This window comes from Saccopteryx bilineata, chromosome 1 (assembly GCF_036850765.1).
Source record: "Saccopteryx bilineata isolate mSacBil1 chromosome 1, mSacBil1_pri_phased_curated, whole genome shotgun sequence".
NCBI classification, from domain to species: Eukaryota; Metazoa; Chordata; class Mammalia; order Chiroptera; family Emballonuridae; genus Saccopteryx; species Saccopteryx bilineata.
Window position 1 is genome coordinate 154,766,158 of NC_089490.1, and position 60,948 is coordinate 154,827,105.

General features: G+C 47.8%; 1 protein-coding gene and 1 pseudogene across 1 annotated transcript; both read left to right on the top strand.

Annotated features, from left to right (window-relative positions):
* Nucleotides 1-6,875: 6,875 nt before the first annotated feature.
* On the top strand, nucleotides 6,876-60,458 carry ZFR2 (zinc finger RNA binding protein 2). Its single transcript, XM_066252675.1, has 19 exons — nucleotides 6,876-6,928; nucleotides 23,016-23,089; nucleotides 28,731-28,861; nucleotides 29,557-29,671; nucleotides 30,309-30,524; nucleotides 30,778-30,920; nucleotides 33,542-33,751; nucleotides 34,668-34,853; nucleotides 39,932-40,051; nucleotides 42,027-42,166; nucleotides 43,015-43,147; nucleotides 43,744-43,923; nucleotides 50,807-50,956; nucleotides 53,325-53,505; nucleotides 57,393-57,518; nucleotides 57,883-58,061; nucleotides 58,736-58,903; nucleotides 59,617-59,731; nucleotides 60,400-60,458. The coding sequence occupies exons 1-19, from the start codon at nucleotides 6,876-6,878 to the stop codon at nucleotides 60,456-60,458; spliced, it is 2,679 nt and encodes an 892-aa protein (XP_066108772.1).
* LOC136321029 (myosin light polypeptide 6-like) lies at nucleotides 23,415-23,971 on the top strand (annotated as a pseudogene).
* Nucleotides 60,459-60,948: the final 490 nt, after the last annotated feature.

Below are 60,948 nucleotides of genomic sequence, written 5' to 3' on the forward strand. Positions count from 1 at the left end.
AGACCCCGAGGTCGCCAACTTGAGCGTGGGCTCATCTGGTTTGAGCAAAGCTCACTAGCTTGGACCCAAGGTCGCTGGCTTGAGCAAGGGGATACTCGGTCTGCTGAAGCCCCACAGTCAAGGCACAAATGAGAAAGCAATCAATGAACAATGAAGGTGTTGCAACAAAAAATTGATGATTGATGCTTCTCATCTCTCTCCGTTCCTATCTGTCTGTCCCTGTCTATCCCTCTCTCTGACTCACTCTCTGTCTCTGAAAAGACAACAACAATAACAACAACAAAACCACAAACATCAGGGTATGTATCCCTCCAAGTCAAAGGTATAAAGATAACTGCCCCACAGCAGAGGGAGAGTGGAGCACAAAGCCTCCATCACGATCTGGACTTTGCACTTCTTGGTTAGGGGAAATGGAGCTCTGGGAAGAGATCCTCGTGTTAACTGAGTGGGAAATCCAGACTAGTCTTGTGCTGGGCACTAGGGTCCGAAATGTGAAGAAGATTTTCATAAACTTCCATTATGAGAAACAGATAGGCAAAGGGGTCTGGGCTGGTTTAGAGACATCTTTGAAGCAGAAGTGCTTGTGGCAAGGAGCAGGTGCAGGGGGAAATTTCCAGGGGTGGCGATGATGTACTCTGATGTGATGAACCCTGAGGATTCAGTGGATGGACAAGGGAGAGAAAGGCACTCTAGACAGAGAAATATTTGAAAAGTCCAGCCACGCCATCATGAGGGCACTGGGAGCTGTCCATGGTACTGTAATCACAGCCAAAGATCCCAACGCGAGGCCCAAGCTTGGCGCTTTGTTGGTGTATTCTAAATTGCTGTTAAAATATGCATAACATAAAATTTACCATTCTGACCATTTTAAGTGTAAAATTAAGTGGCATTAATTACATTCACAATATACAACCATCACCACCATCCATTTCCCAAACTTTTTCATCTTCCCAAACTGAAACTCTGTCCCCATTAAACACTAACTCCCCATCCCATTTTCTAGTCTCCCATAATATAAACTTCTTGAGATTAGAAATGTTGCAGTTTTTTATTATTGAATTTTTAATTCCAAGACCAGTGTTTATTGCTGGGAAACAATTCTGCTCTCACTCCCCAGGACATTTGGTCACGTCTGGGACATTTTTGGTTATCATTATTTGGAGGATGTGAATGAAACTAACCAGAGATGCTGCTACAATGCACGGGACAGTCCTCCACAATAGAGAACTATCTGGCCCAAGTATCACTGGTGCCAGGGCTGAGAAAGCTGTCCTAGAAGAATGTTTGGAACATGGTCTGTTTTCAGTAAAGTTTGTTACAGCATTGAAATTGTTAAACCTCAAGTCTCATTTTCCTGTTTTGCAGAGGGAATTAATACATGTACATTTGATCCTCATTATTTTTTTTTCCATATTTGTGAATTTGCCTACTGGCTGAAATTTATTTGTAACCCCCAACTCAATATCCAGGGTCCTTTCAGGGTCATTTGCGGGCAACCAGAGTGGTAAAAATTCGAGTTAATGTTCCCACCTGCAGTGGAACAAGTTGATGGTCTGTCTTTCTGTTCCAATCAGGACTGTAAACACCTTTCCTTTTCGGGGTTTATTTAGTGCTATGTTTTTTATTTTTTGTGCTTGTTGGTGGTGATTTCGCTGTTTATAATGACCCCCATGCCTGGCACTAAAGTGCTGTTTATTGCTTTCAAGCTCAGGTAGGCTGGAATGTGCCTTACAGAAAAGATATGCGTATTAGATAAAGCTGTGTTCTGGTGTGAGTTATAGTGCTGTGGGCTATAAGTTCAATGTTAAGGAATCGCAATGTATATTAAATTCAGTCTCTTTAAACAAAACATATACAAAAAACAAGGTGAGGTATTGATCAGTTGATAAAAATGTGACCAGAGATGGTGCAGTGGATAGAGCATCAGACTGGGATGTGGAAGACCCAGGTTCGAGACCCTGAGGTCGCCAGCTTGAGCGCGGGCTCATCTGGTTTGAGCAAAAGCTCACCAGCTTGGGCCCAAGGTCGCTGGCTTGAGCAAGGGGTTACTCCATCTGCTGAAGGCCCGTGGTCAAGGTACATATGAGAAAGCAATCAATGAACAACTAAGGAGCTGCAGTGAAGAATTAATGCTTCTCATCTCTCTCTGTTCCTGTCTGTCCTTATCTATCCCTCTCTCTGACTCTCTGTCTCTGTATAAAGAAAAATAAATGTGCCTGACCAGGCGGTGGCGCAGTGGATAGAGCATCGGACTGGGATGCGGAAGGACCCAAGTTCGAGACCCCGAGGTGGCCAGCTTGAGCATGGGCTCATCTGGTTTGAGCAAAAGCTCACCAGCTTGGACCCAAGGTCACTGGCTCGAGCAAGGGGTTACTCGGTCTGCTGATAGGCCCATGGTCAAGGCACATATGAGAAAGCAATCAATGAATAACTAAGGTGCTGCAATGCGCAACGAAAAACTAATGATTGATGCTTCTCATCTCTTCATTCCTGTCTGTCTGTCCCTGTCTATCCCTCTCTCTGACTCTCTCTCTCTGTTTCTGTAAATAAATAAATAAATAAATAAATATAAATAAATAAACGTGACGAGAGGCTCACAGGAACCCAACCCTATATTTCCTCTAGGAGCAATGGTTCAGTGTTTGTACCTACTTTATAGAACAGAACTGCTGCCGATGATGAGAACAATTGTATCTATTTCTGAGGGCTATTGTGAGGACTAGGTAAGACTGTGCAGGTAAAGCAGGTTTAGCACGGTGCATGTAGTCAATAACAAGAAGAACGATATTATTTAATCCAGAAGAAACTATTAAGACAGCCCTGCTTTTGTATAAAGCATGCAGCCTTCATGATCTAGTCAGAGCTGCAAAGAATTAGAGGGAGGCCATGTGTAATTACCACACTGGACTTTAGCCAGCACAGGCAGAACTGTTTGGCAGACCCAGTAGATTGTTCTTCGAGGTCACACATGGTAATAAAGACACAAATGGAAGAATGTCATCCACTAAATCACCCATACAGCTTTCCTTGGTACCCTGAGCTTGCCATGGTTTCTGTCCAAGAATTAACTAGCCTCCTGCCTGCTTAAATTAAGGGGCAAAAGAGCACCACCCCACCACAGTCAGTAAAAGTCCTTTTTTGGTCATTTTAAAAATTAACTTTTAAAATTTTGAAATAATTTCAGAATCACATATAGTTTTAAGAAATATCAGAGGCCTGACCTGTGGTGGTGCAGTGGATAAAGCGTTGACCTGGAAATGCTGAGGTCACCGGTTCAAAACCCTGGGCTTGCCTGGTCAAGGCACATATGGGAGTTGATGCTTCCAGCTCCCCCCCTTCTCTCTCTCTGTCTCTCCCTCTCCTCTCTAAAATGAAAAAAAAAAAAAAAAAAAAAAAAGAAATATCAGAGAGATCCCTTTCCCCCGTTGTTACCCAATGGTAACACCTTACAAAATTATAGTACAATATCACTATTGCTTTTTTTTTTTTTTTTTTTTCTGAAGCTGGAAATGGGGAGAGACAGTCAGACAGACTCCTGCATGCGCCCGACCGGGATCCACCCGGCACGCCCACCAGGGGCGAAGCTCTGCCCACCAGGGGGCGATGCTCTGCCCCTCCGGGGTCTCGCTCTGCCGCGACCAGAGCCACTCTAGCGCCTGGGGCAGAGGCCAAGGAGCCATCCCCAGCGCCCGGGCCATCTTTGCTCCAATGGAGCCTTGGCTACGGGAGGGGAAAAGAGAGACAGAGAGAAAGGGGGGGGGGTGGAGAAGCAAATGGGCGCTTCTCCTATGTGCCCTGGCCGGGAATCGAACCCGGGTCCCCCGCACGCCAGGCCGACGCTCTACCGCTGAGCCAACCGGCCAGGGCCACTATTGCTTTTTTTAATTTTAATTTTAATTTTTTTATTTTTTACAGAGACAGAGAGTGAGTCAGAGAGAGGGATAGACAGGGACAGACAGACAGGAATGGAGAGAAATGAGAAGCATCAATCATTAGTTTTTCATTGTGCGTTGCAACACCTTAGTTGTTCATTGATTGCTTTCTCATATGTGCCTTGACCGCGGGCCTTCAGCAAACCAAGTAGCCCCTTGCTGGAGCCAGAGAACTTGGGTTCAAGCTGGTGGGCTTTTGCTCAAACCAGATGAGCCCGCGCTCAAGCTGGCGACCTTGGGGTCTCGAACCTGGGTCCTCTGCATCCCAGTCCGACACTCTATCCACTGTGCCACTGCCTGGTTAGGCTCACAATTGCTTTTGATAGTCAACATGCAAAACATTTCCATCACTCCATAATCCCTCATGTTGTCATGTTTATAGCCATTTCCACTCCCCATTCCCCTGTCCCATGTCTTTAACCCCTGGAAATCACAAATATGTTCTCCATTTTAAATAATTTTGCCCTTTCAAGATTTTTATGTAAATGGAACCATAGGATTATGTAGCCTTTTGGCATTGGCTTTTTCTACTCAGCATAATTTTCTAGAACTTCATCCAAGTGGTTGTAGGTATCAAGAGTTTGTTCCTTTTTATTGCCAAGTATTCTGTCGATATCAAATGTCTAGAATAGGCAAATCCATAGAGACAGAAAGCAAACTAGTGATTGTCAGGGGAACAGGTTTGGGAGTCTGCTAATGGGTATAGGGAAGGGGTTGGGAAACTTTTTGGCTGAGAGAGCCATGAACATCACATATTTTAAAATGTAATTCCGTGAGAGCCATACAACGACCCGTGTACGTTAGGCATTATCCAATAAAAATTTGGTGTTGTCCCAGAGGACAGCTGTGATTGGCTCCAGCCACCCGCAACCATGAACATGAGCGGTAGGAAATGAATGGATTGTAATACATGAGAATGTTTTATATTTTTAACATTATTTTTTTATTAAAGATTTGTCTGCGAGCCAGATACAGCCATCAAAAGAACCAGACCTGGCTAGCGAGCCATAGGTTCCCGACCTCTGGTATAGGGTTTCTTCTTGGGGTGATAAACACATTCTGTAGTTAGTGGTGATGGTTGCACAACTCTGTGAAGGTACTAAACCACACTGAATTGCACACCTGAAATGGGTGAATGGTAGGGTATATAAATTATACCCCAATAAAGCTATTTAGCAAAAATATACCATACTTATAATTAATAGTTTGGTTATGACCTGCTTCCCTGATTCTAAATTCCTGAGGACTGGTACCATGTCAGTTTTGCTCACTGCTGCATCATTGCTCAAAATTGCCTGGCCCCTGTCAACCAATGGTTGTAGTCAATTCTATAGCAACAGGACCCCTCAATTGGGGTGCAATTAAGAAGGAAACTCTATTCAGTGCAAAACAGCTCAACTGTGATACAGCATGGCTGTAAAAACACCACAGCTCTGAGACAACTCTAAGCCAGGACTCTCTCTGACTAAGAAGCTCTGCCTCATAAGACATCTTTAGTGTTTCAGCTCCTCCAAGAACACCACTGTTAGGAAGGAAAAGATGCGGTTTTTTAACCAATGGGAAACTGACTTATATGGACAGAAGTCCGTCTCCTGGTCCTTGATTGGTCTGCCTTCATGCAAATAAAGACTTCAAATCCTCACAGTTTGGTGGAAAGGCACTGTTCTGATTGGTCAGAACAGAGTCACTCTGGTTGGCCAGAGATGTGAAGCTCTGATTGGATAGGGAAAGCCTTGATCCTATTGGTTATAATAGGAATCCAGAAACTCCTTGATAAGGGCTGGTTCAGATGACAGAAAAACAGTGTAGGTAGGCAGCTAGTGCAATTGAAAGGCAGGTAGTTCAGTGCAGGCCTCTCCTTGAAGTAGTTTGCAGGAGAGGCCCCTGTGCAGAAATGACTGCTAGGTTCTGCTTGTTTGCTTTTTAAATTCGAGTCCAGTTAGCCACCAGGAGCCCTTCTTAGTAGGCATCTTCTTTCTCAGGGTCCACCCCTGTAATAGGTGGGTCAAGAAATATCAAAATTTATTACACTTAGAGTAGGTTTCTCCACAAGGGTACTAGTGACATTTGATGCTGGTTCATTTTCTGTAGTAGAGGAACACTGTAAACACTGGGGGATGTTAAACAGCACCTCCACCCCCTCCATGCCTTAGTCAGGACAACCACAAGTGTCCCCAGCTATCACCCAATATCCCCTGGGGACAGGTCACTCTGGTTGAAAACCACTAATTTAGAGCCATCGAAATGTAGGTTCTGAGTGGGCCCTTACAGAAAAAGGCTGGCACCCAGGGGGGTGCTGAAAGGACAAGCAGGAGTTGGCTGGATCAATATGGCCATATCCACCCAGCCAGAAGTGGTCAACAGGGCTCCTAAACCCAGTAAGACGAAAAGTAAAACCACTTACAGGCTCGCATCCAGGGCGAGGTTTGGGAAGCGAGGCCTAGAGTGGGGTGCGAGGCTGAGATACCCCAAAGCTGTGTGGTTAAAGGATACATGGGGCTCCGAGAAGGGGCAGGGCTTGGGTTCAAACTCTCCGCACTCCGGTGGTTAAACAGAAGGCGGTGCTTTGGCTAAGGGCTCAGGTCTGGGGCACAAAACTGGGCTCAAGCAAAGATTTCGAAGGTGGAGCAGGATGCGGGGGGTCTCTCCGTATGGGACGGGGCCTCGGCGCGGAGCGGAGTTCGAGTGTGAGTCCGAGCCCTAGGGTGCGGAGCATTCTAAGGGAAGGCAAGGCTCGGAATAAAGGGAGGGGCCCGAGGCAGAATCAACTCCCCAGACTCGGACTAGGAAGCGAGAAGGCTCGACCCTCGCGCGGGGGGCGGGGCCTGGGGGGGGGGCTAGGCCCGGCGCGAGACACACGCGGCCCAGGCGACGTCACGTGCCGGAGGCACCACCTCTTTCTGCGTACCTCTGGCTTGGCTAGCTGTCTATGGAGACGCTAAGATGGCGGCGGGGGGTTATTACGGCTTCTCACAGGGTGCCGGCCCGCAGTACAGGTAACGGTTTCCACGCTGCCGAGCCCCGGGGAAACCGCGCTGCGAGTACCCGTGGTTTGGCGTCTTGGTCGGAACCAAGAGGGACGCGGGCTAGGTGCCTTCTCCGGCTACAATGGCCGCGGAGCCAAGGAGGCCTTAGCCCCGAGCTTTGTCTGTGAAGGGGAGAGCTGAGGGGCTCCTGTGGTCGGGGAAGGGGCGTGGGCCTATCGTGGAGATAAACTCTTAGCTTTGCTGGGGCGGGGGGTCCCTCGCACTGCAGGGGTTGGGGCAGATACATTGGCGGGAGGAGAAGCGTGGAGTTGGTGTCCTGATCCCTGATTGGGAGGAAAGACCTACCTGGGAGGGTGCTTGGCCAAGTAGGGGTTTGTGGGGTCCTGACCCTTGAAGGTCGGGGTCGGGGGCATGAGAGAACACAGAGACCTGGGAGGCTATCAGAAGCAGAGGCAGAGACCGGGAGGGGATTTGAACCTGATTTGGGTGTTGGGTAGAGACTTGAGAACGGGAAGGTGGACTTGATAAGGGGGAAGTCCTGAGACCCAATAGGAGAGTGGTACCTGGGGCTTCTAGGGGAGGGAGAACAGTTAGGAGAGGTGCAGTTGGGACAGGAGGGGTAGCAGGACTTGGACTTGGAAATTCAATGGAGTAGGTGTTTGGATATTTAAGATCTAGTAAAGGACGAGGACCCAGGCGTTTGGGGGTAGGGGGCGGGACCTAGAGAGATGTGTGTGGGGGGGGTGGCAGGCAAGCATGGGAAACAGCCAAGGGAAGAAGGGTTCTGTGGGTGGAGACACATGGATATCTTACACTTCAAATAAATGTACAAACAACCCCCACCCACCCCCACACACCCAATTCTTGAAACATTTCTGCAGTCAATACCAAGGTCAGGCAGGGGTGTAGGGCTGGCATCTCTAGGAGAAAGTGCCCCCTCCTTATCATTTTTATTTATTACCGTTGTGTTAGTTTCCAACTGGTCAACTGTCAGAACCTCTTGGGCAAGTGGCTCATACACCCTGAGGAGCCAAACAAGTATTCCAGCTGCCCCTAAGGCAGCTGAGAGATAAGTGTCTGCAGCACTAGGGGCCTTTGCTGCATGTGTTCATACTCTTTCAGCATGTTGCAAATAGATGAGACTAGTGGAAAGTTAGTGCCAACCCCTCAACCCCATGGTGATACTGCCATGTTCTTTCCTGTGGTAACAGTCCAGGGCTTGAAAACAAGGATTTGGAGATTAGAAATGCTCTTGATGAAGAAAAAAGAAAAAAAGAAATGCTCCTAATGTTTTCTTTACAGAGTGTGGTCTCTAGGGTGTAGCATTTGTGTAGTAACGGATTTTCTAGGAGGGACAGAATGTATAGTCTTCTTTTTCGTGGACCAGAGTGTTAGGTTTTTATTTTATGCTGCCTTGTTTCCATCCTCCGTGGGATTCTGATTACCAATGCTCAAAGGAGTAGGACTCCACTAGTCTTCTGGGCCTTGAGACTGTGTATTTTTAGAAACACTTTATCCTTCTGCCTGCTTGCTCGCTTTTCTTTCTCTTTTTTTCTTCTAATTTGTATTTATTGATTTTAGCGAGGAGGAAGGTGGGAGAGAGAGAGAGACAGGAACATCAATGTATTTCTGTATGTGCCTTGACAGGATTGAACAGCAACCTCTGGGCTTTAGGATGATATTTTGACCAACCAAGCTATCCACCAGGGCTCCATTTTTTCTAATTGATTTTAGAGAGCGAGAAAGAGAAACACCTGTTTTTTGTTCCACTTGTTTATGCATTCATTGGTTGATTGTTGTATGTGCCCTGTTTGGGGATTGAACCTGCAACCTTGATGTATTGAAAGGACGCTCTGACCAACCTTGCTACCCAGCCAGGACAGCAATAAAGTATTTTTAATTAAGACATGTACATTGTTTTTAGACACAATGCTATTACACACTTAATTGATTACAGTATAGTATAAACATAACTTTTATATGCACTGGAAAACCAAAAAATTCATGTGACTCACTTTATTGCACTATTTGCTTTATTGTAGCAGTGTGGAATCAAATCCAGTCTCTCCAAGGTATGCCTGTACCTAATTTATGGTGAAAATGCTCAATTTCTCCTCTGAAAAGTGATCTTAATAGAAAAAACGTAGCATTAAAGTGATTTCCCAGTTCTGACTGAAGAATGCACTGGAGAAAGAAAAAGAGAAAGAGCCTTAGCTGGGTAGTTCAGTTGATTAGAGTGTTGTCCTAATACCCTAAGGTTGCATAAATAAGTGGAACAACAGATCTGTTTCTCTCTCTCTCTCTTTCTCCTTTCCTCTCCCTCTAAAAATCAATTAAAAAATTTTTTTAACTTTATTAAAAAATGCTAAAATGGCAACAGATAGACTTGCTTGGTGCAAGGTTGCCACATACCTTCAACTTGTAAAATGCAGTATCTTGGAAGCACAATAAAAACAATGTATGTTCATAATTGCTGGGCTTTATGTCTTTGATATTTATTTGATTTACCCCACTTACACATTGTAGTGCAGCTTTTGTCTATTCTGATAACTTAGGTGATACAGTATACAAACATGTAACTATGTGAAACTATACCATTTACTGAGTATCAAATTAATCTTTGTAGAATTGTCCAGGAGCATACCCTATTTCCCCATGTATATGATGCACCTTTTTTCGAAAAATTTGGGTTCTAAAAACTGAATGTGTCTTATACAGTAGTTGTAGTTTTTTTACTTGCATTTCCCACATTTTCACGCTTGTTTTTGCTGAAGATGGGTTCATCATCAGACACAGATGAGGACAAGCTAATGGATGGGAGTTTTGAAGGTGATAAGGAGTTGTATGAATTTTATAATGAATAAAACTTGAGATTAATAACTTTATGTAATACATCTTTTTCAAATTTTGGGCCCCCAAAATAAGGTTCATCTTGTACACGGGAGCGTCTTATATATGGGGAAATACAGTACGTGTTATTGTTTAAGAAAAAATTAAACTATAACTAAAAGGTGTGGGCCCACCATGTGGAATGTGGATGTCCCTCAGGGCACACAGAAGGAGGGACCATCTGTTTCTCCATTTTCCCCCTCCCCCTTCTCTCTCTCTCTTTCTTTCTCTCCCTTTTCCCCTCGGCAGTCATGGCTCTTGGTTCAAGCTCATCGCTCAGGTGCTGAAGATGGCTCAGTTGCAAGCATGACCCAAAATGGGCAGAGTAGCAGCCCAGGTGGTCCAGGTGCATGGGGAAGTTTGTCTCACTGTCTCCCCTTCTCCCACTTGGAAAAAGAAGAAAAACAAACAAAAAATGTGGGAATCATAGCAAAATAAATTTTAGTCTCACAAAACCTTTAAACAAGATAATCTGTGTTATCTGAATATTAAGTTATTTTTGTTTGTTTGTTTGTTTTTTGTTTTTTTATTTTTTATTCATTTTAGAAAGGAGAGAGAGAGAGAAGGGGGGAGGAGCAGGAAGCATCAACTCCCATATGTGCCTTGACCAGGCAAGCCCAGGGTTTCGAACTGGCGACCTCAGCATTTCCAGATCGACACTTTATCCACTGCGCCACCACAGGTCAGGCTTATTAAGTTAATTAGATCAGTAGTTTTCAACTGCCAGTCCACAAAGAGCTAACCATCCTGATGTCTGAAGATTATAAATTTCTTGCCAATCTGTGAAAGAGTTAACCACCCTGATGTAGACCAGTGGTTGAAAACCACTAAACTAGACATTCTCTTTTGGGGGAAATGACTTGCTTGGAATCTTTATCTGCTTTTAAAGGACACATTTCTCATATTATGTGCCATGAAAAAACTGATTAGATAACAAAGTTTGGAGTACCAACTTTTTGGTAGTGTTTGGACAGTAGTATTTACATAGCTTGTTTCATGAATTGCCAAAGCAAAGACAAATTTGTTTCTTAGAGGACTTTTGAGTAGATTTTCTTGGCTTTGAAAATTGATAATCATAGCTCTGGATAGGAATGTTTCTTACATTGTAATCCATAAATCAGAAACTTCCCCCAGAAGCAATGGATAGCTGGGGAAAGGTACTAGAGCCCACACCAACCATGGGAGTACTGGCAGATGGAAGAGCGCCTGTTATCACCCCTGAATGGGAGCCCCCTGCTCTATCAGGTATGGTTACAGTCAGGTTTAGAACAGTCCTGGTATACCTAGGCCAGCCTCCATTGCCTCCCCCATCCCAGATCTCCAAGCCCTTCCAGAGTGAACCTTACATGCCAAAGTCCATCTGTCCCCTGAGTTTAGGTGCAAGGAACACAGTCTGCTGGGAAAAAATGTCCGAGTCTAGGGGCTAGGGTACACATCTCTAAATGGACTACTACCACCTCACCCAAAAGCAGCATTACGTTAGAAATCCAGGAAGGTTGGGCCTGTGGGAACCTCTAGCTGAGTCTGAAGCAGTCCTGATGAGTAAGCACCTAAGCAGCACCTCCCATTTATTCCCGTGGGACTGACAGGAATTTGATTCTGGAATTGCAAGGCATATAAGCTTTCCTGTTAGAATGTGATTGCAGGATTTTTTTTTTTTTAAGGCTATATCTTAAATTTTAAAAAAAACCTGTTGATTGATTTTTTGTTTGTTTTTTGTATTTTTCTGAAGTGAGAAGCAGGGAGCAGAGAGACAGATTCCCACATGAGCCTGATCAGGATCCACCTGACCAGGATCCACCCGGCATGCCCACTAGGGGGTGATGCTCTGCTCATCTGGGGCATTGCTCTGTTGCGACTGGAGTCATTCTAGCACCTGAGGTGGAGGCCGTGGAGCCATCCTCAGCACCCAGGCCAACTTTGCTCCAATGGAGCCTTGGCTGCAGGAGGGGAAGAGAGTGATAGAGAGAAAAGAGAGGGGGAAGGGTGGAGAAGCAGATGGGTACCTCTCCTGTGTGCCGTGACCTAGAATCGAACCTGGGACTTTCACACGCCGGGCCAACGCTCTGCTGTTGAGCCAACCAGCTAGGACCTTTGTTGATTGATTTATATAGAGAGGAAAGGAGAGAGAGAAACATCTACCTGATATTCCACCTATTCGTGCATTCTTTGGTTATCTCTTGAATGTGTCCAGATTGGCGATCAAACCCACAACCTTGGCGTATGGGATGATGCTCTAACCAACTGAGCTACCTAGCCAGGGCCTACAGTTGTTTATAAAGGCACATCTTAGGGAAACTTAAATAAGAGCTTGATTGAGGGAATTTCCTGCCAGGTAACTTTGAGTGGCAGCTTTTGACTGCCAGTGAAAACTTGGCTTAAGTATATTTTAAGGAAAGCCTTTCAGATGACCGAACTGTGTTATCCTTTGATCCTATTAAAAATATATTTGGTACATTTCAAATGTCTGAAGTGTTTGAATTTTCATTTTTTTGTTTTAGAACCAAGAGTCAACTCATCAACTTTATTTTTTATAAGTAAGAGAGGCAGGGAGGCTGAGAGAAAGACTTCCACATGCACCCTGACCAGGATCCACCCAGCAAGCCCCCCCCAGGTGATGCTCTGCCCACCTGGGGCCGCTGCTCTGTTACTTGGCAACTGAGCAATTTCAGCACCTGAAACCAGGCCAGGGAGCCATCCTCAGCACCCAGGGCCAACTTGCTCAAACCCCTTGAGCCGTGGCTGTGGGAGGAGAAGAGAAGGATAAAAAGGGAGAGACAAGGCGAAGGGGGAGGGGTAGAGAAGCAAATGGTCTCTTCTCTTATGTGTCCTGACCAGGAATTGAACCCGGGACTTCCTCATGCTGGGCCAACACTCTACTGCTGAGCCAACTGGCCAGGGCCCAACTCATCAACTTTAAATAAATTCCTAATAGAGATTTTTCCCCCCCAAGCATATCCTGCTTTCGAATTTTTAATAGTTTTGTTATTTAATTTTTAATTTTTTTATTTATTTGAGAGAGAGAAAAACGGAGAGAGGAAGAGAGGGGGGAAAGGAAGAGAGAGAGAAGTATTAACTTGTTCTATTTAGTTGTGTACTCATTGATTGCTTCTCTAATATGCCCTGACCAGGAATTAAACCCATGACTTTGGCATGCCAGGATGACGCTCTATCCACTGATCCACCCAGCCAGGGCCTATATTTTTCTTTTGTCTGGATCTACCAACATGTATATTTAGAATTATCAGGGCAAATACATCAAATTTAAAAGCAATTTCAAATGATTTTTTAAAATTATTTTTTCACTGCCTGACCTGTGGTGGCGCAGCGGATAAAGTGTTGACCTGGAAATGCTGAGGTTGCGGGTTTGAAACCCTGGGCTTGCCTGGTCAAGGCACATATGGGAATTGATACTTCCTACTCCGCCCCACCTCTTTCTCTCCTCTCTCTCTCTAAAAATGAATTTAAAAAATTATTTTTTCACATGAGTGTAATGGGTGTTCTTTTGTGTGGTTTAAGAGTTAAAGGGACAAAGACCATTGATCTGGATAAATAACATTGAGCCATTGAGTAGTCTTGGAAAAATAAGGAAAATGTGTGGAAAGCGCATTTGTTAACCTGTATTCATTTTCTTTTTATCTTATATTAGTAAATTGAAAATTTGGGAAACATTAGGAATTGCAGATGGCTCTGTAAGGGCCAGATGTGTACATAGATGAATCAAGTCTATGATGGTAGAGAATGTATGAGGTTGGGGGAGAACCAAGAAAGAGCTTGTACCCTTCCCCCACACACATCCACTTCTCATTACACACAGGACCAAATCCAGAGTGGGGAGTCTTCCCATTTCCCCAAAGAACTCATAGCCCTCTTTCTATGTGAAATTCTCCAAGTTTTAAATACCAGCACCAAATTCAGACTATGGGTTGAATGGCTCTGCTTAATGTTTTTAAACTTAAATCATGAAAGGATAGTGCAGAAAATATTATAGATACATTTGATAATTAAAAGGTATCGTATAGCCTGACCAGGTGGTGGCGCAGTGAATAGAGCGTCGGACTGGGATGCGGAAGGACCCAGGTTCGAGACCCCGAGGTCGCCAGCTTGAGCGCCGACTCATCTGGCTTGAGCAAAGAGCTCACCAGCTTGGACCCAAGGTCGCTGGCTCCAGCAGGGGGTTACTCGGTCTGCTGAAGGCCCACGGTCAAGGCACATGTGAGAAAGCAATCAATGAACAACTAAGAAGTCACAATGCGCAACGAGAAACTGATGATTGATGCTTCTCATCTCTCTCCATTCCTGTCTGTCTGTCCCTGTCTATCTCTGCCTCTGTAAAAAAAAAAAAAAAAAAAAAAAAAGATTAAAAAGGTATCGTATAGTACAGGGGTCCCCAAACTACGGCCCGCGGGCTGCATGCGGCCCCTTGAGGCCATTTATCCGGCCCCCCGCTGCACTTCCGGAAGGGGCACCTCTTTCATTGGTGGTCAGTGAGAGGAGCACATTGACCATCTCATTAGCCAAAGCAGGCCTATAGTTCCCATTGAAATACTGGTCAGTTTGTTGATTTAAATTTACTTGTTCTTTATTTTAATTATTGTATTTGTTCCCGTTTTGTTTTCTTTAAAATAAGATATGTGCAATGTGCATAGAGATTTGTTCATAGTTTTTTTTATAGTCCGGCCCTCCAGTGGTCTGAGGGACAGTGAACTGGCCCCCTGTGTAAAAAGTTTTGGGACCCCTGGTATAGTATATATTCCAGCTAGTCGGAGGAGTCCTCCATTTTGACTGGTTTTAGTTCATTAAGGTGGTTCTGTTTTGTTTTTTTTTATTCTGTTAATACCAGTTTTGTTTTCATCACTAAGACAGTTTAATCATGAAAGCCAAGTAATGATGCCTAGTTCAGAACAAAATTTGGGAGCTCTGACGAATTAGAGAGTTTTTGCTTCTTTTCTTTAGAATTTTTTTTAATTCATTTTTAGAGAGGAGAGAGAGACAGAAGGGGGGAGGAGCAGGAAGCACCAACTCCCATATGTGCCATGTCTTTTTCTATGTCTGTGACGCCTTAAATTTGAAGTGTGCTGTTTACTCAGAGTATTTAGAATCTTGGTAGGAAAAGGTTTTGGCACCACTCAAGATCTAATTGGTTGGTAATTGTTTTCTGGTTCTGTCCCTTCTACCAAGGTATATGCCAGAAATTCTCTCCCTATTCTTTTCTGTTATACTTGTATTATATGTTCAATTTAAGGTTGTGGATTTCTTTTATCTGGAAACTTCATTTATAAATATTTTGGGGAACGACTTTTTTTTTGGTAGATATTTTGCATCGGCAGGTTTTTTCCCCCTAAAGGTAAGTTGCATTTATGGTATATCACTGTCCATTTACCTTTTTTTTTTTTTTGTATTTTTCTGAAGTGAGAATTGGGGAGGCAGAGACAGACTTCCGCGTGTGCCCGACTGTGATCCACCTGGCAAGTCCACCGGGGAGTGATGCTCTGCCCATTTGGGGCATTGTTCCATTGCAACCAGAGCCATTCTAGTGTCTGAGGCAGAGGCCATAGAGCCATCCTCAGTGCCCGGGCTAACTTTGCTCCTGTGGAGCCTTGGCTGCGGGAGGAGAAGAGAGAAAGGAGAGGGAGAAGGGTGGAAAAATAGATGGGCAGTTCTCTTGTGTGCCCTGGCCTGGAATTGAACCCAGACTTCCACACACCGGGCCAACATTCTACCATTGAGCCAACTGGCCAGGGCCTATTTGCCTTTTTAATGTTTCCCAAGTTCCTCATCTGACACTGTTGACCAAAAATTGAGACTTGCTTTGATTCTGTAGCATTTTGTATTTCAGAAAGTCAGTTTTATTGACTGAGGTTTACTCTCCAAACGCAGAATGAGCTATAACATATATTGGAAAGAAGCCAGTGGCTTCTTTTTACTTTTGAATGTCATTGGTTGGATCAACGGTTGGTAGTTCAATGTCTGTTATACTTGTTCATGAGAACCTCAGATTGGCTGTCCAGTTCTGCCTCCCTCTGTTGATAACATAGTGAGACACATGTTAGACCAGTGTACATGTAGCTATGGAGGGTTTTTTGCCTCTTAAAGGAGCAGGAGAGGACTGGAACCACAGATGACCCCTTGCTATTCCTGAACGTTGGCTTTTCATTAGTTGACTGAGATTCACAGCAGTAAGAGGCCATATTGTTCCTGGTTAGAAATTCTTTCACTGCTTCTAGGAGGGCATGCACTTAATGCTTTCTCTTTAGTTTAGCCAGCATGATATCATCAAGACAGAGTTCTTAAGCACCTGACCAGCGGGGCTAACCATGTGGCCATCCTTCATATGGGTACCATATTTCTGTTCAAAAAGATGGAAGAAAATTCTAGGAGTTTCACTGCTAAATGGAATCGGGCTCACCCTCAAGTATCAGGAAAGTTTTGTCACCAGTCTCTGGAATCCATGCCTCAGGAACACCAAGCAGCCCAGTGGCTCTGTCCTAAGGAGCCAGGTGGCCCTGATTTGGAGCTGGAGGCTCCTAACTATATTTTAAAGAAGGTTGCATAAGGGTGCTGGGGGAATAAAATCCTGTCATCTTCTCAAGAGCTCAAGGATTCAGTTCATCGAGCCCCTTTCCAGTATTTTCTGGGCTCCCTGGATCTGAAATGGGCAATTCACATGGAGAATACACACAGGCTTTCATGGTAAAAAAAAATTAAATTCTGGCCTGGACTGTGGTGATGCAGTGGATAGAACATCAACCTGGAACACTGAGCTTGCTAGGTCGAAACCCTGGTCTTACCTGGTCAAGGCAACGTAGAACATGCAAGCAATGAACAACTAAAGTGAAACAACTATGAGTTGATGTTTGCTTCCCTTTCCTCCTCTTGCTGTACAATCAATAAATAAAATCTTAAAAAAAAATTTTTTTTTAAATTTATTTCAGGGAGAGAGGAAGGGGGAGAGAGAGAGACAGACAGACAGGAATATCAAGGTATTCCTGTATGTACCATGACTGGGGATTGAACCAGCAACCTCTGCACTTTGGGATGATGCTCTAACCAACTGAGCTATCCAGCCAGGGCAATAAAATCTTTGAAAAATAAAATTCTGCTGTTAAAAAAAGTCAGGCCTGACCAGGCTGTGGTGCAGTGGATAGAGCGTCGGACTGGGATGTGGAAGACCTAGGTTCAAGACCCCGAGATCACCAGCTTGAGCACGGGCTCATCTGGCTTGAGCAAAAAGCTCACCAGCTTGGACCCAAGGTCGCTGGCTCAAGCAAGGGGTTATTTGGTCTGCTGAAGGCCCATGGTCAAGGCACATATGAGAAAGCAATCAATGACCAACTAAGGTATCGCAACAAAAAACTGATGATTGATGTTTCTCATCTCTCCATTCCTGTTTGTCCCTATCTATCCCTCTCTCTGACTTTCTCTCTGTCCCTGTAAAACAAAGTCAGAATTGTTAAGAGTATAAATGTATAATACGTAAATATTTTGACTATAAACACTTAATCAGAGCGTAAAATGAAATAATGGCTAGCTGTGTATGTATGTGTGTATGTTTGTGTGTACACATAAAGTAATTAAAAGTGATTTTACTGCTGATAAAATAAGATTTGAAAACATCTCCCTGATGATTGTCTATAGTAGTGGGTATCACACTTCACAAAGCACCATCCTAGCTGTGAATGTTACTTTACCCTGTGAGTAGTCTGGAAAACTGAGCTAAGGTCAGGATGCTGGAGCGGAGTTTTTCTCTCAGCATTCACGATAGCTGATGTTCACTGTTGAAATTTTTAACTGCACTCAGATTTAATCTCAGTCTAACTTAGTTTATACCACCTGGGGAATGTTAGGAGGAGAGGTGACAAGTAAGTGAAGAGCTCAGTGCTTAAGGGGAGGCTTTACCAAGAGTAAATCGCTGGCCATGGCCAGATAGCTCAATTGGTTACAGCGTTGTCCTGATATGCCAAGGTTGCAGGTTTGATCCCCCATCAGGGTACATAGAAGAATCAACCAATGAATGTATAAATAAGTGGAACAACAGATTGATGTTTCTCACTCTCCCTTCATCTCTCTCTCTAAAATTAATTTAAAAAAAATTTTAAGAGGATATTTGTGTCTGACCAGGCGGTGGCGCAGTGGATAGAGCCTCAGACTGGGATGCAGAGGACCCAGGTTCGAAACCCCGAGGTTGCCCTGTCCATTTGGCTCAGTGGTAGAGCGTCGGCCTGGCTTGCAGAAGTCTCGGGTTTGATTCCTGGCCAGGGTACACAGGAGAAGCGCCCATCTGCTTCTCCACCCCTCCCCCTCTCCTTCCTCTCTGTCTCTCTCTTCCCCTCCCGCAGCCAAGGCTCCACTGGAGCAAAGATGGCCCCGGGCGCTGGGGATGGCTCCTTGGCCTCTGCCCCAGGCGCTAGAGTGGCTCTGGTCGCAACAGAGCGACGCCCCAGAGGGGCAGAGCATCACCCCCTGGTGGGCAGAGCGTCGCCCCTGGTGGGCGTGCCAGGTGGATCCTGGTCGGGCGCATGCGGGAGGCTGTCTGACTGCCTCTCCCCGATTCCGGCTTCAGAAAAATACAGAAAAAAAACAAAAAAAAACCCCTGAGGTTGCCAGCTTGAGCGCGGGCTCATCTGGTTTGAGCAAGGCTTATCAGCCTGAGCCTAAGGTCACTGGCTTGAGCAAGGGGGTCACTCGGTCTGCTATAGCCCCCTGGTCAAGGCACATATGAGAAAGCAATCAATGAACAACTAAAGTGCCACAATGAAGAATTGATACTTCTCATCTCCCTTCCTGTTTGTCCCTCTCTTTGTCTCTCTATCTCTGCTACCAAAAAAAAAAAAAAAAAGAGGAAATTTGTGGCCCTAGCTAGTTGGCTCAGCAGTAAAGTGTAAACTCCGTGTGTGGATGTCCTGGGTTCAATTTCTGGTCAGGGCATGTAGGAGGACCATCTGCTTCTCCACCCTTCCCCCTTTTCTCTCTCTCTTTTCCCTCCCTTCCTCTCTCACTTCTTCTCCTGCAGCCATGGCTTGAATGTTTTGAGCAAGTTGGCCCTGGGTGCTGAGTGAGGATGGCTCCCATGGCCTCGCCTCAGGTGCTAAAATGGCTCGGTTATAGAGCAACAGCTCCAGATGGACAGAGCATCACCCTACAGGCGGCTTGCTGGGTGGGTCCCTGGTCGAGCCGCATGCAGGAGTCTGTCTCTGCCTCCCCACTTCTCGCTTAAAAAAAAGAAAAGGTAAATTTCTGATTTGATTTCCTTGACCACCACTCCCAAATACTCCATCTGAGTCATAGCTTGAAATGGGTACCTGCAGATCATGTTTGCTTCTCACACCAGCTTTCTTTGGCCTGTGCTGTTGGTTTTTTTTTTTATTATTATTGCTTTATTTGAATTAATTGCAAGCATTTAAAAATTGGGAGATTTTACAAAAACCCTGATTTCTAGAATTGCTTAAAATGAGAAGATCTGGCAACCTTGGACTGCATTGTAAGCTGCCATGTGTTAGTATCTGTAACACTTCAGTTCTAGTTTAGTTACCACAACATCCCGAGAGGTAGGTGTTCCTATTTTACAGGTGATTAGGAAAGAATCAGTGACTTCCCCAAGGCCCTACAGTGAGCAGAGCTGGGATTGGAAGCCAGGTGGTCTGACTCCAGACTCCGCGAGCATCCCCCTGGGCTGCAGCTCTCCACCCAGTTCCTAAGCTTCAGACTCTGCGAACTCTTGTCAGTCTTCATGCAGAATGCTCACAACCTCAGCTTTTCTCCATCTTTTGCCCTAAGGGAATGTCTCATACCCACGGTATTTTAATCTGTAGAGCAGTCTAAGTGACAACATGGAGAAGTTAATGCCATTGAAGAATGTATTATGTCCTGAGAGAAAAGAACATGTCTCATCACACAAGGCCAGGGCACATAAAATTTGCCATTTAACCTCAATGATTTCTTTTTGATCCTGCCATTCCAGCGGGGATTCTTAACCTGGAGCCTCTGAAGCCCCAGGTGATTAAAGGCAAACTGTCTAGAAATCAGAGGTCAGGGAGAGTCACACCTTTCATCTGACTCTTAAAAGGACTCAGAAAAAGGCTATTAAAAATTGAGAAAAGGACCGACCAGGCAGTGGCACAGTGGACAGAGCAGCAGACTGGGACATGGAGGACCCAGTTTCGAAACCCCAAGATCGCCAACTTGAGGGCAGGGTTGCCGATTTGAGCGAGGGGCTGCTGGCTTGAGCTGGGGATCATAGACATGACCTCATAGTCGCTGGCTTGAGCTTAAAGGTCACTGGCTTGAAGCCCAAGGTTGCTGGCTTGAGCAAGGGATCATAGACATGACCTCATAGTCGCTGGCTTGAGCTTAAAGGTCACTGGCTTGAAGCCCAAGGTTGCTGGCTTGAGCAAGGGGTCACTCACTCCACTGTAGCCCCCGGTCAAGGCACATATGAGAAAGCACTCAATTAACAACTAAGGTGCCACAACGAAGACTTGATGCTTCTCATCTCCCTTCCTGTCTGTCTGTCTCTATCTGTTCCTCTTTCTGTTTCTCTGTCACAAAAAAGAAAGAAAAGGCAAGGTGACCAGTGACCTCCCACCATGAGGGGTCTGAGAAGGGGTATAGTGCACTCTCTTAAGACCAGGGGCAGAGAGCCTGGGTGGAGCAACAGCCTCTGCTGCTGACTTGGCTACTTTTCCCTCCATATGCTACACTCTAATCCCAGATCCTCAGCCCCAGGGATCCCAACCTTGTCCTTGTAGATCTGAGTTTCTCAGCAGCAACACTGCCAACATCAGGACCACATAACTGCCTGTAGTGGGCCCATTCTGGGCACTGTGGGGTATTGTGCAGCATTCCTAGCCCCCACCCTCTCAGTGCCAGGGGTACCCCTACCTAATGTCACCACAGATGTCCCCAGACACTGCCCAGTGTCCCCTGGGGTGCAGAACCATCCCAGGTGAAAACCCCTGCTCTAGATTATCTAGGTTTTGACAATCGTGTTTTGATGCCTGTGGAAAGTCTTTCCTGTGAGCTGTGTTTTAGCTAGCTCAGCTCCAGAAACCAGGATGTGGTAGATTGGTTTTCAGAAGTCTCCATTGTTCACTACTTATTTACATACCCTTTCGACTGAGACCTTGTAGCTCCAATCTAAAAATGGCATCTATTTCTTTGGCCCGTGAATTGGCCTTTGTACCTTGCCATGGCCAATAGACTTCAGCAGAAGTGATGCTGCCATAGACTGAAAGTTTGTGTACACACACACACACATCCCAAATTTATATATTGAAATCTGAACCCAATACAATGATATTAAGACAGGGGTCAGGAACCTTTTTGGCTGAGCCATAAATGCCACATATTTTAAAATGTAATTCCATAAGAGCTACGCATTATCCAATAAAAATTTGGTGTTGTCCCGGAGGACAGCTGTGATTGGCTCCAGCCACCTGCTACCATGAACATGAACCATAGGAAATGAATGGATTGTAATACATGAGAATATTTTATATTTTTAACATTATTATTTTTTTATTAAAGATTTGTCTGCGAGCCAGATGCAGCCATCAAAAGAGCCACATCTGGCTCACGAGCCATAGGTTCCCGACCCCTGTATTAAGAGAACCTTGTGAGGTGGTTAGATCATGAGGGTGGAGCCCCCAAGAATGTGGTCAGTGCCCTTATTAAAGAGACTCTAGAGATCTCTTTTGTAAGCCAGGCAAGGACACAGCTAGAGAAGACAAAGGTATGTGGCCATATTTTGCTGAGCCATGTTTTAAAACCATTTCTTTATCCCTTCCTCAGAAGCTCCATCTGGGCTCCTCCATGCCAAGCTCTCCTGAGAATGGGTATGAGACTCACACTACATGCACTACCCCAATTTGAGGGACACTCGCACTCTACTTCCACGCTGAGCTTGCTTAACTAAATAAAAATGTGACACTATCCTCCCAGACCACAAACAGCTATGTGTTGGTGGCTTTGTGGGGTCATAAGCAATTACGATAAGATGGGACAAGTGTTCCCATTTTAAGTCACAACAACCACTTTTGTCATTGTCATCAAACATTCACTATACTTGACTGCTCTGCAAAGCCCGAGATTGCTGAGAATCAGCTGTACCAGACTCAGCAGGTGATACGAAGTCTCATGTATTCTCTTCCCATTTCTACCACTCTGGACGAGACCCCTGAGTGTCTCATGTCTTCTACGGTGCTTGCCCTCAGTTTCTTCTAACAGCTATCATTGCTTGTATTGGTCAGCATGGGTCTCCATGACAAAATATCACAGACTGGGTGGCTTAAACAACAAATTTATACCTCCCAGTTCTGGAGGATGAAAGTCCAAGATCAAGGTTCAGGCAGGGTTGGTTTCTCTTAAGGCCTCTCTCCTTGGTTTACAGATTGGTCTCCTCCCTATGTCCTCATGTGACCTACTGTATGCACACCCTTGGTTTTTCTTGTAATAAGATGCCTGTCTTATTAAGATACTCATACTTATTTTATTATTTTTTTTAAATTTATTCATTTTTTTAGAGAGGAGAGAGAGAGGGAGAGACAGAGACAGAGAGAGAGAGCAAGGAGAGAGACAGAGGGAGAGAAGGGGGTAGGAGCTGGAAGCATCAACTCCCATATGTGCCTTGACCAGGCAAGCCCAGGGTTTCGAACCAGCAACCTCAGCATTTCCAGGTCAACGCTTTATCCACTGTGCCGACACTCATACTTATGACCTCAATTTTAAAGAGATTTTATTCATTTTTTAGAGAAGAGAGAGAGAAAGAGAGAGAAGGGGGAGGAGCAGGAAGCATCAACTCGTAGTTACTTCCCATATGTGTTTTGACCTGGCAAGCCCAGGATTTTGAACCAGTGACCTCAGCATTCCAAGTCAACGCTGTATCCACTGCGCCACCACAGGTCAGACGTGATTTCATTTACCTATACCTCTCTAATGGCGCATCTCCAAATACATTGAGAATAAGGGCTTCAATAAATGGGGGCGGGCACAATTTAGTCCATTGTACCACCTTATCATCCTGAAACAGGTTAGATTTTGACAAGGGTCCCCTTGGTGACTCCCATTGCTTACTAGATAAAACCTAGATTCTGTGTAGCTTCTGAGAGCACCAAGCCCACCCTCCAGTCTTTTCTTACCCCACACATTCTCTGTTCTTTAACACACAGGACAGTTTCCCTGTCAGCCTTGCGCCTTTCTCCCATTTCAGTGTCTGTGCCAGTTCCTTCTGCAGGCCCAGTTTGAGCCCCCACTCTGGAATTCCAGTCACCCTCCTAGCCTCAGGTACAGGGATACTCCAGTTACCTGCTGGGCTGTTAGCACGTCTACCCTCCCTCCCTCCAGGTGGCATATCTTGGTCTCTCCTGTCCCTCTTCCAGTGTCTCAACTGTTTGCACTGGAGAGGTGCTCTACTCCCACAGATGGGAGAGGGGCTAACCTATGGTGAGGTCAAGGGCGTTTCACAATCCCACATTGAACTGAAAGCTGATGTTGACAATGACCCTATACTCCTCACAGCTAACCAGTCTGCCCACAGCTGTGTTGTTTCTTAACAACACTGATGGAGGCCTTTGCCACAGGAAAAGTTTTGGAAGAGCTGAGCATTAAGATGTATGACTTCACTGAGGACCAGACTGCAGAGTTCAAGGAGGCCTTCCAGTTGTTAGATCAAACAGGAGAAGGCAAGATTCCATACAGCCAATGTGGGGGTGTGGTGAGAGCCCTAGGTCAGAACCCCAGCAATGCTGAGGTGCTGAAAGTCCTGGGGAACACCAAGAATGAGGAGATGGATGCGAAGGTGTTGGGAGTTTGAGCACTTCCTGCCCATGCTGCAGACCAGCCAAAGACAAGGACCAGGGCATATAAGGAGTATGTCAAAGGCCTTTGGGTGTTTGACAAGGAAGGGAGTGCCACTGCCAGGGGTGCTGAGACCTGGCATGTTCTCATCATACTGGGTGAGGCCATGGCAGGGGAAGAAGTGGAGATGCTGTTCAGGGCAGACACAAGGACTGCTATGGTTGTATGAACTATGAAGCACTCGTCTGCATGGTGCTAAAAGACATTCTCAGCGTGCCCTTTCCCTGTGCCTTCCCCTTGAGAGACAGTGCATGTAGCCCTGAAGGCTTCTTTTGCCATGGCACTTTTCCCAACTTGTATCTCTTATGATATTTGCCCTCAGCGTTCACCAAATAAACTTGTTCTCTGTGCCCTAAACAAACAACAAACAAACAAAACAAACAAAACAGTGGCCCTCACCCTCAGGCACATAGAACACCCGATATCTTCCACCGCACCCTCTGAATTACATCAAGTCATAATGGCTTGGATGCCTAGCCAGCCGCACATAAACTTTCCTTTCATTCCTCCCTTTAATCTAGCTTGGTGTTGTTCGAACTTCGGTGTGTATAACACCACCACCTAGGGTCACACACGATGAAAACATGTCCTTTTATATTTACACTTGCAAACGTGCGGTCAGAGACAACTTAGTGTCCTTGTGATCCTTTCGGATTAGGATCTGGACCAGGCATAAACCAGCCTATGATGCTGCCCAAGTGGTGCCCTAGAACATAGTTTGTCCTAGAACAGCAATTCTCATATGGACAGTAAGGACATCTGTGGTTGTCATGACTGGAGTGCTGCTAGCATTGAGTGGTTAGAGGCCACTGATGCTTAACATCCCGCAGTGCCCAGGATGGCCCCACACATCCTAGATCAAGAAACCCGGCATCAGACTAAATAGACCATATTGGTGTGGAACAAGGTCAACAACCATTCACCTCTACTGGTTTCCTTATGTGGGGCCCCTCTCCAGGGGAAGACAATGCTTTTGACATGAGTCAGCTCACCATGAGAGCAGGGTGGAGAAACCTCCACAGGTTGTCTCTACTTCCTCAGAGCCCTTGTTGGCTGAAAGATGAGACACCCCTCCACCTCAAGAGACACTTGCCTCTGTGCCCTCAGTTGGCACTGCTTTGCAGGCTGGGGTTTCAGGAACAGGAGGGAATACCGTACTGGAGGTGGAGGCCATCAGCATGCAAGGAAGCCAGAATGGAAAGTAGCCTCTGCAGAGCTAGCTGCTCAGCATCACTGCAGTTCTGGTGGCTTACGCAGCAGCAGCAGCAGGTCTCAGTCCAGAAAGCTCCAGGTCTGTGCTTACACTTGGACTGAGCGTCCCTGCCCTTGCAGCTTGGGCAGATCAGACCCCCTTGTTGAGCTTTCTGGTAGCTTCAGTGGCATGGGCTTTCATGTCCTCCCAATGTCCATCCCTTCCCTTGCTAGGTTGTGTTGGACCCACGTCTCTCCCCTGTGACTCAGGAGAGGGTGGCCCCAGCTCCAGGGTAAATCCTGATGGATCTAAGCCAGCCAGCTTGTCTCATTCCTCTTGGCTATGCCTACTTGGAGTAGGTGGTGTGGGACTCCGGCTGGACAAGAAGCCATGAGGGGAAGCTGCACAAGAAGCCATATATAGTACTCACATAGAACATGCCTTGAAGCATTACTTTAACAGCAGAAAACTGAAATAATGTGTGGTTTAAAAATAAGTCCATAAATTCTTTGATGCACCACCCTTCAAAAGGTGGGGCTGAATTCTCTCCCCTTGAGTATGGGTTAGAGTTAGTGATTACAGTGGTCCCTTGTCTATCGTGGGTTTAGGTTCCAGAATTCCCCGCAATAGGCAAAAATCCACAAAGTAGGGACCTTATATTTATTTTATTATTTTTATATATTTTAAGGCTTTATAAACTCCCCACACTGTTATTTACCTTTCCCACACTCTTATAAACAATTCCTATGCTATTAAACACTTTCTATACTCTTAAACCTACTTAATTTTAACAACATATAAAATTCTATTATATATGGATACTCACCAGTGAATATACTACAACTTGAATATGAAGATGAATTAGCTGTGCAGTACTGATAATGATGAAGGTGATGACGATGAGATGAATGAACTGCACAGACAAGAAGAGCATTACAGCTTATTTTACTGCAAAAATAATTAAAATAATAAACATTAAAATACCTATATACCACAAAATCCTGTGGTACAGTGAAAAATCCACGTTTAGATATATACAATTTAAAAATCCACGATACAGCCTGGCCAGGTGGTGGCGCAGTGGGTAGAGCGTCGGACTGGGATGCAGAGGACCCAGGTTTGAGTCCCCGAGGTCACCAGCTTGAGTGCGGGCTCATCGGGTTTGAGCAAGGCTCACCAGCTGGAGCCCAAGGTCGCTGGCTCAAGCAAGGGGTCACTCGGTCTGCTGTAGCCCCCTGGGTCAAGGCACATATGAGAAATCAATCAATGAGCAATTAAGGAACCGCAACAAAGAATTGATGTTTCTCATCTCTCTCTCTTCCTGTCTGTCCCTCTCTCTGACTCTCTGCAAAAATAAAAAATAAAATAAATAAATAAATAAAATCCATGATACAGTGAGACCATGAAAAGTGAACCTCAATATGGCGAGGAACGACTGTAACTTCTAATGGAATGTGGCAGAAGTTACACCATGTGACATCTGAAGCTGGGTCATAACAAGGACAACTCCTACATGGTGTGATTATGCTTGGGGTGGAACATCTTGGAGGCACATCCCACCACCCCAGTTGAGATTTCAGATGATGGAGCCCAGCTGACAGCTTGATTGTAGCCTCATAAAGACCCCGAGGCAGAGCCCAGCCAAGTCACTCTCAGATTCCTAGTGTACAGAAACTGAAGATGATAAATGATTAATATTGTTTGAAGCCATATCATTGGGGATAATTTTTAACTCAGCAATAGATAACTAATATATAAACGTCTACCATTAGGAAAGTAGGTGAATGAATTGTGGTACAAACAAATCTGTCTTTAAGTTTAGAAGGTTCAGGACAAAAGTACAAATAGCACCTATATACCAGTGGTCCCCAACCTTTTTTGGGCCATGGACTGGTTTAATGTCAGAAAATATTTTCACGGACCGGCCTTTAGGGTGGGATGGATAAATGTATCACATGACTGAGACAAGCGTCAAGAGTGAGTCTTAGACGGATGTAACAGAGGGAATCTGGTCATTTTTTAAAAATAAAACATCGTTCAGACTTAAATATAAATAAAATGGAAATAATGTAAGTTATTTATTCTTTCTCTGCAGACCGGTACCAAATGGCCCCACGGATCGTTATCAGTCCGCAGCCCAGGGGTTGGGACCGGTAACCACTGCTATATACTATATGTCTAAATATTTTAACATTATAAAATATTAAACATATACAGTAGTTAATTAAACACATACAGTATTCTTATCCAAGAGGGATATGTTTCAAAATTTTTATGTGATCCTTATCATTTTTTTTTTAAGTAAGAGGAAGGGAGATAGTGAGACAGACTCCCACAAGTGCCCTGACCAGGATCCACTTGGCAACCCCGTCTGCAGCAGATGCTTAAGTCAACTGAGCTATTTTTAGTGCTTGAGATTGACGCTCAGACCAGTGGAGCTGTCCTCAGCAACTGAGGCCAACGCTAGAACCAATTAAGTCACTGGCTGCAGGAGGAGAACGAGGAGAGAGGGGGGAGAGGGAAGGAGAGAGAGAAGCAGATGGTTGCTTCTCTTGTATGTCCTGACCAGGAATAGAACCTGGGACATCCATACACCAGACTGATGCTCTATCTACTGAGCCAACCAGCCAGGGCCCTTATTGGTATTTGGCTAAAGTCTACAATGATATCCTTCCCAACAAATGTGCTTTTAAATTCGAGGACTATTTACTGGTAACATACTTAGCAGGGTGTGAGGCATTGGGGTCACATAGATCTGCGAATCAAGCACTTGACATGTGTCACTGATCCTCAGAGTTTTCTTAGCTAGACAATGAGGACGGACAGATGGACAGATGGATGGTACTGGCACCTCCTCTACAGGTGGTAAGGCATGAATGAGGTGATATAGACAAAGCCTCAGAGTTGTGCTTCCCACAGAGCAAGCCATCAATAAAAGCTGGTTCTCATCAGTAAAGTTTTTAGTTTAGTGGTAACCAATCTTCTGTATTTTAATAATTGGATGGATCCACTTATTCTTTGGTTTAAAAAAATCGTTAAAGCCTGACCAGGTGGTGGCGCAGTGGATAGAGCGTCAGACTGGGATGCAGAAGGACCCAGGTTCGAGACCTCCAAGGTCGCCAGCTTGAGCGCGGGCTCATCTGGTTTGAGCAAAAAGCTCACCAGCTTGGACCCAAGGTCGCTGGCTCCAGCAAGGGGTTACTCGGTGTGCTGAAGGCCCGCGGTCAAGGCACATATAAGAAAGCAATCAATGAACAACTAAGAAGTCGCAACGCGCAATGAAAAACTAATGATTGATGCTTCTCATCTCTCTTCGTTCCTGTCTGTCTGTCCCTGTCTATCTCTGCCTCTGTAAAAAAAAAAAAAAAAAAAAAAAAAAAAAATCGTTAAAGTTACATTTTTGTTGCAGAATCTTGATGTTGAAAAAAAAAGACTACCACCCACTTGGTTGAGCTGAGAAGTCTTTGGGTGGTTCAGTCCTGACTTTGCCACTTACTTTGCCTCAATTTTCTCTTCCATAAAACGGGGGCAACAATGGTTCCTATCTCACAGGTTGTCAGGATATTGTGTTTGTTCATGAAGAGCATTCAGAACTGTGCCTGTGCTCATCGAAAGGTCTCAGCAAGGTCAGGTGTTAGTAGCTACAGAAGGTATGAATGTAAGCATCTGAAGCAGCTGACAGGGTCTGCTGTGGTTTATGTGCTCAACTTAAGTTCTACATGGAGCTCCTTCTAATGCAGCTGGGCTTTTGTGTTTGTTATGGTTCTAGCACTCAGCCTTCCTTGGCTTTTCCCCTCCCTGCTGCTGGAGACTGCGTCACTGCCCAATCCGTGCCTGGAATGTGCCCCACTATGACCCTGCCATTTCCCCCCACAGCCACCCAGCCACCCAGGTCCAGCAGCCCAGCAGGGTATGGTGGGTATCAGTCCCGCTCCATCCAGGACTTTGACTATGGCAGCGGACCCCTGGAGCCCACCCCCACACCTACCACCACTCCCTCCTACCAGGTATCAGCCCACCTTTCTCTGACCAGCACCTGGCCTTCCCTGAAAACATGGATGGTGTTGAGTGCAAGAGTGATGTGGGCAGTTCGTACTAGCAGACAGTCCAGGACATGCCTTCACTCTCCTCTTGCTCCTGTCCTTGTTTGTAGAGGTGATTAGCGATGAGCTTGTTCTTGTTGGGCCCTTCGGGTGTGGATGATGCCACTTCGGATGTGGTGACACCTTGGAGCTCTGGGCCACAGATCTGGCTGCTGCATTTCTATTTGGAATTGCTAAGGCACCACAGGTCCACCCCCACCCCTCCCGCTTCTGCCTCCCACAGGTTGTCCCTGGTTGGGTCAGTACGTGACACCACAGGCCACCTTGTTAGCTAAGCTTCACAGTTTGGCTCTGTCTCCTTCCTCCCTCCCCCTCTTGCCCTTCCTTCTCCAAAGCCTTCAACTTCTCCCTCCATACCCACCCTCCCACACTTCTGCCCCCTCCCAAGGCTTCCTTGCCTCTGTGCTTTCATCCTTGCCTTTATGTAGTCCCTGATCAACCAACAGCCCAAATCCACTGTCAGCCAAAATCCAGCACCCTGCTGTTCTAGGCACAGAACCCAAACACCTAAACCCCCTGCCCATGTGTGGAACAAGTGAGGTCACACCTCACACTTTCTCCCTGCTCTCTGTGTCTCTCCTGTGGAAACCCTTTTGCAGGAAAGTTTTGACTACAGACCATCAACAGCCACCATTAGCTATGAGAACAAACAGTATCACTTGCCTGCTGTGGGCCACCCTCAGCAAACTACCATGGCCACATTCTGCCAGCCAGGTGAGTCTGCAGGGTCAGGGGGTGGGAGCAAGGGTATAGGGGTCACCACATTAAAGTCACATTTAGACATTCCTAATTCATAGGAAAGCCTGGAGTAATGTTGAGTGTCAGGACTATCTTTTCAGCTAGTGTGTGTTTGTGTGTGTGTGTGAGAAAGAGAGAGAAAAAGAAAGAGAGAGTGGGGGGAGAGAGAGAGAGAGAGAGAGAATGCTAAAAATGGAGCTGAAAGTATTTTCTAAGGAAGCTTTCCCAGGGCGGAAGGGGGTAAGTTCTGCTGAGGACTTGGATCTTAGAAGTGAGAGATAAGGAGCTCATTGAATACACACACACACCCTTTACACTTATGACACAGAGGAAGAATCTGGAAAGGACTGGTGGACACAGGTCACACATGAATCCCGTCTGGGATTAGGGATCAGGACCAGAGGTCCGGGGCTTTAGTCCTCAGCCAAGGCTTAGAAATGCAGTGGCCTGTGGCCTGTTGCACCTAGGGCTTGTCCACAAGTAGGGGCTCATGTTAGCTCTGGCAGTTGGGGCGGCTGGTTGCGGTGATCATAGGGAGTGTGGCTCTCACTCTCTGCTCCCTGGGGATAGGGGTTAAGTGTGGTTCTTCAGAGGGTCTCTGCTTGCTCTCCAGGTGCCAAAGGAGCTTACTGTCAGCCCAGCAGTGGGTACAGCCAAGCGCATCCCCTACAGCAGGCACCCGCTACTAGAGGGGCACAGCCAGCCTGTGTCTCATCCTCCAGTTATACCTACTGCCTAGCATCCAGTGACCAGCCCACAGTATTCATGTCCACCCTGCCTTCCTACACTTCGTCCTCATCCTACAGCTTCACCTCTACCCCGTACACAGGTGAGCAGGTAGTTTCCCTGAGCATGAATGCAGGCTTATTACTCTATTTGCAGCCTAAATAAACATCATCCTTAAAATCAACCCATTTCCCTCTCTTCTCTGCTTCTTAGGACCAAGCTACCTGAACTGTTACATGTCAGTGTACTTAGCAGCTGGTCCTTACTATCCTCCTCTGCACCCCCAGCAGATGCAGCCTCCATCCCTGCCACCTCCACTCCCAAAGCCTAAGGATTGTCCCCATGGGGTGGCTCAGGGTGCAGCTCCGGTGCCAGTTCTACTGGCAGCTTCACCAGGAAGCCACCAGTTCCCACCAAGCTGCTGAAACCCAAGGGTGGACCCAAGCAGCCCCTGCTTCACTACTGTGATATCTGCAAGATCAGCTGTGCTGGTGCCCAGGTCATCTGCCCCATACCCAATGCCTGGCAGGCCCGGGACCTTCCTTGGTCATGGCCTGCCCAAAGAGGCCTGTTATTAAACTTGCAATATCAAGTGCAAGTCAGAATTGCCTTAAGATTGCCTTACTGGTGTTTGAGTGGAAGAAATGAGCACAGCACTGACTGTTGGCCACAGAAGCGTGGTCTTAAACTCCAAGGCAAGGGGGGCTTCTCTTGATTTGGGGTACGGGAGGCAGTCAGTGCCCCCTCCTTGAGCAGTCATGGCCCAGGCAAACACAGCTAGTTGTGGTGGGCCTCTGCTGCAGTGCTGTTTAGACAGGGCCGTAGGTGGATGACAATAGGCATGGGTGCATGTGTGTGCGTGTTGTCTAAGTGGAAGGAGTGTGGGCTCTAGAGCTGACTTCCAGGGTTCATAGCCCAGCCCTGCATTTCTGTGACCAAACAGGTGTGTCACAGCCTCTCTGGGCCTGAGTCTCCTTGTGCAACAGAGTTTGCCTGAGTGGTATCACTCAGCATAGCATCTGGCATATACTCGATATGGCTTGGAAAGGTCAATTCTTTTATTCCCAGTTCTGCTAATATTAATAGCACTTTTTAAATTGGAATTTTTACTGAGATAGTTGTAGGTGCTCATGTAGTTGTAACAAGTAATGCAGAGAGACCCATCTATACCCTTCACCCATGTTCTTCCAATGGTAACATTTTGCAAGTTGCAATCAAGATGTTGAATTGACGTGGTCTGTTCTTAGTCAGATATTCCAAGCTTTACTCATACTTATTTTTACAAGTGTGCACTCACGTGTGGGTATATTTTGTTCTGTGTGAACTTATCACCTGGGCGGGCTTATGAATCTGCCACTACCACTAAGATCCTGAGTGTTTCTAGCATCACAGGATCTGTCCTGCTGCCCTTTTCTACACGCTACCCTCCTTCCCACTCACACTGCCAACATAGTCTCACCCTGTGAATGTTGAAACCACCACACATGGTCTTCATCTGTGTCTGGAAGGGACTTATCTCAGCATGGCCTCCCTGTAGCCTGGGTGGCAGCACTTCCACATTTTCTCTGGGTATCCATCTAAGCAGGCTCTCTAAGTCAAGGTCAGCACAGTTGACAGTATAGTCTCCGTGCTAGCCCAACGGGGGACAGGAGGGTGACCGTGGAGCCACAGGAGACTAGGCAGGCCTCTTCCTAACACTTCCTCTCATTACACATTAAATAACATATATGGTGGGGAATCTGGTGGTAGGATAACAAAAATTGCAACATTTGCTCTTACCATGAGCTTAGAACTCTACAAAGCATGCCCAGCATGTTCATTCGGTTATTTCCTTTCTTCTCTTTTTATTTTTTTTTCTTTTTTAAATGGGAGGAGAGTAGATAGTGACACAGACTCCTGCATGTGCTCTGACTGGGATCCACCCGGCATCCTCTGTTTGAGACCAATGCTCAAATCAACTAAGCTATTTGTAGCGCTTGAGGCTGACATTCAAACAAATTGAGCCACTGGCTGTGGGAGGAAAAGAGGGAGAGAAGAGGGAGAGGGAAAGGTGGAGAAGCCGACAGTCATTTCTTCTGTGTGCCCTGACCAGGAATCAAACCTGGGACATCAACACACTGGGCTGGTTATTTTATGCTTCTAACTGCATAGTTACAATCTCCATGTGTCAGATGAAGGTCTGGGGCTCAAAGAAGGTCAGTAACCTGAGGAACTTGACATAGTTTTAGGAATGATGATAGAAGCCAGGTTTGTGGGAGCTATGTGGTTCACTATGACCATGTGTTCAAAAAGCAGGCAACAACTGCCTATAATTGCTCCATCTGAAGTAGTTTATCATTGGTGTCTTGGTGTATATCCTTCCAGGCTTTTCTGTGTTGTGTGCGTGTGCACACTTTGCTGCTTAGGTAAAATGTTTATAAGATTCCTACATTTCAGCGAGTACTCCTCCCACTCCTGCCCCTGCCTCCCATCTGCCCCCAGACCAACCAGTGCTGCCTTGTGTAGATTCCAGAGGTACTTTTATTCCACAAATGCTGACTCTTGGCATAGTCAGAGTGCGCTTGTTTAGTAGGTCCACTTCATGTGTGTTTGCTTCAGCTTGCTTCATCCTAAGGGTTTCAGAAGAGGAGTCTAGGTGCCACCTAAGAGCTTGGTCATTTGCCAGATGCAGTCAGACATTTTGGGCCCAATGGCTCAGGATGAGTAGGACTGTGACTCGCGGTGGCCTCTGTGTGGAGCTTCTTTGTATCAGTAGTGTTCTAACAGGAAGTGTGGCATGCGTCCTTGCTTAGTTTCTGAGGTTAGATTCTGAAAAGCTAGATTTTTCTTTCACAGTAACCCTCGAAACCAAATGTGTGGTTCATTGTGGATGCTGGCTTCAGAAACTCATTGATTTTCCGAAAAGAAAAAGAAACCTGATGTCTTATAGGCTGAGCATCTGAATCCTTAGACTGGGCTTAGATAAAGCAGTGGTGGCCTGAACCTCTCAGAGCCTTGAGAATGGAAGGGTGGGGACAGCAGACCTGTGTTTCCCCTTTGGGTTTGGGTTCATACATACGCACACTGCTGGTGAACTGGGGGGGGATAATGTAATGCCGGTGAGCACCGCCCCCCCCCCAGACTGCCTTCACTATCTGCCGGCAGACCTACCGTGAGCACCTGGAAGGGCAGAAGCACAAAAAGAAGGAGGAGGCAGCTGGGAAGATGGGCATCCAGCCCAATGGCAGCTCATGTGGGGTGCCGGCACAGCTGCTCTGCGACCTTTGTGCTGTGTCCTGCACTGGGGCAGAGGCCTATGCTGCCCACATCTGGGAGGCCAAGCACCAGAAGGTAGGAGCTCCACACTAGCTTAAGCAGGGCAGCCCTGGGAACAGCCTGACTTTCCACAGTTGGTCCCGGAGGAGCATCCAATGACATCAGAGGGAGCAGCCACTGATGCTGAGAGGAAGCTTTCTCTGTAGGGCCCATGTGTCCTTTTTCCTCAGAAGCCAAACACATCCTAGTTATAAAAGTCCTACCTATCTCTGGACAAAAGCATGAAGCAGTGTAGGGCTTGTACTCAGGCCCCTGAGAAACTATTTTTGGTATTAGATACGTTTAGATGTTTATAACAACAAGAATTTGAACATTGATGACATCAAATGGTATATTTCATTTGGAGTCCTGCTTTTAAAAAACAAATAAATAAAATAAAATAATGAAAATTAAAATACTAAGTTTTAATGGTGAGGATATCGAGAACGGGATGTTACTGAATCCTAGGTATACACATGTTCCTACAGAATGTAGATGTGTGTCAATGGACGAAGACACACATACATCTTTGCAGGTGGCCCTATCCACACATCTATCCACACATTCTGTGTCCCCTTCAGGGCTGGCACTGAGTTGGTGTTTGGGATGTGGAGAACACCCCTGCCTTTCAGCCAAGGCAGTGGAGTTTGGAGGAAGGGGGTCAGCGTTAGCCAGCATGAGGCATTGTAGTACTGTAGGGGCTGCGTGTGCATGCCAAGTGGGCACCTATAGCAGAAGGTAGCTCAGGAAGGTCTTTCCCGAGGGAGTGATGCTTGAGAGAGTTTGGTAGCTGGGGAGTGGGTGGGGCCCCTGGGGACTGGACAGGACCACCCACCCTCACTTCCACAGGTTGCCAGCCCTCCCACACCCACCAAGGTAATATTCCTGCCTCTTGAAGAATGTCAGCCAGGCCTGCAGTTGGCCCTGACAGGGGAACCTGGGGCTGTTTCAGGTCTTCAAGCTGCACATCAAATTGGGAAAACTCAGCCCTACTATAGGATCAGTGCCAAGGAACTCCAGCTCAGCCCAGACTGCCTGCACCCCCAAGCCAGCCTCCTTCACCACTGAGAGCCCCTCTGTGGCCTCAGCTAACGTGGATCCCACTGGCTTCAGCATGCACACTCCTAGCAAGAGGCCGGTAGCCTCAGAGGCCACGTGCATGGGTATGTGTCTCCGCCATTCACAGTCCTCCTGCCATACCCTGACTCAACAAACTCTAGATTCTAGAGGGCCCAAGCTATGAATGGGGGCGGGGATGGGGAGGGAGCATGCCTTCTCTCCCACTTTCCTGCCAGGCAGAAGTGCTCTGCTGCCTCTGGTCTACATCTTCTTTTTTTTTTTTTTTAAGATTTTATTTATTCATTTGAGAGAGGAGAGAGAGAGGAAGAGAGAGAGAGAAGGGAGACACAAGGGGGGAGGAGCAGGAAGCATCAACTCCTGTATGTGCCTTGACTGGGCAAGGCCAGGGTTTTGAACCTGCAACCTCAGCGTTCCAGGTCAAGGCTTTATCCACTGCGCCACCACAGGTCAGGCCGGTCTACATCTTCTGAACCTTTGACATGAGACCATTTCCCTGAAACCTTGGTAGAACCAATGTGATGGCAGCACTATTTCTTCTAATGAATCTTGGGACAGACCCAGGTGCTGTGGGTTGTCTGTAGCCCCACCCTAAGCCTGGACAGTTCCCTGCGCTGCTACCTCCCCCGTGCTAGGAGTAGCCCGCTGCAGACCACAGTGCTCACAGTGGACAAACCGTGAGTACCGGTAGATTAAACTGAGCTCCTCACATCCCCACCTCTGGCCCTGTTTTCCTCAGGGGTGGGACACATCAGCCGTTACCTGAGGGAAGTGCTGGCTGCCACATGATGCACACTGAGTGGGCCATAACCAGGATTGTAGGTCAGGCACTCACTTCATACCTGCTCCATGTGCATTGCCTCATGTACCCTCCATGACTGTTTAAACTAGATCTGTCATTAGTCTCAATTTGCAAATCGAAAAACGGAGGTAAGGCTAGGGAAGTTCCTGACACAGGCCACCCCATAAGTGGTAGAGGCAGAATTCGAACCCAGGTCTCTGACTGTCTCTGCTCTGCACCCCCATTCTTTTTTGTGTGTGATGGAGACAGAGAGAGGGACAGATAGGTACAGACAGACAGGAAGGAAGAGAGATAAGAAGCATCAATTCTTTCTTGTGGCACCTTAGTTGTTCATTGACTTTTCTCATATGTGCCTTGACCAGGGGCTACTGCAGAGGGAGTGACCCTTTGCTCAAGCCAGCGACCTTGGCCTCAAGCCAGCTACCTTGGGCTTCAAGCCAGTGACCTTTAGGGTCATGTCTGTGATCCCACACTCAAGCTAGCGACCCCACACTCAAGCTGGCAACCTCATGCACTCCTATTCTTTTTATGGAAGGGAAGGGGGATTATTTATTTTTAGCATCAGCAGTACTGTTTTTTTTCTTTTTCCTTTTTTTTAATTGAGAGGAGAATAGGCAGAGACAGACTCCTGCATGTGCCCCGACCGGGATCCACCCAGCAAGCCCACTAGGGGGCAGTGCTTTGCCCATCTGAGGCATTGCTCTATTGATCAGCAACTGAGCTCTTGTTAGCACCTGAAGCCAAGGCCAGGGAGCTATCCTCAGTGCCTGGGGCCAACTTGCTCCAGTCGAGCTATGGCTGAGGGTAAGAGAGAGAGAAAGAGAGAGAGGGAGAAAAAAGCGAGAGGGGGAGGAGTGGAGAAGTAGATGGGTGCTTCTGTGTGCCCTGACCAGGAATCAAACCCTGGACATCTACACGATGGGCCAATGCTCTACCACTGAGCTAACCAACCAGGGCCACTGTGAGGGGTTTTGTTTTTTTTTAATTTATTTTTTGTAGCAAAGACAGAGAGAGTCAGAGAGAGGGACAGATAGGGACAGACAGACAGGAAGGGAGAGAGATGAGAAACATCAATTCCTCGTTGCAGTTCCTTAGTTGTTCATTGATTGATTTTTCATATGGGCCTTGACTAGGGGGCTACAGCAAACTGAGTGACCCCTTGCTCAAGCCAGTGACCCTGGGCTCAAGCTAGTGAGCCTTGCTCAAACCAGATGAGCCCACGCTCAAGCTGGCGACTTCGGGGTCTCGAACCTGGGTCCTCGGCATCCCAGTCCGACACTCTATCCACTGTGCCACTGCCTGGTCAGGCAAAAGGTCTTTTTTTTTAAATTTTTTTAAAGACTTTATTTATTTTAGAAGCGAGATAGAGAAGAGAGAGAGAGAGAGAGAGAGAGAGAGAAGGGGGAGGAGCAGGAAGCATCAACTCCCATATGTGCCCTGACCAGGCAAACCCAGGGTTTTGAACCAGCGACCTCAGCATTCCAGGTCAACGCCCTATCCCACTGTGCACCACAAGTCAGGCCACTGTGAGGTTTTTTAATGTGATTTTAGAGAGAGGATGGGAGAAAGGGAAACAGGAACATCAATCTGTTCCTGTATGTGCCCTGACTGGGGATCAAACTGACAACCTCTGCACTTTCTAACGGTGCTCTAACCCAGTGGTCCCCAACCTTTTTTGGGCCACGGACCAGTTTAATGTCAGAAAATATTTTCACAGACCAGCCTTTAGGGTGGGACGGATAAATGTATCACGTGACCGAGACAAGCATCAAGAGTGAGTCTTGCCCTGGCCGGGTTGGCTCAGCGGTAGAGCGTCGGCCTAGCGTGCGGAGGACCCGGGTTCGATTCCCGGCCAGGGCACACAGGAGAAGCACCCATCTGCTTCTCCACCCCTCCCCCTCTCCTTCCTCTCTGTCTCTCTCTTCCCCTCCCGCAGCCAAGGCTCCATTGGAGCAAAGATGGCCCGGGCGCTGGGGATGGCTCTGTGGCCTCTGCCCCAGGCGCTACAGTGGCTCTGGTCGCAACATGGCGACGCCCAGGATGGGCAGAGCATCGCCCCCTGGTGGGCAGAGCGTCGCCCCTGGTGGGCGTGCCGGGTGGATCTCGGTCGGGCGCATGCGGGAGTCTGTCTGACTGTCTCTCCCTGTTTCCAGCTTCAGAAAAATGAAAAGGAAAAAAAAAAAAAAAAAAAAAAGAGTGAGTCTTAGACGGATGTAACAGAGGGAATCTGATCATTTAAAAAAAATAAAACATTGTTAAATATAAATATAACGGAAATAATGTAAGTTATTTATTCTTTCTCTGCAGACCGGTACCAATTGGCCCACGGACTGGTACCAGTGCACGGCCTGGGGGTTGGGGACCACTGCTCTAACCAACTGACCTATCCAGCCAGCAGCACTGTGTTTGGAATAATCACATGGTAGTGAACATAAAATCATAAAGCAGCTTTGACAACAAAAAAACGACTCCCTGCTGAGGCTCAGTGGACTTGTCCAATGGGGCCAGGTTGTCTATGACCCTCGGTGCACCTGATTTCTCATTGTCAATTAACTAAGGGCTACAGAGTCTGTACTGTGGAGATTTTCTCAGCTGGGGGCCTACAGCCAGGGCCCCTCTGGATGCATTCAGATGGGCAGCAAGTGCTGCGTGGGCCTCATTCTCTCAGCCATGAAACAAGCTAACAGGAAAGAGTCTTGCAGGACCCTGTTTCTGACCGGCTGGTGTATGGAGGTGAAAGGGGCCGTGACAGACCGAGGCCGGCATTGTTTTTGGGGTTTTTTGTTTTTTTTCTTCCCTGAAGCTGGAAACGGGGAGGCAGTCAGACAGACTCCCACATGCACCCGACCGGGATCCACCCGGCATGCCCACCAGGGGGCGATGCTCTGCCCATCCGGGGTGTCACTCTGTCGCAACCAGAACCACTTTAGCCCCTGGGGCAGAGGCCAAGGAGCCATCCCCAGCGCCCGGGCCATCTTTTGCTCTAATGGAGCCTCGGCTGCGGGAAGCGAAGAGAGAGACAGAGAGGAAGGAGAGGGGGAGGGGTGGAGAAGCAGATGGGCGCTTCTCCTGTGTGCCCTGGCCGGGAATCGAACCTGGGACTCCTGCACACCAGGCCGACGCTCTACCACTGAGCCAACCGGCCAGGGCCTGGCTGGCATTGTCTTTACCATCACACTGGCTGATTGGAAGCTGGCTGGCTATGGTTTCTGGTTGGAGCAGGTAATAAGTGATGCAGTTCTTCCAGGGCCTTCTGAGCCACAGGCAGCAGGCTGCATACCTCCAGGGGGGAAACTGGAAATCAGAGAGGCCAGGACAACTGCCCACCCAAGGAGACTCTGTGGAAGGTTCTGGAAGCTGCTGTAACTCACAGCCGGTGGGCCCAGGCTACGTGGAAGAGGTAACTCTGCCTGTAGTCCTCTCTTCCTCATGCCATCAGTGTGCCTCCTTCTCCATCTCTGGGTTCTGGTGTAGAAGGGCCTTGCCAGGGTCAGGTTTTGTGCTCTCACCCAGTTCTCCATCTCACACTTACACGTTCATCCTCAGGCATAACTCAGTGACTCTTCTGGAACTTGCTCCAAGGTACAGATGCTAGGTTTCAGATCTTAGAAGGAAGGTCTGAAGCAGGCAGAGGCCACCCCTTTTCTGTGGAAAGGGAGGTGGAAAAAGGAATTGGTGCCCTTGAAAGCTCAGTGACTGTGGCACCCCACGATACATGATTCTAGGGGCATTTTAGGAGCCAGTGTGCACCGTACGTGGCTATCACCCAGAGCCGGAGCAGTAGCCCCACAGGCTTGTCTTAAATAGCCTTATAGAACTCAAATTCTGAAGCATCTGGCTGCTTCCATAGTTCCCAGCCTCCTTGAGTTCATCCAAAGACTGCGTGTGGCTAAAAGGAAGTGTGAACTTCAACATTTCTTTTCATTTTTGTGTTTTTATTCATCTAGTTCAGCAACTTGTTTTGTCCCATGCAAAATATCCACACCAGATAGAACCCCTGTGCTACAGACCTGGTCATTTAACAGTTAAGGAGATGAGGTCCGTAAAAGCTGCAGCAGAAAGAGAAGGGCAAGGCGGGAGCACCAAGAGCGGGGCATTGGCCAGAGGTGGCTGAGACAGGGAGGTAAAAGGACATCGGATGTTGGCAGAGGCGAGCTCAGCATGGGAAGGCATGTTGGCTCCTTTGAAAGCCGCCCTTTGGAATAGCTCAGCAGACAAGAAGCCAGCACAGTTTGCTGTCACTTTTCTGGGCCACCTAAGAAGGCTCAGTGCTCTGGGACGATAGAGGGAGGCACTTTTCCCCAGGGGCCAGTGCTTAGCTGAGCTTTGTGCCTCAGGTGTGCAATGATGAAGGAAAAGTGATCTGGTTCCGCTGCAAGCTGTGTGAGTGCAGCTTCAATGACCTCAACGCCAGGGACATGCACGTGAGGGGGCGGCGGCACCAGCTGCAGTACAGGGTGCGCCTTGCAGGGTCCTGGTTAGCTCAGGTTTGGGGTGTGTGTGTGTGTGTGTGTGTGTGTGTAGGAACTTTCATGATTTCTACATCTCAGTCCATGTCTCAAAACACATTTTTTCCTCTGCTACTCACAGCACCGACAGTAGCTCCATACCCCCTGTGCCTCTCAAGCTGCATTTAGATCTGCATTTCCTACTGCCTGGCAGACCAGAGCAGAAAACATGTTGATTTACTCTCTTGCAGATGAAGGTCTAGTTGTAAAACTCTGCACCCTCTTCTTGCCAGAGAAGGTACTCAAGACCATAGATGTACACACAAAACAGGACTCCCAGATATTGCCTCATTTTTCCCAGACACTCAGTATCAGTCTATTCACATCTGACACATGTTTTTCCTTTCTCAAGCCTCTGCCTGTGTCCCAAGCTGGTCTGTGCTGCTGAGATGGGAGGCATGTGTGCACCAGTGCAGGGCTGAGCCAGTGAGCTGCAGAGCAGCTGGGGCCCGGGTGGTGAGAGATCATGGCTAGAGAGGCCGCTGCTGCTGGGGTTAATCCAGGCTGAGCCATCCTCAGGGAGCCTGGGGCTTCCAATGCTAAGAGCTTTCCAGTACCAGCAGGGGCCCCTTTTCCCACCCAGGGGGTAGCTTTGTGTGCCCAAGTTGCTCCTATGAGCCTTTCAGTACCCTGGGCTCAACCAGAGGGCACACATGCACATGTGTGTGTCTAAACATGACTGACTGTTGGACCTCGAGTGTGCTTATGCAGAGCATACATACCACTCTTTACGGGTGATAAACAGTGGCTTCTGGGTATTTCCTCTCTTTATAGCAGTTTCATTGAGACGTCATTCACACACTGCACAATTTACCCACACAAATTGTACTGTTTAATGGCTTTTACTGTATTCACAGTTGTGCAACTATCACCTCTCTCTAGTTCCAGAAGATTCTCATCACCCCAAAAAGGAACCCATTCTCATTAGTAGTCAGTCCCCATTTCCACCTCCCAAGCTCTTTTTAAAAACCACAAATCCACTTTGTCTTTGTAGATGTGCCTGTTCTGGACATTTCACATAAATGGAATCATACTGTGTGACCTTTTGTGTCCGGCTTCTCACTGAGCATAGTGTTTTCAAGGTTCATCCAAGTTACAGCAAGTGTCAAAGCTTCCTTTTTATTGCAGAGTAATATTCCATTGTGTGAATGGGCATATTTTGTGTTTCTGTTTACCTGTTGATGGACACTTGGATTGTTTCTGCCAATGAATAATCCTTAGACAACACTACACTTTTTGAATGAAGAAATGTAGTGCCAAAATCTAAGTTAGGCAAATGAATTAGCCATGTTATACTGCTCACAAAAATTAGGGGATATTTTAAAATGAATATGAAGCAATAAAAAAAGCATTTGATTTTTTTTATTAAACAAGAACATCAGAAAATCAAATGACAAGTCAAAGAAAGTTGTTCAATTATGAAAATGAGATGCAAAACCAACTTTTATTTCATTGGTGAAAATGCACTATACAAAAGGCTGAAAGTCCTAGAGTATCTGCATGTTCCCTGATCCCCTAATTTTTGTGAACAGGATATTTGCAATATATATTGCTAGATTTCACAAAAGTTGTTTCCCCTCAATTATTTTGGTTGGGAACAAGTTATTTTGGTTGAATTTATGGTGACTATTGTGATAGCCAACAGTGGTGCCGCAGCACCTTGGCTCCTTTGTCAGATAAGTGGACAGGGTTCTGCTTTCACTGTCGTGCCTGTTACTCTGCAAGTCACTTGTGTTTTTTCCCCCATTCTAGTTCCCTTTCCTGCCAGTGCTTTTGGGGACGAGCAGTGTTATGACTCCGGGAGATTGAAACTCACTATTGTCTAAATACAGTAGAAGAGTGTCAGTCCCTGCATCCCCAAGATACCCAGTATTCTTGTCTAAGTGATGGTCTCTACTCTTACAGCCCTTCCTTTCTTTTCCAGAAAAAAGTCAATCCTCACCTTCCGGTCTCCATCAAGCTCAGCAACAGAGCCTGGAAGCTCCTGGTGGAGAGGAAGAGGAAGCAGAAGCAGCAGACCAGGAAGCAGCTGGAGGTGCTGCGGTTCTGGCACACAGCGATGAAGTGTGGGTCCCTTCCCTTTCAAGTTGGGGGGACATCTGCTCTCCCCCCCAGGCCTGAGGACCCAGATGCTTATGACTTACAAGGTTAGCAGGGGACAGGGGGACGCGGCACTTGTAGGGGCATGGAGGATGTTAGAGCTAGCTGGGCCCCTGTGCATAGGTTACTCTAAGGCTCTGCCTTAGTTAGTGCGAATCACCTAATAAAGGAGGGATGGCATGGTCCTGACAGCCAAGGGGCTGACACTCTCAGGGACACCCTCTTGTCCCCATGTCCCCCGACCTCTGGTGTTCTCTGAACTCCTGTGTCCCAGACCCCTGGTATCTCCCTGGATCTTGGTGTCCTCTGACACTTGGTTTCCCTTCACCTTAGTTTCCTCCAACCTCCTGTGTCCCTGACTCCTGGTGTCTCCTGACCACCAACACATTTGTCATCATCCTCTTTCACCCTTGAGAGCAATTCTAAAGTATTCATGACAGGGAATCCAATTCACAGAAGATTGAAAGCAGCATCTGAGCTGGGGAATGAGGCCCAGGACAGACTTGGGGACTGTGGCCACTGAGGCCAGCTCCTCCCTCTCTAGCAGTTACTCTTGGCCTGTGTCCTCCTGGCCCTTGGAGCCTTAGTCTCCCCTGCATATGGCAAGTGTTTGTACAGACCCCCTTGCTGGATTCTTATGGGGTCCCATGCAGGTGCTATGTCTCCTTGGTGGTCCTGGGGCCTCTGCCTTGCTCAGCCCAAGGACCAGGCAGTAGAAGCCATATGGCTTCTGTCCACTGCTGGCTCTGATGTGACAAGCCCAGAGTCCTGCAGCTGCTGACATCTTGTTGTTGTTTTTTTCTTCCCTGCAGGCACTATGACCTGCATAAGAAGCAGCGGGAGCAGGAGCCACAAGGCCAGGATGAGCACCCAGGACACTCACCGCCCGACCAGCACCCTCCTCCCTTCAAGAGCAGGCCAGGGGCACCCGAAGGCATACCTCTGGTAGGTGGTGGTCTTGTGCTGAAATGCCTCCTGTGGCACTAGCGTCATGGGGTAGGTGATTTTCTCACATTTTCACTAGAAGGACCTGAATCTTCTAAGAATGAGCAGTTGGACTTCATACCAAGACCTGTAAAGGACTGCCCACCTCTCATCGCTGGGTCACTGATGGGAACTCCAGTTCCTGGCCCCACCTCCCATCACAGTGATCCCTTTAGTTTCCTGAAGCCCCTGTTGTCACATCTCTCAGGGGCCCTCAGGTGTCTGTCTGTGCAGGCCGGGGTTGGATGGGAACCTTTGATTTGCACCTTGCTGAGGGAACAGGCCCACTGAGTTGGCAGAAGAGCCTCTGGCTTGGAAATGTGAAGTATCACTCACTCTAGGGCAGCCCCCTGGCCGCCCTCAGCCCTGAGCTCCCTGCAGTCTGGGGTCCTCACTGGGTACCCCAGTAGGTCCCTGGCATTCCTCAGCCTGGCTCCACCCCCAAGTCCTCCTGCTGTGTGTGCTGCACCTCTGCAGAGCTGACACTCGCCTGTCCCCTGCCCACCTGGTTCCTGGGACCTCTCAGTCCACTGTACCATGTGCACCTTTCCTGGCAGCCCACACAGCGGCCAGAGTCCAGTGATGACCGCCACGTCTTGTGCAAGCACGCCACCATCTACCCCACAGAGGAGGAGCTCCTGGCTGTCCAGAAGGCTGTGTCCCACTCGAGCATGCTCTCGAGCTGGTGTCCGACACACTGCTGGAGGAGAAGTCCAGGAGCCCACAGCAGGAGGTCGGTGAGCACAGGTAATGGAGATCACCCTCGTTTCCCCAGCCCACGGGGTGACTTGGAGGACATGGGAGTTCTCACAGGAAGTGGCTGCCAGGACCAGCAGAGGCAGCTCCTCCTCTGATTGGCTTTGAGCCTCTGCAATAGTGGGGGTTTTCTAGCCCGTGGGTGGTAAATTTACTGAGTCTCTAGTCTCAAGGCTGGAGCTCCAAGGTTCAAAGGGAGGTTTAGTCCCAGTGGGTGAGAGCTGTTGCCAGAATTTAATCTTCCGACCAAAGGTGCATCTAGAAACATATATAGTTCACAGAAAATGAACTACCTCTGTTTGCTCATCTGCAAAATGGAGATAAGTGTAATTTTGCTGTGATCCCTCCACCTCACAGAGCAGCGACTACCTACCGCTTAGCGCCTGTCTGAGTCATCACTCAAGGCCCTGTGGTTATGGGAAGACAGGAAAGTCCCTATGCTCTGTGAGGAGTCGTTACATGATTGAAATAATCCGAGAGGGAGTTAACTTTTCCAAGGCCTTGCTCTCTGGGTGCTTTCTTTTTCATTTCCCTTTTTTATTTTTATTTTTTTTTATTGTGTTAAAATATTCATAGCATTAAGTTGACCGTCGTAACTATTTTTATGTGTCCAACACATTGTTGCTAAGCACATTCACAAGGTTGTGCAGCCATTACCCACCACTTCTCTATTCCTAGGACCTTTTCATCATCTACAACAGAAATCTGTCCTTGTTAAATTCCCCACCCCCTGCCCCAGCCCCTGGTCCTGTCATTACACTTCCTCTCTCTGTGGCTTGGCCTGCTCTGGACATATCATGTAAGTGGAATCATGCAGTATTTGTTCTTTTGTGTCCTCTTCACTCTCTGTGTTTGCTCCCCAGAAAAGAACGTGTGCCACTGTGAGTTACAAAGTGTCAGGATAAAAATGAACTCACCCCTGAGCTTCAGCATGCAAAGGTCCCAATATATTTCATATGCTTCAGTAAACTTTCTTCACCCCTGGTAGGGAAAACAAGGGTATAAAGAAGACATTTTTTTCAGCTTTTCCCTGGTGCACTTGAGAAGCCAAACCACAAGACTGCGAAGTCTGCTAGGGAAGGCTTTGAAAGATGGAGCCTTCCCAACTCAGAGGTTTGCCTGGGTCTTTGTGCTTGCTCGCAAGTCGTGCAAAGATGGTCTGGCCCTGAGGTGAGACACATGCAGCCCTACTCTCAGAGCCAGGCTGGGGGGCCTGTGAGCCTTGTGCCAGAGGCTGAGTGCACCACGCTGCCGAGAAGCTGACGCTGCAGACAGAAAGGGTGCCATGTCATTGAAATCTCCACTCAGGTTTTCAGAACAAAAAATACCCCTCACTTACCGCTTTGAAGTTCCCTTCAGTTTTTACTTTGTACACTGTTTTTCTTTTTTGTTTGTTTTTTAACTTTTTATTTTGAAATAATTATGGACTCCTAACAAATAGTACAGAGAGGCTCCTTGGACTCTTCCCTGGCTTCTCTTGGTGTGGACATGGAAGCAACCTTGGCATGTGTCAAGGCAGGAAGTTGACATGGGCCTTTACATTATTTTTTCAAAAACACAGAAATGTGGAGTTTTTTTAAAGCATTTTCTTTTCTTTTCTTTTTTTTTTTGACAGAGACAGAGAGAGAGAGGGACAGATAGGGACAGACAGGAAGGGAGAGAGATGAGAAGCATCAATTTATTATTTTTTTTACAGAGACAGAGAGAGTCAGAGAGAGGGATAGATAGGGACAGACAGGAACGGAGAGATGAGAAGCATCAATCATTAGTTTTTTGGGTTTTTTTTTTTGTTTTGTTTTGTTTTGCATATTTCTGAAGCTGGAAACAGGGAGAGACAGTCAGACAGACTCCCGCATGCGCCCTACCGGGATCCACCCGGCACGCCCACCATGGGGCGACGCTCTGCCCACCAAGGGGCGATGCTCTGCCCATCCTGGGCGTCGCCATGTTGTGACCAGAGCCACTCTAGCGCCTGGGGCAGAGGCCACAGAGCCATCCCCAGCGCCCGGGCCATCTTTGCTCCAATGGAGCCTTGGCTGCGGGAGGGGAAGAGAGAGACAGAGAGGAAGGCGCGGCAGAGGGGTGGAGAAGCAAATGGGCGCTTCTCCTGTGTGCCCTGGCCGGGAATCGAACCCAGGGCCTCCGCACGCTAGGCCGACGCTCTACTGCTGAGCCAACCGGCCAGGGCATCATTAGTTTTTTGTTGCACGTTGCGACACCTTAGTTGTTCATTGATTGCTTTCTCATATGTGCCTTGACCGTGGGCCTTCAGCAGACTGAGTAACCCCTTGCTTGAGCCAGCGACCTTGGGTCCAAACTGATGAACTTTTTTTTTTTCTTTTTTCTTTTTTTTTTTAAGAGTTTGGAGCAAGGAAAGGTTTATTGATTGAGAAGGCCTAGCCCAGGAAGATGGGAGAACTAATTCTCTAATCCAATTAAAAATAACATTTAATTGATAAAATATCCAAGGTAAAGATTATGCTTACAGAAATTGTATTTAAAGTTCTAAAATAATTGTTTTATAACAACATGCTTACAATGGCTCAAAGCTGCATATGGTAAAGGTACAGAAAATGTATTTAAAATGGGCCTTTTTTCTGTTTTAGAGACAAGAGGGGGGGGAGATGAAAAGCATCAACTCATAATTGCTTCAGTTTAGTTATATATTGATTGCTTCTCATTCGTGCCCTGACTGGGGGGCTCAAGCCAAGCCAGTGACCCCTTGCTCAAGCCAGCAACCTTGGGATCATGTTGATGATTCCTCACTCAAGCCAGCGAGCCCACGCTCCAGCCGGCGAGCCCACACTCCACCAAGCTGATGAGCTTTTGCTCAAACCAGATGAGCCTGCGCTCAAATTGGTGACCTTGGGGTCTCAAACCTGGGTCCTTCCGCATCCCAGTACGACGCTCTATCCACTGCGCCACCGCCTGGTCAGGCTCTTTTTTCTTTTTTTCTTAATGTTTATTATATTGGTTTTATAAAGAGAGGAAGGGAGAGAGGGAGAGATAGGCAGGAACATCGATCTACTCCTGTATATGCCCTAGCCAGGAATCAAATCAGCAATCTCTATGTTTTGAGATGATGCTCTAACCAACCGAGCTATCCAGACAGGGCTAAAGCATTTTCTTTAAAAAAAAATATTGAATGATTTTAGAGAGGAAGGAAGGGGAGAGACAGACAGTAACATTTATCTTTTCCTATATGTGCTCTGACCAGGGATTGAACCTGCACCCTTTGTGTATTGGGAGGTCACTCCAACCAACCTAGCTATCCAGCCAGGTGGAAATGTGTTGTTGTTGTTTTTAATGGGAACATAATACATCATCCTGTGAATGTTCCATTACTTATTTAACTTTTTCAAAGAGCACTTTTGTGTTTAGGTTTTTAAAAACTTGTATTATGGAGGCCCTGGCTGGTGGCTCAGTGGACAGAGCATGGGCCCAGCATATGGATGTCCCAGGTTTGATTCCCAGTCAGGGCACACAGGAGAAGCAACCATCTGCTTCTCCCTTACTCCTTCTCCCCCTTCTCTCCCTCTTCCCCTTCCACAGCCAGTGGCTCAGTTGGTTCAAGCGTGGGGGCGCTAAGGATAGTTCTGTTGGAGAGCATCAGCCACCGGCCCTAAAGAGCTTAGTTGATTCGCACATCAGCCCCAGATGGAGTTGCTGGGTGGATCCCAGTTGGGGCATATGCAGGAGGAATTTGCCTCACTATCTCCCCTCCTCCCACCTAAAAACAAACAAAAACTTGTATTATGGAATTTTCTAACATACACAAAGTTGATGGAATAGTAAATTATAATGAACAAAATGTGACCATAACTAAACCATGATCAGCTCACACAATTTCACTTGATCTCTGGTCCTTCCTCCCTGCCCCGTTCATAAAGGTTAAAAGGAGATCCTATCAGACATCATACTGTTCCTTTACTAAGTAGTAAGTATTTATAAGTAATAAGGATGCTTTCCCTTATTTACAAAACTATAGTACCATAATCATACTTTTTAAAAATTAACGGTAATTCTTAGCATCATCAAATATCCAGTTAATGTTGAAATTTCCAGTTGTCCCACAAATATCATAGCATGTTTTTTTAGTGTTCTGGGGTTTGTTTTTCTGTTCTATAGTTTGTATGAATTGGGGTTCAAATTTGTTAAGAAACCTCTAAGTCTGTGTATCTGCAGGTTCCCCCAATCCCATTTCCTGCTTTCTATGCCTTTAAGAGTATCAGTTGCAAGTCTGGTCCTTGCTCCCTAATCCAGCCTTCCCTGGTTTGGATTTTGCCAGTGGCCTCCAAGCCAGTTTCCCTCGGGCCTTGGGCTCCAGAGTTCTGTAATCCCCAAATGGATAAGAATATATAAACATGTTTTTACTGAAAAGGTTATTTCCTATACCTAGAAATGTCATAAAGAAAAAAAAGTTGTGATTAGAGAGTGGCAGGAGAGTGTGGCAGCTTCCAGAACAGAAGACAGGTCATTTGTCTACAGATCTATCATGTGAGGGCCACCCAGGCACCAGTCCTGGGAACTGGAGCAGAGGAATGAGGCTCAGGGGCTGGAGGGAAATAAGAAAGGGCTTGGGGTTTTTCATCAGTGTGCCACAAGAATTTTTAAAACGTGCAATCAATATCTGACTATTTAGTCGAGGTACTGACCTCTTTTTCCTCAGTTTGTCAAATAAAAAAATGACAACAGTCAACATAACAATAGCCATCAGATGTGAATGCCCTGTCTTGAACCATTAATATACAGGAAATACAATAGAGTTGCATCTTCTTGATCATGAGGTATAATAAGAAGGTTGTGTCTGATTGGTTAATTCTTGGTACCAGAAATCCTTTATACAAGTATAGGCACCTGATTTTTTAAAAAGTCACTTTGAAGCAAATAGGGTAGTGTCCCAGCAGAGCCCAAGCTCTATGTCGATCAAGCGTCCCTGATTCGACTTCCCCGTGCAGTGGGACACTCCTGCTTATCAGCAGGGCTGGCAGCCTCTTCGAGACTACTCTTGAGGCAGCTATGAGGATGCTACTGTTAAGTGCCGACACTAACTGCCACCAGAGGAAAAACACAACCGACACAAGTTAGTTGCAAGAATCACACAGGCACAAGTTTTTTTTTCTCGTGCCTGGGTACAGTTTAAGGGGGCCCTGTCAGCGTGCTCCTCTTGGCTGTCTTTGGTCAGAGCTCAGAGCGGCATGGAGACAGTCCACATCAACGCTGGAGTCTGGGTGACTATAGCAGCAGGGGACCCCTCAGCTTTAGTACCTTTTTTGGCCAATGCCTTCTAACAGGTGTCAATCTACAGGATTATCACTTCAAACCACCTTTTGGGAGTTCCTCACAGGGAATCTTCTCTTTGTCAATCTACTGAAATGTTTACATCAAATCACTTTTTAAGATTGTTTTAATTTACATTTATTAACTTACAAAGTTAATGTAAATAACACCAAGCCACTTTTTATCTATGTATAACTTCACATACATACTAACTGGGCCCTGCTTTTAAGTCAGAGTCTGTTTATCACATTACACCCACTATATTATTCCTATCCAAATGGCATAACTTTATTTAATTTTAATAATTATTTTTAATATTATTTTAATTACTTTTATATATCTTCCATATTTTTTATATTTCTATATATTTAATTACTATAACCTTATATTACTACATCAGGTAGGTAATTACTCTTATTATTTTTTTGTAAACCAATCAAAATTATACCTTTTTTAATTTTTCTGAAGTGAGAAGCAGGGGGGAGGCAGACATACACACTCCCACATGCGCCTGACTGGGATCCACCCAGCATGTCCACCTGGAGGCGATGTTCGACCCCTCTGGGGTGTTGCTCCGCAGCAATCGGAGCCACTCTAGAGCCTGAGGTGGAGACAATGGAGCCATCCTCAGCACCCGGGAGAGGAAGAAAGAGATGGAGAGAAAGGAGAGGGGGAAGGGTGGAGAAGCAGATGGGTACTTCTCCAGTGTGCCCTGGCCGGGAATCGAACCCAGGACTTCCACACGCCTGGCCGACGCTCTACCGCTGAGCCAGCCAGCCAGGGCCATACCTATTTTTTTGGTCAGTGGCAAAAAATATATTTTTTCACGTGCTGCAGAATTTTAGTAATTATGTGTGTTATGAGATGAAAAAGGTTCCAAATCACTGGGCTAGAGCATAATGCCTGAGAGGGAGTGGTGGGAGAGCATGGTGTCAAGAAGGCCCAGCAGGTCAAGCTGGGGACCTTGGGCCAGGGAACAATCTTGGGTGTTCCCGTCCTGCAGAGGGCCAGTGCTGGGAGGTTAGAAGTAGGGCAGACAGGATTATCCAGTTCACACTGCAGAAAGCTGCCCCTGATCTGCAGAGAGGCCAGGCTAGAGCAGGGATCTCCCTTAAGACACTGTGGCCTGAGCACCTGGATGGGTCTGCTTGCCAAGGGTCAGATTGAGGTGAAGCAACCCCAGGGACCACTTAGAAGGTGCCCCAAACCAAGGCTGACTGGTGGCACCAACTGGCTGAGGACCAGGGGCCACTGGGGATGCCATCATTGGCCTTTCTCAGAATACAGTTTGTCGAAATAGTAATAACCACTGGCCCTTACTGAGCACATATAATATTCTTGGTGTGGTTCCCAGTGCTTTTCTCAGATATTGTCGTCTCATGTTTCCTTTCGTCAAGTGCACCCTGAGAAACAAGGCTCAGAAAGGGCCCATTTCACAGGTGAGGAAGCTGAGGCACAGAGGTCCCAGTAATCTGACACTCCCAGACCCAGGGCAGGGCCATAAGCTCCCCTTCTTCCTGACCCCTCTTCTTAGAGGTGCATTTGCGGGTTTGTCTTCACAGTGGTGTCATCTGTTCTGCTCAGATCCTAAAAGGAGTGATGCAGGTCCGTATCCTGGTGAAAGGCCTCCTCCTTCGGGGAGATAGGACTTTGCAACTGATTCTGCTCTGCTCCCAGAAGCCCACTTGCTCCCTGCTGCAGAAGGTCAGCGAGCAGCTGCCCCAGCAGCTCCAGGTAAGGGCGGGTTACCTCCCGGTGGTAGGGGTGAGTGTGGCTGCCCTCCCTCTCTCAAGAGCCCCACACGCTCCCTGTCAGGGATGACTTTGCTTCCACAGGATTTTAAGAAACAAGAAAGGTTGTCACTATGAGATACAAACCGGTTTGTTTTATAAACAGTTATAAGGAGAAAGAGGTGGAAACTTCAGGGTTCCTGTATAAAGTGAGTTCAAGGTAAAACTCAGAAAATGTAAATGTCTTGCCATGAGAATGGTAGCCAGGCATTTAAAAAAGGCTACACGGTGATGGCACAGGAACCACTATAACTGCCTGCTGACTATGAGATTCAGTAGAGAGCAAAGGAAGGAGCCAAGAAAGTCTCTGGGAAATTGAGGATTTTTCTCTGCTAGAGCAGTTCCTCTGTTGTTGCTACAGTACTTTTCTCATGGTAACTGGGGAAAGAGTGAGATCATGTCAAGATTTAAATTGATCATCTTCAGTTAAAGTAACCAGTTCCCAGGGTGTTCTTCCTGACAGGTCTGGCAGTGCTCCTGTGAAGGTACTGCATCACTCCTCCTGATGGCTTAGTGAGCACAGGGCCACAGACCCAGGCTGCCCTCGGACGCCCAGTCTGGATAGCAGCAAGCAACCAACACAGAACTTGCTAACTTTAGTCGGAGGTTGGGAACTTATGGCTCCTGAGCCAGATGTGGCTCTTTTGATGGCTGCATCTGGCTCGCAGACAAATCTTTAATAAAAAAACAATGTCAACAATATAAAACATTCTCATGTATTACAATCTATTCATTTCCTACCGCTCATGTTCATGGTTGCAGGTGGCTGGAGTCAATCACAGCTGTCCTCCGGGACAACACTAAATTTTTATTAGATAATGCATAACATACACGGGTTGTATGGCTCTCAAGAATTACATTTTAAAATATGTGGCGTTCATGGCTCTCTCAGCCAAAAAGGTTCCCGACCCCTGCTTTAGTTCCTCTCCTGTGAGGACAACATTAAAGCCCAGTGCTAGGTAGAGAGCACCTGGTGTGAAGGGAGCCATGTCCAATAGAACAATGGGAATTATGTGTCCTGACAGGACATTTAGGATATTTCATTTCAAGTTGTAAGGCCAGTGGCCGTCGCCGTGGCCATGCAGGTTCTCACTGGATTCGGGCAGAAGGTAAAGGAACTGTGGAGCCAGGAAATGGTGGGCCATTCTGTTTATTAAAGTTTCATAACAGTGGATGAGCAAACAGGCAGGGAAGACAGCTTCCCTTTCTCTCAGGGCTCCCAATCCCCTCAGCATTTAGCACTTACTGGACTCATTCTCTGGACTCACTGGACTCACAGGCCCCCACCCGCCTCAGCACTCCCCAGCAAAACAGGCTGGGGGAAATACTTCTTCTCCTGCAAACAATAGCAAACAATGGCCTCTTCCCCTGGAGGCAGGCAGTCCGCAATTTGCAATTGCCTCTCCACCTTGAGGGCAAGCACCTGCACCCCATACTATACAGACATGGTGTGCCCTGTGCCAATGCGAAATACAAGCGAGCAAACCTAAACACACTTGTTCACCCAACGTCAGTGCTCTGCTTTCCCACAAGGCTGCACCAGTAAATAACCTTGTATACATGTTGTTCCACGCACGTGGAACTCTGCCCCTCAGGCAGAGTCACTGGGTCAAGGGCATGAGCCTGGTGCTCCTGGTCAGTATTGCCCAGTCAGCCTCCACCAGAAGATTATAGATGCATGGATTTGCCAGCCCAACTATTCCTCAGGCTCTGGAGTTCTGTCCTTCTCAAAGATGATGAGGGCACTCGTAGTTTTTTTTGTTTTGTTTTTTTTGTAATGGTGTTTATTCTCTCTCTTTTTAATTGATTCATTTTAGAGAGGTGGGGAAGAGAGAGAGAAAAAAAAGGGGAGGAGCAGGAAGCATCAACTCCTTGATCAGGCAAGCCTGGGGTTTCAAACCAGTGAGCACAGCTTTCCAGGTCAGTGCTTTATCCACTGCGCCACCACAGGTCAAGTGGCACCTCATAGTTTTAATATGCTTCTCTCTTGCTGTGTCATCTGTGTCATTGTGTAAAAAGGGACCCTTCTGTTTCCTTTTCTAACAATTACCTGTTACATTGATGGCCATTTATTTATTTATTTTTATTGGATTGCTGTCCTTGTTACGGGCATTCTTTACACATAAAGGCAGCTTACAGTCAGGGTTCATCTTCTATATGCATTTAGACTTATATACTTCTGGAGGGCGGGGCTATGACTCAGTCTCAGGCTCAGATGCCTGGTACAGGGACGGCCACCTGCATGTCCTTGCCATTGCACTGTCTCTCAACTGGAGTAATGTGGCCTGATGTTGTATATTTGCACCTTACAGATAGTGACGAATGACAGGTATGAGGTCTCTACTGACCCTGAAGCCAACATCATCATCTCATCCTGTGAGGAGCCCAGAATACGGGTCACTGTGTCTGTCACCTTGCCCCTAATGCGAGAGGATCCCTTCATGGACAGAGTGCAGCGGGCCCTTCTATCCATCCACTTTGCCACACGCCCAGGTGGCTTAGGGAAGTGTCTGACTCTGCTCTGGGCAGGGGTAGAGGGTTGGGGATGCACCTGGCACTTCTGTCAGCCCCAGATGCCACTGGTCAGATAAGAGCTGGGCCTTGGGGCAGTGGAGGAAACAAGCTGGTGACAGAGTGTCAGGTGGTCTCAGAACTGGGCCATGCACGCAAAACACCATGTTCCTCCTTTGCTTCCAGGCCACTGTGGCCACCTGCGCCCTGTTTAGGGGAAACCAGCTGTGCTGGGTCCCCAGGAGCTCAGATCGTCCGCTTGTCCGTAGCAGAGAACACAGCAGAGGTCACAGTGGACCCTGCTGATCCTGACACCACCCGTGTGGGGTCAGGGAGCTTGAGGCATATCAGCACTGCCTGAGAGAGTATGAGGGAGTGTTGGGCCAGGTGAGAGGGCATTGAGGACCCCCAGGCTAATCAAGCCATGGAACCTCCTGGAATAGCCCCTAAGACCATTGTCTAAATTCCATTCATTCTTGAACCCCCTTCATGATTGTTGTTTTGTCAACAATTCCTGAGGGCCACCAACTACCATATTTTCCTTTAGATCAATTCATTTTTAATAATTAAATTATTTAACATTTTTATTTATTGATTTTAGTGAGAGAGGAAGGGAGAGAGAGAGAGAGGCAGGAACATTCATCTGTTCCTGTATGTGCCCTGACCAGGGATTGAACTGACAACCTCTGTGCTTTGGCACGATACTCGAACCAACCAAGCTATCCGGCCAGGGCAACACTTAGAGTTTCAGAGAACTTTTGACTGTAAGTGGAAATTCATTATCAATTGTCTTAAATAGAGTTGACTAAAATTCAGTACAGGGGACAAAGAACAACGCCATTAAATTCTAACAGAAGGCCCTGCTAGGGTTTGCTCAAACACACAAACAAGGGGCAACTGGGAATGTTAGACAGTGTTCCAGATCCACGGCCGCTAGATGGAGGCTGACTGGGAAGATAAGAGATGCAGAAACCCCTCCGTGATGACACACGGTCTTCTACCGCTAGAAACCGGGCAGCCTCCCTCAGGTGTCTCCTCTCTCCAGTGTCCGTGCCCTGGGCTGGCTGTTGCCGGAAGGCTAACTTCTAACCCCTCCTCAGAGACAACCCTGCCATGTCCACCTCAGCCTGTGGCAGGCAGGCGGCAGGCAGGGATCCCCGGGGCTGTTTACGAGTGAATGGAAGGGAAACCTGTGCTCCATCGTAAACCAGGGGGCCTAGAATGAGCTGAGAATATTCTTGAAGCAATAATAGAAAGAAAAAATGGATCTGAATTTCTCTCAGACATAGAGGCCTTTGTCATCAATGATGGGAAGTGTTCAAATCTGACCCACTTTCTCTCTTTTAATTAAGCATTTGGAAGTTTCTGGAAATCTGGCTTCATTCATAGTTTCCCACCTGCACTGTAGTTTGCTAACTAAGGGGGTCAGCGGTGACTTCAGAGGAGATAGGATTTTCACAGAAGTGATTTCTGCAGCCCCTGCATTGTCCCGAAGGAAAGATGACCTGTGAGAAAGCGTGTATCTTCCAGATAAATAAAATGAGGCCCAGAGGGCTGAGAGGCATGGCCCTGTGGCCCAGGGAGGGAGCAAAGTAGGAAGAGGCACCTTGCCCACATGCCCCTTTCTTCTAGGAGGAATGGAGGTACCTTTACCAGACCTAGGAGATGTCTTGAGCCTGGAAAAATGTCTTCAATCACTGGTTGCCCTTCGCCACGCCAAGTGGTTCCAGTTACAGGGGTGTGGTTGGGAGGGGGAATCATACCTGTCTGTCCTGTCGGCTGAGCCCTTAGCTGACTCCTTGGCTAGCTGTTTGGCTCATGTACTAAACTGATGGGTTGGAATCACAGCAAGGTCAGTTCTGTTGGCCTGTGACCATTTGGGAGTAGAGTCTGTTTTCAGCCACTGCCCTCCAGGCCAGCCAGTCATGTCCCCAGAGACCCTCCTTAACCTCCACTTCCAGGATGGGATCCTTGGCCCAGCTCGATGCCCCCAGGGTCCGCCCTTGTTCCCTTGGCAACACACACCCAGGTACATTTAGCTTCTAGAACTAAGGATGTGCTTCTTCCCCCAAAGGCACAAGCCAGCAGCCTATAGACCTGTGTAATTGTCATCAGGGTTTTTCGGGACCTCTGCCAACGTGTGCCCACCTGGGGGGCTCTGTCAGACTGGGTAAGGCAGTGCCAGGCAGCCAGCCATGCTCTGAGAAGCCCACAGAGCCTTATTTTCTTCCTGGACACACGTTTCCCCTCCAAGTACTGGGCTTTCCCAGAAGGGGCTGGCATCAGCCTGAGTACTTGGTGCTTGAGAGAGGTAGATCGCGGTAGGTGTGTCTTGGGGGTCCCTTGGTACCACGAAGAGGTTTGCTCGGGAGTACAGCATCATTTGACTGTATATATATATATTTTTTGTATTTTTCTGAAGTTGGAAACAGGGAGGCAGTCAGATAGACTCCCACATGCGCCCGACCGGGATCCACCCAGCATGCCCACCAGGGGGCGATGCTCTGTTGCAACCAGAGTTATTCTAGCGGCCATTCTAGCGCCTGAGGCAGAGGCCACAGAGCCATCCTCAGCGCCTGGGCCATCTTTGCTCCAATGGAGCCTTGGCTGCGGGAGGGGAAGAGAGAGACAGAGAGGAAGGAGAGGGGGAGGGATGGAGAAGCAGATGGGCACTTCTCCTGTGTGCCCTGGCCGGGAATCGAACCTGGGATTCCTGCACGCCAGGCCGACGCTCTACCACTGAGCAAACCGGCAGGGCCTGTATTTTTTTTTATCTTATCAAGTGAGAGGCAGGGAGGCAAAGAGACATAATCCTGCATGCACCCCAACCATAATCCACCCAGCAACCTCCCTCTGGGACTGATGCTCTGTTACTCAGCAACTGAGCTATTTTAGTACCTGAGGTGAGCCCATGGAGCTATCCTCAGTGCCCGGGGCCAACTTGCTTTTTTGAGCCATGGCTGCAGGAAGGGGAGGGAGAGAGAAAAAGAGACAGGGAGAGAGGGAGAGAGAGAGAGCGAGAGAGAGAGAGAAGGGGAAGGGGAGGGGTGGAGAAGCAGATGGTTGCTTCTCATGTGTTCCCTGACCGGGAACAATCAAACCAGGACTTCCACACCCCAGGCCGACACTCTACTATTAAGCCAACCAGCCAGGGCCTGACTGTATTTTCTTAAACCCTTGACCTCACAGACAGAATTAGGTGGCATGCCAGTGCCAGGGCACCAGGGAAATGTGTGGTGTGAGCACAGAGGGCCTGGCGAGGTCAGGGACCCACTGCCCATCCTGACTCCACGCTGGCCTCTGGACGGCCTATGCACCCCAACCTCCTCTGGAGGGGGGACCCCCTGTGGCTCTGACAGCCTCCCTGGCCCATAGAGGGTGGGGAGAAGAGCAGAGAAGAGAGAGTGCAAGGGCCCCTGTGCCCCCTGAATACTCAAGCTGCTGAATTGTGAAACCATTGCTTCCACCCTCTCTGGGCCCCCACCCTATCTTTTTGTTGGGTTGTATCTTGTCCCTAAGCAGGTCTGTCTCTGACTGTCCTGCTCTCATTTCACATACCTGCCTGCCAGTTCTCCCCCCCCTTCCGCCCCCCCCCCCCCCCACACACACCCAGTGCTGGTTGGGGTGACCTGAAGGTTTTTAAGTTTTTCACATTATTCTCTGAAGGGGCCCAGGCTCCCTGAAGTCTGAGGGAGATTTGCATTCTATGCACAGTCTTCTGCTGCCAGTTCATCTCCTGCTCCTAAAACGGGGCTCTTGGACAAGCAGGCCTTCACATTCTGTCCCAGGCCACCACTGGCCTTACTCAGGAGGACCATCTCCAAAACCAACAGTTCTGGTGACCACCAGGACCTCTGCCTCCTTCCCAGTGTCCAGGGCAGACATTGCTTTCTGTGCTGCACCCTATGGAGAGCACAGTGGCCAGCTTCATGCTGTGACTAGCTATGTCTTGGTCCAGCCCGTGCAACCCACCCAGGGTGGCTCCTTGGACGAAGGTACATACCTGGCAAGTCATGGAGTCATTGTAACTCTGGCTTAAATATATCATGAGTCACTGAGAAAAAGTTTCATTTAACCCTTAGAAGACTAGTTTTCAATGTCACAATTGCTGGGATTTTGCCAGTGGGGAAACTGATGGTTAGAGAATGAAGAAACCTGCCCGTGGCCATAGCAGGAGGTGGCAAGGCCTCAGTGACCACCCTTCTCTGTAGAAGTCAAGGGTAGGTGGGAGTTAGAGAAAGAGCTGGGAGGGGCTGCCTGTCCTGGGGTCCCCTGTAGACCCTTAGCCGAGCCCAACAGAGCCCCTCCCGTGGGAGCTGAACTCGAAGGCACAGCGTCCCCTTTTCTGTTCCTCTCCAGCCCAGGCCATGGAGCTGCTAGTGGAGAAGGCTCTGAGCAGTGCCCAGGGCCCCCCTGAGGCCTGGGGATGCCATGCGACAGGCCCTGGAGTGTGTGGCCTCAGGGATGCTCCTAACAGGTCAGTCTCATCAGCTGGGGAGCCCAGCACACTGGAGCGCATAGCAGAGACGCCAGTCATAGTGAGGTACAGGAGGAGCTTCTTACCACCATATGAGAACGGTGTCCAACTCAGACGGGAGGAGAGACCCAGACACACACACATCCGGGGAGAAAGGAACAGCACAGGAGCATGTAGAATGCACTCACCCACAAAGGAGGTCACAGGATGGACAGGTCCAATGCAGATGGAGCAGGTGACGGACCTGTCCCCTGCTTGTTAGCCTAGCACTTATCCTCTGATGGCAGCTCACCCTTTCTGGGAACCCTGGCTGTCACCAGGTGATGCCCTTGGTGGTAATATTTCCAAAGGATAATGGGTTGTGTATGGAGATGTTCACCCTAGTGTGGTTTATATAGCAGAAAGGAAGGGAAGCATCCTGTGCTCTCATGAGATGGCAGAGACAGAGATGGTGTTTTCCAGCCATTTTAGTGACACAAGATGACATATTAAGAGAAACAAGAGAAAGCCCACTGGACCTGTGTGTGAGCCTGTTACATTACTACATACTCATGTGTGTGCACACATATAGTAGCAGGAAGGAGCTTTGCTGAGTGTACTTGTGGGGACAGAGGGAAGAATGGCCCAGGCGAGACTCCCCTATTGGAGATCCTATGCCAGACAAGGGCATGTCAGCCAGGGTGACCATGGGTGCAGAGAGGTACAGTCACAGGCCTTGTTCCTGGACACTCTCAGGCCCCCAGTGGTAGCAATCTCTCACAAGGATACTCTATCTTCTTTGCCAACCCCACCTCCTCTTGCAAAGATGGGCCTGGAATCCGGGATCCCTGTGAGAGAGACAATATGGACGTGCTTGAGTCCATGACCCTCCAGGAGCAGGAAGACGTCACAGCCAGTGCCCAGGTAGATGGCCAGCCCCTGCAGCTCCCCAACTCCAGGCCACCTCAACAAGGCTTCAAGGGGGCACCCTGGTCCCAGCACCTGTTAGCAGCTATGCAGCATCCCAGAATATGTTCTGGGGTTTCTCTTCCCTCCCCCTGCAGAGATGGGTGACCTGTGGGAGGGTGACAGGGGTGTTTCTGGGGGCAGGAGCAGCTTGGCTCAGAGCTGAAGCCACCACAATGATGAGCATAGACCTGGGGCCTCACTGTCTGGGACTGTTCTGAGTTCCCTCCAACCCCCACCTATGCTCTATGAACACCCAGCTATGGCTGGCCAGCCTCAAGACGAACCCCCCCCCCTAATCTGTGGTTTCCCTTTGGTTTGTAAGTTTATGAGAAATTCTCCCAGTAGTACAAAAATCACTTTGGACCTGACATTTAGCAATTGTCTTAATGGAAAGAAATTGCTTATGGTCAGAGTGAAACTGGGAGATGTAGGATCTGAGGTCCCAGTAGTGAGGGAAAAGCACTGATATTCCAAGGGGCTTCCTGGCAAAGTCCTACCCTCAGCAGCCTGAGCAACTCCCAGTGCAGCCCTTCATGCCTGACGGGAACTGAGCTCAGCATCTGCTAGAAGGGTGTTGTCAAGGACAGGATTCTTGGCAAGCCACAGGGCCATGGGGCTAGGTGAGCTGGGCACAGGCAAGGGGATCCTGACAGGCTGTCTGTCCCCAGCACGCCCTGCGCATGTTGGCATTTCGGCAGATCCACAAGATCCTAGGCATAGACCCCTTGCCACCACCCAAAAGCAGGCCAGGGTCACGCTTCTGGAAGAGGCCTCAGGAGGCGAGTGAGGCTGAGGAAGGCCCAAGGAAGCAGGCCAAGCAGACCAGCCAGGTGGAAAGGGGGGTGGAGGGGGGCTGTGTGAGTAGCCTCGCCTCCCCAATGGGACCTGACATGCCACTTAGTGGCTGCATCATCCCTGACGTTGGATAGTTGTGTTCTTTCCAGGAACATTCCATGGGTTTTTAAAAAAATGCTTGTGCTGTGATCATCAGTGAAATTGTATCACCCAGAGATGAGAACCTCTGGGTTGGGCAGCATCCCATACCCTGAGGTGCCCCCAGTGCTTCATAGAAGGTGTAGAAGGTACAGCACAGAGACTTTGAACCCTGCACATTTGCTAGCTTTAAACTCACCTGGGGCTACTAAGGGTATGGATTTATAAACTGCTTCCTGTGGCTGCCCCAGTCGTGCATAGACTTGAAATTCCAGGGTATGCCCATCTGGGCCCCCTTGTCCTGAAGGCTAGCTCTGGGAGGCAGGCCAGGGAGAGCTGGGGTTGGGGCTGGTCCTGGGTGCATCTGGGCCCAGCCTACTCCAAACACACTGTCCCTCTGGCTCATGTGCCTAGAGATGGCCTCTCATCCCGGGTCTGTGGGGCCTGAACTGGGCTCCTCTCCCATCACCACCATGAGGAGGGCAACAGGGTTGAGTGCTCCTCTGCTTCCCTCCCAGGAACATCTGTGAACTGCATCTGCCCTGACACCAAGACTCCCAACCACCCCAACCACTAAGTGCCTTCTGCTTACGGAGGAGCTGCTCTGTAACATCTCATTTAAGGCTGGGGTTTGTCCGTCTTCTCTCTCCCATCCTCCCTGAATAGGTTCAGCCTATCTATGTGGGTCCGGAGCTCGCCTTGTGGGAGCAGGTCTAGAGGCTGTACCTAGTGCAGGACACAGGGTCAGGCACCTCCTAATGGATATATCCTGGCAGTGCTGGACATGGGAGTACCAGCCCCTATCCTGCTCAAAAAGGTCCAAACCTTTTTGGTGACCAGTTTTCCTGGCTGGCATTGGAGGAAAAAAAGTTTATCTTTGTGCCAATTCATTCTATAAAGTCACTTGATTCCTTTTATTTTATGTCTGTTTTTAAGGGACAGCCTCTGTGTGGCTTCATGTCTGACATCTTTGTAGAGCTGCCTGGAAGTTTGGGGAGGCTGGGGAATAAACGAGATATGCTTGTCTTTTGGTGTGTACCATTCAGTCCTTTGCTTGGGGTGCAGGT

Coding starts and splice junctions, on each gene's coding strand:
- ZFR2 (XM_066252675.1), top strand. CDS start 6,876: ATGGCGGCGGGGGGTTATTACGGCTTCTCACAGGGTGCCGGCCCGCAG. Junction 33,752..34,667: donor GGGAGGCCAAGCACCAGAAG/GTAGGAGCTCCA, acceptor GGGCTGTTTCAG/GTCTTCAAGCTGCACATCAA. Junction 43,924..50,806: donor GAGCCCACAGCAGGAGGTCG/GTGAGCACAGGT, acceptor TGTTCTGCTCAG/ATCCTAAAAGGAGTGATGCA.